The sequence below is a fragment of the Parasteatoda tepidariorum genome, chromosome 7, assembly GCF_982258835.1.
Source record: "Parasteatoda tepidariorum strain Cologne lab strain chromosome 7, Ptep-v5.0, whole genome shotgun sequence".
In the NCBI taxonomy this organism is placed as follows: Eukaryota; Metazoa; Arthropoda; class Arachnida; order Araneae; family Theridiidae; genus Parasteatoda; species Parasteatoda tepidariorum.
In genome coordinates this window covers 7,178,824-7,250,912 of record NC_141761.1, presented here as the reverse complement: position 1 = coordinate 7,250,912, position 72,089 = coordinate 7,178,824, and the positions used below count along the sequence as shown (strand labels likewise).

At 31.1% G+C, this 72,089-nt stretch overlaps 3 protein-coding genes across 8 annotated transcripts in view; 2 read left to right on the top strand and 1 right to left on the bottom strand.

Annotated features, from left to right (window-relative positions):
• LOC107444770 (puratrophin-1) overlaps positions 1-17,798 on the top strand; it is a 286,553-nt gene extending 268,755 nt beyond the window's left edge. For all 3 annotated transcript variants that reach the window (XM_071182931.2, XM_071182930.2, XM_087167220.1), the window contains 5 exons: positions 4,908-5,085; positions 7,150-7,266; positions 9,458-9,658; positions 14,537-14,697; positions 15,957-17,798. In XM_071182931.2, coding sequence (XP_071039032.2) covers positions 4,908-5,085; positions 7,150-7,266; positions 9,458-9,658; positions 14,537-14,697; positions 15,957-15,977 — 678 coding nt within the window. In that variant the 3' untranslated portion in view covers positions 15,978-17,798. The remainder of the gene's footprint in view (positions 1-4,907; positions 5,086-7,149; positions 7,267-9,457; positions 9,659-14,536; positions 14,698-15,956) is intronic.
• Positions 17,799-22,908: 5,110 nt separating this feature from the next.
• On the bottom strand, positions 22,909-43,454 carry LOC107444768 (uncharacterized). Its single transcript, XM_087167224.1, has 8 exons — positions 43,319-43,454; positions 41,820-42,024; positions 38,795-38,865; positions 35,386-35,494; positions 32,901-33,028; positions 29,991-30,214; positions 25,610-25,775; positions 22,909-23,055 (listed from the first exon to the last, which is right to left on the bottom strand). The coding sequence occupies exons 1-8, from the start codon at positions 43,320-43,322 to the stop codon at positions 22,934-22,936; spliced, it is 1,029 nt and encodes a 342-aa protein (XP_087023350.1). The 5' UTR covers positions 43,323-43,454; the 3' UTR covers positions 22,909-22,933.
• Positions 43,455-43,509: 55 nt separating this feature from the next.
• LOC107444774 (uncharacterized) lies at positions 43,510-69,922 on the top strand. Of its 4 annotated transcripts, none has more exons than XM_016058996.4 (9): positions 45,947-46,138; positions 46,868-47,052; positions 52,717-52,931; positions 55,185-55,361; positions 58,517-58,640; positions 58,723-58,771; positions 59,527-60,085; positions 63,321-63,419; positions 69,655-69,922. In XM_016058996.4, exons 1-9 carry the CDS (start codon positions 46,047-46,049, stop codon positions 69,799-69,801), a joined length of 1,647 nt encoding a protein of 548 aa, XP_015914482.1. In that variant the 5' UTR covers positions 45,947-46,046; the 3' UTR covers positions 69,802-69,922. The 4 variants fall into 4 exon arrangements, with proteins under 4 accessions (XP_087023349.1, XP_087023348.1, XP_015914482.1 ...); XM_087167221.1 differs by having other exon boundaries at positions 45,967-46,138; positions 55,185-55,365; positions 58,521-58,640; XM_087167223.1 differs by lacking the exons at positions 45,947-46,138; positions 46,868-47,052 and adding an exon at positions 43,510-43,650.
• The last annotated feature ends 2,167 nt before the right edge of the window (positions 69,923-72,089 follow it).

The following is a 72,089-nucleotide window of genomic DNA, read 5'->3' as shown; positions in this document are numbered from 1 at the left end:
GAATTTTCCCATTGTTTTTAATTATTTCAATTTATTTGAATTTTTTTTTTTTTTTTTTTTTATAAATTAATTCTGATTCAGTTTATTATTCTGAGTAATCAGTTTTGCAGTTTCTAATTTGAAACATTTAAAAGTATTTAATTTTATGCAAACATATTACAAGGTTAACTGATAAAAAGAAATGAGTGCCTAGAACAATGATGTTTATTGAACAATTACTACCAACAATTGCTGTCAACATGTCTGTCTAAATACTTAAGCATGTGACCCTTCATTGGCCGATCTGCTGCGCATGTGGCCCTTCACTTCAAAAGGTTGCGCATCTCTATATTAGATGTAACACTCCTATGTAATTCCGCTTGTGTAATTACTATATTATAAATGCATTTTCTAACTGTACGTATATAACATCAAAATTATTGTATTCCCAAAATATGTAGGCCCTTGGGATAGAAATATGTTGTTGTAATGAGATTTTAGATTCTTCCACTAATTTGTGTGCATATATCAGGACCATTGAATTGCAGTCAATAATTTATATTCGGACGTCAGAAATTATCACTGAAATCATTTATTTAAAACATAAACTCTCTTTATCCATCTATTATTTTTATTTGTAGACAAAACAAAAGACTTAAATTTGATCAATTGAGTCTTTTAATTAGAACTCGCCTGCATATATGGAAAGGCAACAATGTAATATGATACTCAAAAGTATTCAGATACTGAAATGAAATCTATTTTTTTGTGTTGGGGAATTACATGTCCCATAAAACAAGGACTGGGCTGTAAATTGATGCATTGGAAAATATTGATTATGTGCAATCATCGCCGATTCGATGTTTTAATTGGCAGTTTTGCGAAGTATCGGAAATTGGAATTTACTGAGACGTGTACAATATTTCCCGATGTATCATTTACATCGTTGTCTACACGCTCAATGTTCCTGATAGCACAGGGATGTCTGCAAGCTTGCGCGAATAGCTTTTTCCTGTGCCCAGTGATAACTGGAGATGATTGTTAACTTTCCCTGATTTTTTTTACATCGTGACGCATGGTTTTGCTGACCTGAATCCGTGAGAATTCTCTTGTGTGTGTGTGCAAATCCTGTTGGGTTTTTTTTGCAATCAATCCAGCCGTTTAATGTTCTGCTATTTTTCTGACATCCACTTCTCTAAGTATTGAGAAATAATTATTAAAAATAAGGCATCATTTATTTTTAAAAAAAAAGCAACTTACTAATTGCGAATTTACACAGTACTAGATATTAAGCATTAATGTACCAAACCATCGTGGTGAATCAAAATATCGCGATGCCAAAATCTTAGCATCGCCCAGTCCTACTTAAAAACTTGCTTTCTGTGTCCTCTCTTCAATTCTTAGGGTATTTTAAATGCTTGCAGTACTAAAGCAGTGATTTAAGGGATGTACTGATAGTGTATGTGACTTGAATATGTAAATGCAATAGAGATGTCCAAGTCCTCTTCTGCAGTTGTGAATGCAACATAATATAACATACATAGCCTGACTAATTTGCCTGGTTATGTATGTTCTATAATCTTTACTTTTTATTTTAGCGGGCTATAAAAATCATGAAAATCAAGAATAATATTTCTTTCTAATAGTTGCCTTTTAGTGTTTCATTGATGAATTTCTTGGTTAATTAAAATGGCTGTAATCTTTAAATATTTTAAATGGTATCACCATCAATGACTCGACAGCCCAGGGTGGGCCTTGGCCTTCTCAAGAAGTTTTTTCGAGGTTAACATTTTCCTTGCAATTCTTTTCCAGTTTTTAGTTAAGACCAAAAGGTCTTTTTCTAAGCAATCTCTGGTATACCTGGGTGCGTACAGACTCCTTATACTCTTTAGAAACTCCTTGGAAATGAAAAAAGTCTCCGAGGAGTACTTGGAACTACTTAGGTTTCCAAATTAGTCCTTAGATTATTCTGTTGCATAGATGAACTTACTAAGTCTGCTGATAAATTTGTTGTCCATGCAGGGAAACTAAATGATATGACTTAAATGTAGGGAAACTAAATGATGAACTTTAAAAGAAAAAAATTTGAATTGCCAGAGTTAGGAGAAAATAATAACAGCAAATAATTTTAATTTTACTTATTATGTACAAGCAAACTTAATTAATAATTTACTGTGATTTTTTTTTTTTTTTTTTTTTTTTTTTTTGTATAAAATGCCTTAGATTTTCTTATGTATTCAAATTTAAAACTATAAGATTGATAGCTTTTTATGTTAATCTTTAAGATCTGTACTTTAACAAAATTTATTAAATTATTTGAAGCTGGAAAATGTATTTATGTGTAAAAGTGATAACTGTATTTATTTTTCTTCATGAGGTTTGACAAAGTCAAAATTTATATTAAAAGAGCTAGAAAAAATATGCAAAATATACATTTTTGCAAGTTCTTTATAATAACTGCTTTTTAATAATAAAAAAAAAACAAATGAAAAAACTGTTTAGTTATCTTTTACACATTTTTTTTAAATTTTTGATAAGTTCTTAAAACTTTGTACTCCTTAGATTTCTTCTTCTGATCTCTATATGAACAAATTAACTAAGTTATAAAGAACTGTTAAAACATAATAATAAAATTTTGTAAAATTTTATTTATTCATTTTTTTAAAGTTACTTTTTTGTTAGCAAATCACGTGTATGCATTTCTACGAATCGCATTATGAATACTCAATTGCAAATAGCATACTAATTTTGTAATCAAATACTTTAAAAAATGAATACTCAAATAGACTCTTTAATAATATGATATATGTATTTTAAAAATTTTTGTATGAAACTAAAATAAATGGAAAATAAGTGTTTTTTTTTTAAAAGAGTTAATTAGAAAACTCTATGGTATTTTAGAAATTTTAATTTCTTTAAACCAACTCTATGGTATTTTAGAAATTGTAATTTTTTTAAACCTAATCAAACATATTTAATTGTTTTCTTATATAGTTAATCATAGCCAGTGTTGGTAAGTTTTTGACGCATGACCATTTTTACCATGGTTTTTACAGTCATAGCTATAAAACCTCCTTAGTCAAAAATATAAAAAAACTTTGGTGATTTTGTGTTTTTATTTTATTTCACCATGTTAAATATTAAATTAAGAAAGACTTTTTGGGAAAAAAGCTATAAAAGGTAATTGATAAATGACGACTTAAGATAAATGATAAAATATATAATTAAAAGTATGCACTTGATAATGCATGCTTGATCGCAATTATCTTGATTACTAAAAATGCCATTTTGTATATAGTTCTGATTTACAATAATGTAAATTTTCAAAAATAAGTTAATTGAAAATCAGGTACAACAGCAGTAGGTTTTTAATTAGTATAGCTTTAGTTACAAACTTTAGATGAATATTTCTAGGTGTATTGTAAAAAATGCTGAATGGATCTGAGTACCTAAATACATACAATTTATTAAAACATATTTTTAATGTATTATCAGTATTTTTAATGTATGTTGCAAATCAACTACAACTTTTTCTGCAATTTCTTCTAATTCATATTAGATACTATGCTAAAATAATTATATAATATGTGCATAATGGCAAAATTAATCTTTAAATGCAAAAATGCTAAATTAATGTCTGCTTAACCACATTAACACTGAACGTACCATAACCGGTCAAATGACCGTTTAAGAACTATTGCATCGAAAATTCGCTTATCATCTTATCGTTTTTGCTCATTTGACTGCACGACTTTTTCTAACAATTATAAACAGTCAATATTCTATTATTATTATTTTTTTGTATTTTGTTTGTTTCGGACAATGCTTGTCCTGTACCTATTTCTTCCACAACCGGTCATTTGACCATTAGAACAATGTATTGCTTTATAAAGTTATTGGATCAGAAATGCTGTGTAATGCTCGTTTAACGTATTGCATTCTATGAGTTGCACATTTCTGCAAAGACTGTTGCGTAGTTATTTCAATCAGAATAACTGTGAATGCTAATTTCAATTAAGTATCTAAAATTTTAGATTGGCATTTTTGTGTCAGAAAAAGTGACAAAAATTATTTATTTTGGTAAATAGCTTATATTTTATTTAGATCAGCTTTACTTCATTTTTAACTAACTGTTAATTTTTACCCACAAAAATGTCGAAACAATCTAGACTGCACAAGTTCTTAGAAGATATAATATTAATCATAAGAATAATAATAATAGGAATTATAGAAATAAGAATAATTAGAAGAATTATGTTTGCGGAAAATGTATAATGGAAACACCCTTTATAATGTAAATAATTGCGTTGAGCAATGAATTAAAAATTCTTATTTTTTGTGTTTGTAATGTATAAAAATTGGCAATACACAATTTTTTCAAATTATAGTAAAGTTTTTTTTAAGTTTATTTCCTTCTTAGCAGCCATATTTCATACATTCAATCAAGAAACATGAAGTTTTGTCATTTGACCGACCATGGTAGAAATGGATATACAGTAAAGGACCCGTTATCCGGAAATCGGAAAACCAAAAAACCGGAACGAAATTCGATAAATTTTCCCATTTTTTAAAAAAAAGAAATTTTTTTTCCTCTTAAGATTTTTCTTTCTTTTTTGAAAGATGTTTTCCTTACCATCATTTTGGAAATAATCATTAGTGTATTACTTCATCGTTTTTTCTTCTTTTTAAGATTATTTTCAAATATCTTTTTTTTTAGTTTGGTTTAACAATAAAAAAAACGGCTTTTTGTAGCGATTCAGAAAACCGGAAAAATCAGTTATCCGGAATAGCGATGGTCCCGATCGTTCCGGATAATCGGTTCCCTACTGTATATTAAGTGCTGTTATGTTTAGTGTTAAACACAAGGGGGAAAAGAATGTATGTTTTTGTCGTGTCAAAAATGCCACTAATTTGTTATTTCTTTTTAGACAACAGATTTGGGACTGACTGAGCAGTTGGGAGACAGCCCAACAAAATTTGAGATCTGGTTCCGAAAGAGAAAAGAGAGTGTGACGTTTAAGCTTCAAGCACCCACTCCTGAAATCAAAGCTGCTTGGGTGACTGATATTAGAAAAATACTTCTCAGGCAGGCCTGCATGAATAAAGGTTATTTATTGATTGGTGTTTCATTCTTATTTAAGGTTTAAACAGAGATGATTGTGCTCAGGAAAAAATCCAGATTTCTGGATTTTTCGCTAACCGTGATCCGGAAATCCAAGATCCAGATGTTCCAAGAAATCATTGATCACATTTATATATAATTTTTGTATATTTTATTTAAAAATATTAGAACTAGAATTTATACTTGCTTTGCATCTCTTTCATTTGTAAATATTTTTTCTGGTACAATAATGAAAGTTATTAGAGATAAAAGTGAACTTATACATAATTATTCACTTATGTAATTTATTTCGAATTTCATGTTTTGAAAATATCAATGATTTAAATTTATTAAGACATAAATTTTTTGAAATGCTTCATTAGTGATTTTACTCAAGGAATTTTAAGTATTTTTGAGTTGTGCTCGCAATCACCCCTGTTTAAATGATAAGAGAGTGTATTATTTAATATTCAAAATAGAAAAAATAATAATAAAGACCAAATGTGGAGTAAAGTATGTGAAACTTATAACTTTTCATTAGCTGTATTTAAAATAATTTTCTGTTTAATAAACATAATTCAATTACATCCATTTAGTTTTATATTTGTTAAATTACAAATACCTTATTAAACATGTAGTGTGTTTGTTCTGCCAAGAGTAATTATAGAATCTTTTTATTTTTACAGTGGCAAGTTTAAAAATTAGATAATAATTTTAACTGTTTGAGTTTGAAATGTTAATATATTTTATTTACTTTATTGCTTATGTTTTATTTACTTATATGCATTATTAATATATTTTATCACAGCTTTGAGTGGTATATGTTAAAATAAATAAAATTAAATGTAAATTAAAAAGGAATATTTTTTTGCCAATTCTGTAAAGTAATCAAACACAACACAAAATACAAAACTCAGGTGGATTCTAATCAAGATTTCACAATGAAAAAGGTTCAGGTTATTAATGTTTTCAATTTGCAAAATTAAAGTTTTATCTCATGTAACTGTTTAGTGTTTGAAAAGGAGAAATATTCATGTTTGTTTTGAAATATATAAATAATTAATTTAAAAAAAAAAAAGCTACAGGGAATCAATATGAAGTGTGACATTTATTTTTGCCAACATTCACGCAGGTGTTCGTTGGAGGGGAAATATTTTTTTAGTGGTTGGCAGCACTACAGCCATCTGGAATTAATTTCTGGTACCGTCAGCATTTGCTGCAAGTCATTTCTGACAAAGCACACTTTGAAATGTTGACTTTAGAGCGAACATTAAATTGTTCGTTATTCTAGGTGAATCTTCTGATATGCTTGAAATTCTGAAGAAAGCATATACAGGGTATCTGCGCACATTCAAAGTCATGGATTGAACAAAATTTGTCATGATTTTAAAGTAAAACAGTTGTTATCAAACAGTTTTGATATGATTTTTCAGCTTAAATATTAAAAGGTGTATCTTAATAGTTTTATGAATCTAGTCATTGATTTGATAATGAAAATTCAATAATTTAACATAAGTTTATTTTATAAATTATAATTTACTTATTTTATGATTAGGCTTGTAAAAATACAATTTGCTTTAAAAGTGGAAAATCACAAATACCTTTAGCCTATTTAGTAAGAATTATATTCGCATTTTCAGTATTTGTACTTAAAAGCATTTTTTTTATTAATCTTTGTTCTTAAAAACACTGTGTGATTTGTAACATAATACAATAACATATGATTTGATTACGATATTTTAAGTTTTTTTTTTTAATTTAGCCATTAAAGGCATTTCTTAAAAAAAAATTCTCCATTTTTTTTATTTTAATGTATTTAAAATTGACTTAATAAATGACTTTAAAATATTACTACTATTTAAAATAGATCACAGTTAAAATCTGATTTAAATTTTAGTACTTGATATAATTGATATTTAATATAATACTTGTCTGTATTAAAAATAATTTTTTCCACTTAAATTGGAAAAAACTGATTTATTCTGCGGTGTCTTTTTCCACTTTGGAAAAAAAGACATGCCAACTGGTATGATTGTTATATGCACTAACATGAAGATTGCCTTTTACAGTGAATCGCCAGGCAGAGAATCAGTCTATGGGAATAGGGAATAAGCCATGTCTTGATATAAGACCTAGTGAAGATCAAATAAGCGATCGTTCTATTAGTATACAACAACTCACAAGAGGTAATATATTTCTTGAGGCCTTTCTAATGTTTTGTTACACTCTTAACTTGGCAAACAACTGATCAACTCCTTTGTATATTTGACATTTTGTTAATAAGGTTTGGCCATGCTATAAAAATATGGCCAGTAGGGAATTTTTCCCAATTACTTTGAGATTAACACTGCTGAACGAAAAATGTGTCTCAAATATTCACATTATTTTTGGTTGGCTCATCTGATATAAATCTCATAAATATTGAGTAAAAATGTGAGAAATTTTTTAATGTAAAATTTTATTTCAGTTGTTAAGAAGACTATTATAACATTTATTATAGGTGACACATATATGTGTATGTACATGATAAAGAAAAGAAAAAATATTTTTTTTTAAAAGAGTAGTATAAATATACATAAATAGAAAACTACATACAGTGAAACCTGCCAAGTTGACCACCCTTGTAAGTAGGGCACCTGCATAAGTTGACCTCAATTATCAAGAACGGAATTTTTCCTATATAATATAAAGAAGCAAAACCTTTGTAACTTGACCACCTGTCTATCTTGTATGTTGACCACTGAAATAAGTCAATTTTGTCTAGGAGTATTATGGAATTCTATTCTAAAACCCTCATAAATTGACCAGAAAAAAAAAATTCAGAAAATTTTCTGTCATTTTGGCAATGTGTGTTAAAATTTCACTTGTTTGGTGAAATAGTGTAAAAAGCTAATCTAAACCCTTTTGTGAGTTGCCAACAAGGGAAACTGTAAGGGGTCAGCTTTTGACCATTTCTTTCATCCGTTCATTGAAAACAGGTATGTTAGGTGAAAAGTTGCTCTTCCAGTCGCAATAGTGAGCATTTGAATAAATGAACGCTCTGAAGTATGCTTTGATCCTTTATTTATGGTCTTAGATCTTTAAGGGTAGTAAATAAATTTTAAAGTATTCAAATTTTATTTTGTTAAAGTTTTCAAATTACATGTTCTCGTGCTCTGATATTTTAAGAAATTATATTTATTAAACGCTTCACATGCATAACTAACGAAATAATTTTTTTTAAAAAAATTAGTTAAATATTAGAATTATATGTATCAAATTGAAGTTCATTCAGGTTTAAACGCATTTCTTAAGATATTCATTTGCATATTTTCTGAATAAATTTTTTAAGTCAAGTAAAAAAAAAAAATTAATTTATAGCAGCGAAAAAGTAAACAATGACCCACCCCCTCTATAAGTTGACCACTAAAACAATGCACCAGAAGTGGTCAACTTACACAAGTTTTACTGTATAATAAAAATAATTATAAGAAATTTTTTAAAAATTTTAAAGGCCAGAAAACAGAATTATGAAAAGATGATTCGCTTGCACACAGGATACCAATTAGAGTGCTTTCAAATGTAATAATATACAGATATCGGTTTTTTCACTATCTTCGATCTGGAAATTTTCGGAAATCCAAGGTCCGGAAGTGACGAGAAATCATTGATCACATTTGTGCATAAAAATTCCTGTTTATTTTATTTAAATATATTAGAACTAGAATTTATACTTCGTATCTCTTTCATTTGTAAATATTTTTTCTGGTAACAATGTGATTAGAGTAACTATGGTAAACAATGTGATTAGACATAATAGTAAACTTATACATAACTATTCATTTAAATTATGCTGCATATAATTTGTTAAGAATTTCATATTGTGAAATTATCAATGATTTAAATTTATAAAGACATAAATTTTTTGAAATGCTTCATTAATGACTTTATTCAAGAAATTTCAAAACTTTTTTTTTTTGTTCAGGTTATTTTTATTCTGGACTCTCTTTTTAAGTTAATTAAAAGAAAATCTTTTAACTATCTTTGATGAATTTAACGCCTATTAATGTTCGAAATTATGAGTAAGCATAATATACAACATTTAAAGTATGTGTAATGTCAATCAGAACTGGAAAATAATGCAGTTTTACTTTTTTGCTAACTATAAAAATCCCCTATGTGTAAAATATTTAGTACATACAATTATTTAGTACAACAATTAGCGTGAAATTTATATTGCTTAAAATCTTCTGGGTTTTTTTCCTATCCATGTTGGCAGTTATGTATGTTCAATTTTTAAAAAGTGGTCACTGTATAAAATTCCCTATAGTTGATGTCTAGTGTGTAATTTCAATAAACCTCTGGATGTTATGTACAACTAGTTCCTTCTTTTGACAGCCCCTCGATATCGGGGATCAGGCACTTTTGAGTCTAGGAAAGACAGGAATTCGATGATCTCAGTCTGCTCTTCCTCCTCGTCCAGCAGCAGCCAGTCGTCTCCCTTCCCTTTCTTTGGAACACTCAACCTCGGATTCGAACCCGGTGACAGCCCTCGACCCCTGCAAAGATCTCTCACCCAACAGTCTCAATGTTCAACAGGTGATTTCTCTTCCGTACTTTACACATTCATAATTTAATACACTTCTAATCTGGATTTTAATGAACGCTTTTAGTGGTTCCGTCCAAACTCATGATATAATTAGAATATACCAGAGATGCTAACTATTACAGATTGACCCTAATTATTACAGTTTTTAGTATGATTACGGATCGAGAGTATACTGTATTCGATACAAAGCGTTCCTTTTATATGTTATTAATGATAGTATTGTGTATAAAAATTTTATTTAATATTTTTTCATTTAATTTAAAAGAAATGTGTCTGAAAAACTTATAGTTTAAAATAAGTGCTCATAGAAGAAGAAAAAAATTTCTTCTGAAAGAAAAACTATCTAGCCAATAAATTTGTTAAAATTTTCATATAATTTTGAAATCCAGAAATTATATGTCTGCCAATGCTCTCACGGGTCAGGGAGAACAGGGAAAACCTGGAATTGTCAAGGAATTTGATTTTAATTCCAAAAATCAGGGAAAGTTACAATTATTTTACAAAAACCTGGAATATTCTCCTATATCATACCTGGAAAATAATCAGTAACAGTATTTAGTTATATATTCTTAAAATAGTCAGTAACAGTATTCGGTTATTGAGATTCAAGTTGAATATTTCTAACATCTGTTACAATTCTTTGTTGCGAAAATTTCACATTTTAATCAAACCATCCATTCTCATGTTATAATGTTTTCTTGCACAGAAAATCTAACATTTCACATTACAAATAAAAGAATCAAAATTTTCTGGTGAAAATAGGGTCTCAATTATCATTACAATTTAACTGGTATACCTGGAAAAGTTAAATTTTTTTTTTCTGAAATTGAGTGGGAACCCTGTTTTATTTATCATTAAATCATTAGTTCTAAAATATTATTTTATGTGAACACATGTATGCAGCCAATTTAGTCTTTTTTAGTCCATTCTATTTTCAATGATACTTTCTTAATTGCTAAAATATATTACCTCAAGTGCTCTCTTTACATTTAATTGCAAAAAAATTAGTGTTATTCTTATAAAGTATATTTATAATGTTATAGCATTAAATAATGTTAAAGTATGATATGATTTACTCTTTTGCATGCATTACTAATACAATAATTAGATGTTGAATTTTTATTTGCATGTTTCGTAGTGTTGCAAGTAATACAAATAAAATTAAAATCTGTTTTTTCAGAATATATCCAATCGTGTGAACAAAGTTTTAGGAAATATCCAGACACTCCTGGGGGAATTTTTGATCTAATTTAGAGAATTAAAAAAAATAAATAAATAACAATGTAAAAAATTTTATTGTAAAAAAAAGTTCCTTTGCAAAATTTTCCCCACAAAAAACATGACTGAACTACAGTATTTCTAACGCACAGTGTGCAAAATTTATAACTTCTAACCAGTTTGAGTAAGGTCTTGGTGCACTCAATTTGTGCCAATTTCATTGCAAGCCTACACAGAGTTTAGATAATTTTTTTGGCAGATATTTCTACAAAATTTCTTATGTTTTTTTTTTTTTTTTTTTTTTTTTTTTTTTTGTTGAATTAATTTATTTTTTTTACAATCTATTTTTCAAACAATATTATTACAACACTTGAAATTTGAGTTGCACATTTAAATAATTACATCTGGAGATTTTCATAAATCTGGCCTTGCCATTGACCTCTTTCTGGGGAATTGGTTATTCTTGTGTTTGCCACAGATTTCAGCCTTTATTACAATCCTGCTAATTTGTTTTTCAAACAGCAAAAATATCACCCATAATATTGATACATACATATATGTGCAGTAGTAAGTCATACATCGGGAATCGCTGTGATTTCGGCAAATCCTGAAAAAAAAAATTTCTGCATAATAGGTTTTTTTAGGTAAAAAAAAACATCCTTCTTCAATTAAAGATTGACAATAATTTAGGTGAATTTCGATCAACAACGTATCAAATCCACTTGGAGTCTTGCTTTTCTCGGTTAGTCATGATTCCCCACTGAATCCATGTGGTTTTGTCAATGCTTTTATCCATGGTTATTAAAACAGATGGTTTTTAAAACAATGTTATTTTATTGGGCAAACTTCATTTCACACTCAATTATTAACTGAAAGCCAAAATAGTCGCAGAATTATTAACTTTTATTAAAAACAGAAACAAAGTTTCCATGGTAAACTATTTAAGAGATATGTCAGAAAAAAATTTTGTTTTAAAATAACTGCATCATCATAGTTGGCCAGACAGCCCTATGTGGGCCAATGCCTTCTTCTGCAAGTTTTTTCCATAATGACTTCCGATTTATCTTTGATCTCCAATTCTTTTCATTTATTGCAAGAAAATCAAACTCAAAAAAAGTAACTGTACATAGAAGAAGAAAAAATTTCATTTGAAAGTAAAACTATCTAGCCAGTAAATTTCTTTAAATTTTCTCATAATTTTGAAATCCAGAAATTAAATGTCTGCGTAATGATAACAGATTATTTCATGAAATGCCAATTTGTAAAACCCTTTTAAGAGAGTTCTGAGACATGGTCAAAAATATCATTTTCATCAGATCATTAATAGCATGCATAAGGAGAAATAGCTTTTGGGTGTTTTTATCTTATAGAAATTAGACTACTTCATTTCCTGCCTATTGATAAATCTTAAATTAAAAATTCAGTATTAAGTTAAATAAACCATTGGAAAGGTGACATCATTTAAATGTTAAAGTATACATTTTCATTGTTTGACTGAACATAATTTTTTTTAGTAACTTTTATGCCATATTAAGAAAGAAAAAAAATTTTTTTTTCTTTAATATTAAACAGAATACAAATAACTTTAAATGTCAACTTGCTCATTTATGGTTTGTACTCATTAAGCCAATATTTTGATTGATATTGCTTTTAACACACATGCCAATTTATTCAAGAATTGTGTAAAAAATTGTATTATTTTGTATTATTGTATTATCGCTTGTATTATATTGTGTATCGTATATTATTGTTTTGTCATTGTATTATTTAATTTTTTTAACAAAACTTTAATTTCTGAACTTTATAAAAAATTCACAATAATTTCAAGGGAAATTATTGAACTGCATTCTATGTAATTATTTCTTTAAAACTTTAATTTATAAAGTTTAGAAAATAAGGCACGATAATTTTAAGGGAAATTTCAAAAAAGAAATCTATGTTCTGAGGAATTATTAGGCTCTGAGAATTTTCTCCACTCCTGAGTTATTCTTTTTCAGTTGTTGTTGAATAATATTTATTAATAGTTAGAAAGTCTTTATGAAATACTCCTAATGTTTTAATTAATTTGTTTTATAAAATAATATATTAACTTTTGTTTTAAATATACCCTTTTTTTATTTTTAAACTTAATTTTAATCCTGATATGTTTTTCATAAAATATTGTGTGCATAATGTAATATTACAGAATTACGTTAAAATAATTACACTTTTAGTTTTAAGCTTTTAACTTAGAATAATAATAATCATATAATAGCAGTAGAGAATGATATTGAGAAGGGATGATAAATATTACCTTTAAATAATGAATAAATAAATAATTCTAGTTAATAAATACCTATACATATTTATTTTTTAATTTTATGCTCATGACAATTCACAAAATCTAGATGTTTTTAATTAAAAAAAACATTCCATGTAATTTTCTGGCTAATAAGACTATGCTAACAACATTGAAAATTTGTTTTAGACCATTTTATTTATATTACATTATGAAACAAAATAATTTCTGATAGCACCTATAAGTTGCCTATGTATGAAAGATCTTCGTTAAAAATTTTAAATTTTTGTTTTCATAATTGTATTTTTTGTACTATAAAATGTTTTATAAAAATATTCGACGTAACAATTTTAAGTAGTATATTTAGCCTAATGAAAGGTGATAAAAATTAAGTGCAATAAATTAAGTTTAAATAAAGCAGTTAAATCGGCCAAATTGACCTCTTTAACCAAATTTATCCTAAATCTGTTTATCTTGAATGAAAATAAAATCAAATTTGTCCTGAACTGTTATTCTACTCTCAAAACTCTTCATAACAAAAGGAAAAAATAAAAAACTCTGGAATTTTGTTAAAATAGTGTTAAGACATTGGTTGGTGAGTAAACTTTATTGAAAAGCAAATATTGTACATAATAACCTGTATTAAATACATACGTTTAAAAACATGATATAAAAAACCTGTCTATAAGTCCTGTCTAAGTGGCAGCGATTAAATTTCAATGGGTATTTGTAGTTACATAGCTGCCAACTCTACTGGATTTTGCTAGTTTCTCCTGGTCTACTGGTTTAATAGAAAATTCTCCGAGTTTTTGTAAATTTTGAAAAATTCCCTAAAATTGAGTCAGTTTTTCAAAAAAAAAAAAAAAAATCCCTATTGAAATAGAGTTTTTGCTTGTTTGAATATTTAAATAAATATTACTAACATATAATGAAGTGAGACTAGGGTATAGAAATCAGTTTCAAACTTTTTTTTTGAGAACTCCCTTTTTAAATGAATTAAAAAATCAAATCTTAAATATTTTTTATGAATGAAGTGCCTATTACTATTCAAAATTATGATTAAACATAATACACAACATTTCAAGCCTATTAATGCCAATCATGACTGGAAAATATTGCAGTTTTTTGATGACTATAGAAATCCCTAAAATTCCCTATGTGTAAAATAGTTAGTATATTAAGCAATAATTAGCGTGAAATTCATATTTCGTAAAATCTACCAGAATTTTTTCCCTACGTATGTCTGCAGCTATGTAGTTATTTAAAAGCTGTTTCAGATCTCAAGATAGGCATTATGATTGATATAATTCTTGTTTCAAAATTTTTGTTCTTCTGCTGTAATATGAATGCAATCTTTCTTCTTTACTGACAGAGAGTGGTTTTTATACGGACATGAGTACGGCAGGAGACTCTCCAGAAGCGGATCCGCCCCGTCACAAGCGAGCCGAAAGAAGCGACAGCCTGCTCTCTAGCGACTCCCTCGCAACAAATATGTCACCCACTGAAAGTCTAAATAACCACTCTTTAGAAGAGGTAAGATTTGATACTGAATATTATTCTGAAATTATTATGTAGTTATATGGTTGAGTAATAAAAATTAACTGCTTTTATAATCTTTTAAAATAATCTTCCTTAGCTCTCAAGAGTTTTTGTTTGCAATATTCGATATCACTTAAGTGTATTTTTTTATTTATTTAACAGTTAATTTATGCATAATAGTATTAATATTAATTATATACCAATGTAGAATTAAGTATTAAAATTGCACTTGTTTCAACTTTGTTAATGCAGTGTTCGTATAGTCCTTAACTGCCGCTGGCGTATATATACGTCTCGGCCGGACGAAGCGTTAACTGCCGCATGCGTATATATACGCTTTCCCGAAGTACGATGCTTTGCACTGCGCTGCTATAAATAGAACTACACCCCCTACTTCAGAATGCAGTAAAATGGCCTTGAAAGTGTTTGCTTTGCGAATGTATTACTAATTTCGGAGGAGGGGGAATGGGAAAAGGATGTTATGGAAAAGTGATATCGTATTAATCGCTTGTGTGTATTTATTTGAGTAAGGTCGGGTTTATTCTTTTTTCGTTTTTGTTTCCCGTATGTATTTGGTGCTTTTTATTCTTTCCATCAACGTCTTCAAAGAAAAATGCATCGCGAAAATGTGCTGTTTGTTCAAGAAAAAAATTCGTCGTGAATCCCGCTATCAGTGCGATGAATGTGATGTTGGTTTATGTGTCCAACCATGTTTCAGAATTTATCATATAACAGCTAAGTTTTAACATCTTTTATATTGTATTTTTATTATTTAATTTAAATTTTGTATTTTCTTTCTTTCCTATTTCTTGTCTTGTAAAATTAAACTGTTTTTAAATTGCAAAGCGTGCATCATTTTCCCCACCAAAACACCGTGTAAGAAAGTGCACTTGAGCGAAAAACGGTGGCACTGGGGAGTGAATCACGTTAATTTTACTCGGCAGTTAAGGGGTTAAAAGTCTTTAAAAATTGCTTAATTTTTATTTTGGAAATAAGGGCCCTTAAAAGTACTTAATTTCGGTTCAAGGTTTTAACTTAATTAATAGTTAGCACTAATTAATTAGCATATTTGAGGTCAACCCCGGGAACCATTAAGATTGACACTTAGTTCGTGAAAATCTGATCATTAGAACGAAAGTTATTCAGGGTGATATCTTTTTTTTTTTTTTTTTGCGGACTGTACATCAACTCATAACTGTTCTTTCACTTTGAAATATCCTTTACTGACAAAAACTTCATTTTTAATTTTTTAGAGTCTCACAACTTCCATGTGAAAGAGTGTCATTTTTATTTATTTATTTTTGATGAAGATGAAGGACGCGTTGTGTGCCATATACTGAAAAATAACCATGAGCTTCATAGGTAACTCAACATATTATTTGTATGAAGAAAATGAAATACTAGCACATGTTCTTTTATTTATTTGAAATAATATATTCATCTTCTTTTGTCTTTTTTGGGCATTACTTGTAAAATATGCATACTACCTCCCACTACTAATCACAATTGTTTACTATTTTTTTTTAACATAATCAAAATTCTTTTACTGAAAAGTTATGTAATTAATTATATTGTAAATATGGTATTTATTTGAAACTTTAAATGCTCCCTTCCAATTGTGTATATTGTAAGTCTACAAAACTGATTAATTTATTACAGAAATGGATTTGTTTGGAATATATGTTACCGTAAAAGACTGTCAAATATTCACTAATGGTGTTTAATATTTGAAATTTTGCAACTGGCCATTTGTATAATGTTTACAGGGTATCTGCGCAGTCATGATAAATCGAGGAAAGTCATGAATTTAGGCATTAAACAAAATTTGTCATGATTTAAACTATTAAAAAAATCATGGAATGTCATGGATTTAGGTCGCCGAAGAATCTAATTTTTAAAATGGAATTTATCTCCACCCCCCCCCCCCCAATTTCATGGTGTTCCAAGTATGTGAATTTCTAACAAAACCCCCACTCACAGTCATATATTATTAAAATATAAAATGTTTTTATCATGTTCTTTAAAAATGATGGTGTTCTTTCAAAAAATGAAATAAAAAACATCATTTCTAGAGCGAATTATCTTTTAAACTTTTGTGATTTCTAAATATTTATTGTTATTTTTATTTTATCAATTTCAAATTCTAGCTGAAGCAAGACAGTCATTGGCGAATTTTTTTTTAAAAATTCCGAAATGAGAACAGAAAAATCGGGAGTATTTCTTTCCTTTCCCGGAAAAGCATCTTTAGAATACAATTCTGCAGCAAAAAAGAAAAAAAAATTTGCTTTTGTATTTTTTTTCCAGCTATTTTATGGCTTCAACTCTTTCTTTACTCTGTTTTTTAAATTTAAAATCTACAAATATGAAGATACAGAGGATAACAGTTTTGGTTTTACCTATCATTTCAATGAATGTTATTATGATGCTTTTTTTTAAATTTATTGTTGCTTTTTTGCCGAAGAAAATAGTAAGTTTGTTAAGTCATGAATTTGAAAATCTAAAATGTAGCAGATACCCTGTCTTAACCTCTAAGAAAATAATAAACAAATAATCTAAGAAGTTCATTATAGAAATTTCGGAATTGCAAATGGAGATTAAGAATTATGGTTTGTAGAATCGCCTCGAGTATTAAAATACTGACGCTCATCAGAAGCAGAGATGCCAGTTTTTGGGTCTGCTGTATCGACCCTAGCCACATCACTAACATATTTGCATATTATATAGTTAGCAAGCCTCAAAAAAAAATTTTTTTTTTACAAAATTGTAGATCTGCTCAACTAAGAAAAAAGGTTGGCAACTGCTGTATTAGAAAATTCCATGAACTGTACTAAAGTTTATGAATAAGAATTATTGAGTCCTTGAAATAAGTGTCTTTTTAAATTTTTGAAATAAAAGTTGAAATTGCACTGTTTTTATAAATACATATATTCCTAATCATGTTGCGTGTCAGTCTTAAGTTTTTGCCTAATTCCTTTCTGTCATCGAAGTAAATATTTAACTATTTGTTTTCCGTGTTGAATTCTCATCTTAATCTCGAAATATTGAAACATGTATTTATTTTTTTTCTTTCTGTGAAACTTAAAAGTACTTTTTTACCATCATTGACTGATCATTATGAATCTCCAAGTTTTTAAGCTCGAAAAAAAGAATAAGTCCCCTTAAAGCTCAGTCTTAGTTTAGATCAAAAATATGCATTGAATTTAATGTTTTTTTGCAGTCTCAGGCGAGCAATATTTGTTCGATCTGACCATTGAAATTGTTTTTGACTAATTTGGTAAGTTTTGATGAATTAAAGTCTGCAGAATTTGTTATTAGCGCTGAGTATAGGGAAAAATAAGAAAGTTTTGTTACAGACCAATCAAAGCAATGTAGTCACTCATCAATAAACTGTTTTTTAAAGAAATTATATTAATCTAAGGCATTTCTCAAAATACGGTAGAGTATTTAAAATGAAAAGATCTGCCTGTGAGAAAATTATTCTGCTCAAGAATTGTGAATCTCCATTTCACCCCATAAGAATATAGTCATCATGTGTCATACTAAAAAAAAAATTTGTAACTATTTTTTTTTTTATTCTTAAAATACAACCTCGCTTGATTGTCTTTATCCACTTTAAGTAATCTGCACGTGTATCAAATTTTTATACTTTAACACTTATCATCTCACTGTTGTCCATAAAATTTAAAATGAATTTACCAGTTAGAAATAGATTCGTCAAATGTAGCTTCTTTTGAAATCATTTAAAGAGATTCCTAAACATTCTTCTAAGGCTTTACACTTTCATATTTAAAGCGTACCATCTCTGTGACGAATGTGTCTTCATGTTTTAAAGTGCGTTAATTTTGTCAAAATTATTTATCTTCACATATTCATTATTTATTTGGTTCTTTAATAAATCTTCTTGAAAAAAAAATTCTGGATTTTTTTTTTTTTTTTTAATAAACTATTAATTTGAATGAAGCATATCCTGATGTAATATTGGTTTTCCTAATCTAAATGTTTCATTGGATATCTCATTTCTAAAATAGTTGCCTTCACAAATTTAGGAGCATGTTGATGATTAGTTTGTAGTCATTATATAATAATTTTAACCAGAAATTTTATGTTCTTTCATTATAGTATTGTTTTTAAATAATAACCATTATGTCATATAGTTTTGATCAAAAATTATTCAGAGTGCTGTTTTTTTTTTTAACTATTTTTATTACAATCAAACCCTGCTACAGTGAACATGGTTTATAGTGAACGAAATGTTCGCTCCCGTGCCTCGCTACCCGAGTATAATGTTATTTTTTGCGGATATAGTGAACCAAAGAAAAAGAGGAAGTCGGATATTATGAACTATTTTCTGTCTTTGACTGATTTATTTTCTTCATTTATAACACATATTCATAATAATTTTGAAACTTCTACTTCAAAGTAAAAACACATACCGATTTTTTAAACCGTCATGAAATGTAGCAATAAGCATTTTTTCTTGTTTCCTTCATTATTAAAATGGTTCAGCAATCTTCCAGTATCTGGACAAATGCTTCAAGTCAAAGTGGATGAATTTGCTAAGCGATTTGCTGGGACTACTTTTATGTGCTCGAATGACTAGGCTTAAAAATCGGAATAGCAAGAATTCATGAGAAATTATCAGTTGAAAGTGTTTCCATATCTGATGTTGAGGATTGCTTATTAGCTAAAAATCACAAATTTTTTTTGTATGCAAGTAATAAAAAAAATTGAAGTTAACTCATTTTTGTTTCTACATATTATTTTTCTGTCATTTATTTTTATTTCATTTTATGGGTCATTTATTTAAATAATGTGTAATAAAAGGGGGGAGTTTGAAAAGATTAGTCAAAATTGTTTACGGAATGGATATAGTTATAGTGAACCTAAATTTCGGTCCCTTGAATGTTCTCTATAGCAGGGTTTGACTGCATTTATTTATTTATTATTATGACTTGCCAACCCTAATTTTCAATTTAAAAAAAAAAAAAAAAAAAGATTTGAAAGTGCAATATTGTATATGAATATTGTTATTGTGCAATATTGCTTAAAAATTGCTGACAATCTGGTATCAATTACTCTTTTTTCCCCCTTCTTATCGGTGCCACTTACGTTTCTGTATATACTTGTATAGAGAATATATATATATAAATATATACACTTTTAGAACATAAGCTCCCTATTGAAAATGTCACTTTTTGTGAAGTGCCATTATCTGGTATTTTGTAATGTCTCTATATAAATTTTCATAGGAGCACTTATTAAGCTGTTTTTTTGTCAGCTTTCTGCAAATTTTAATGTATGGAATTATTTAATAAAATTATTTGTTTAATTATAATTGTCTTCTGTTGCATTTTTACTATTCAGGAGTTGTTTTTCATGTTTGTACACTTTTCGATTAAATAAACTACAACTTCATATTTCCAAACAAAGAGTTGTAAAGCTAACAAGAGCATTCCAAAAAAAAAAAAAATCATAATTTAGGAACATATTGTTTACTAGATACTTTTTTTTTATTTATTTTCACTGATGTGAATTTTTATGTTCTTTTTCTGATTAAATTATTTATAAGGACTGTCTTAGCTGTCAATTTTAATATAAATATTGAAGGAATTTTTGGCTTGTGCTCCGGAAAAAATACGGATTTCCGGACTTTTCGCTAACAGTGATCCAGAAGTTTCCGGAAATCAAATTTTCAAAGGTGGAACTTAAAAACACAGTTTATTTTATTTGTTTGTAAGGGAGAGCCAGAGATATACTTTATAACCTTATATTCATGATTAATATTCATTTTTTATCAGTAAATAGTTGTTATAATCATAAACTCAAGAAAGAAAGACATATTTGTAAATTTTAATTACTTCTCCAGATCATCATGGGTATGTGTAAAATTTTAAAAACATTTTAAGTAAACTAAGAAATATTGAGAAATAGGAAGAAAACCTTGTTTAAATTTTTTTCAATTTAAACTTTTTTTTTAACTCAAGAAATTTTCCGGAATTTTGACTTGAGCTCACAATCACCCCTGCTGTAATCAAAACCCAATCACAAACAGATGCTGTTTTTTTTTCTTTTTTTCTCTCTTTTTTTGTAGCCCACGACTTGAAATGTTGTAGTTTTTCCCAATTCACTAGTATATAAGACATGTTAACTCGATTCAATGGTGGGGTACCTGTACATAGACAAAGATTTACATTGTTGATAACTCTCCCCACATTGGTGACCCGGACGTGATGCGAACATGCCTACCTTGGCAGAAACTCCCACCTCGATATGAACACGCCTATCTTCACAGTTATGCCCATTTTGATCTGAACTTCGATGGCTGGTCCACATGGAACAGTTGGCTTGCTACTTATAACTGCGACATTATTCACCTCGTGCTGTTGCTACTCAGTCTCGATCATACACATCGTATTCACTCAACTGCTAAACGCAACACAGGAGTGATCACGAGCGTGAACTTATTACAGCTCTCACGTTCAGCACTCATAAATACAGTGATTTTAATACAGCTCTCCTGGCTTCTTACAAAACAGCAGTGAGTCAACTAGTGGTATCCGTTCATCGGAGTCTATCACTGCTATAATTCTGGTGGGGGAGTACTTTAGTGTGTCTACCACTACAAAAATATATTTTCAATTGACTAGTATACTCGATTCAATGGTAAAGGGTACCTTTACATAAACGGAGGTTGACATTGTGAATAACTCTTCCCGCAAATAATTAAAAAAAATTTTTTTTACCAATTTTGTAATTGCAATCATGCAATCACAATTTTCTCTCTTTTTGTAATTAATCATCAGTGTATTTTCTTATTTCATATTATGGATTACATTGAAATTATGATTCGTTGATTTAAATCAAATGAATATTTTTTTATATATACATAGCTGCCAACTCTACTGGATTTTCCAGTAGACTACTGGATTAAGCCAGTTTCTCCTGGTCTACTGGTTTCATTAAAATTCTCCTGGTTTTTATACATTTTAGAAAATTCTCTAATATTGAGAAAATTTCCTAAAAAAATCCTTATTGAAATAGAATTTTTGTACAGATTATTGCTTGCTTGCTTGAATATTTAAATAAGTATTAATAATTCATAATGATGCAAACCTCATTTATAAAAAATAGTTCATAACTTTTTTTTTTGTTCAAAAATTTTCAGCCTATTTTTATTCAGAACTCTCTTTTTAATTTAATTAAAAAAATATTTTAACTATCTTTGATGAAATAAGTGCCTATTACTATTCAAAATTCTGAGTAAACATAATACATAACATTTCAAGTATGTTTTATGTCAATCAGAAGTGGAAAATATTGCAGTTTTTCTATTTTGATGACTATAAAAATTCCCTATGTTTAAAATATTTAGTGCATACATCATGCAACAATTATCATGAAATTTTATATTTCGTAAAATCTACTGGATTTTTTCCTATCAGTGTTGGCAGCTATGTATATATAAAAAAAGAAACCTCTGATTTTAAAATGTGCAAAGCAAATTTAAAATTATTAATTGATTTCTATATTTCAACTTATTGCATTGTAAAATAAGAGCAGAATATTTCATAGACACAATTTTTGGTTATTCTATTAAGTATCACCACATAATGGCCTTCATTTCCAATAACTTCAAATCAAATTTAAGTATCTAATTGGAAGAAATTTTGTTGGCTCTTTAATACATTATTTAAATATCAGTGAATATGAATTTTGTGATAAGAAACAGGAAAGATGCTATTGCCTAATTTTAAAAAAAATTCTTCAAAACTGCATTTTATTTAAATATTGTACTTACAGTAAGTTTTATAAAGCATATTTAGCTTCTTTTGTTGTAGGGTGATTTCTTTTAAATAAGTTATTCTAGATTGAAACATTAAGTCTGCACAATTTAGTAAGTTTGCTTAATCAATATTTTGAATAACTGCAAGACTCATTTTGAAATTTTTTTCTTCTTCATATTAGGTCTCTCTTTATAAATTAATACATTTCTATTTCATTTTTAATAAATTTAAATCGGGAATTTGCACACATGATTTATACTATAAAACATATTTGTGAATGTTATTATTGTTTCGAATGCATTGTTATGATTTCCATTATATTTATGAAATTTAAGTAACTGTACACCAAAGCTTTAAAAAAAAATCAGATTTAAATTTAAAAAAATTGGATTAAAAATTATCCCTGATTGAAAGTAAAAGATCAGCTTAATTAATTTTATTGATCACTATATACATTGCAGGTGATTAAAAAGGACAGTTTTTTCAGTCTTGGCCGCTTCCTCACATGCGGAGGCCACTTTATAACCAGCCAGTATTGAATTCAAATCAGTTTCACATTCTTCCTTTCCTGAAAAATATTTTATGTTTATTGAAAATACTTAAAACTGAGGGAATTTCCTGGTTGTTTTGGACAGGGTATCCAGGGTCATGAATTTCGGTAAAGAACAAAATTTGTCAGAAATGTCATAATTTTAACTATTTAAGAAAAAAAAATCTAATTTTTGAAATGGAATCTCCCCCCCCCCCAATTTCATGGTGTTCGGAATGTCTGAATTTCTAACAAAATCCTCACTGACAGTCATATTTATCATGTTCTTTAAAAATTATGGTGTTCCTACAAAAAAATAAAAATGAAGTAAAACATTTCTAGAGTGGATTACCTTTTAAACTTCCGTGATTTTAGAATTTTTATTATTATTTCTTATTATTTTATCAATTTAAAATTCTATCTGAAGCAAGTCAGTCATTGGAGAATTTTTTTTTAAAATTCCGAAATGAGAACAGAGAAATCAGGATTATCTCTTTCCTTTCTGATGAACAGGAAAAGTATCTTTAGAATATAATTCTGCAGAAAAAAAGAAGAAATTATTGGAAGTCATGGATTTGAAAATCTAGAATGTAACAGATACCCTAAACAAGGTAGGTAGAGTTTTTAAAAACCAGCTTATTTTATTGAGTATTTTTTATGAAGTGCTTTATTTTTTCATTTTCTAAAATGAGATTTTTTCCCCTTCGTTTTTCCATGCCGATTTACGCGGAAATCGTGTTTTTCTGAATGTTTCACACAATCCATACCGTTGGTCATTGAGATTTCATTCAGAATTCTTTGCACTCTGCAAGCGACAGTTGATTGCTTTTTCCTACCCTCTAAATTCGAACCGAAAAATCTCGAGCTCATCACCCATTATTTTTTACCCAATAGCAAAAGAAAATTTTATTTCACCGCTGATGAAGCTGTGTATTTATAGATGAGCATCATTATCTTGGGGATTATTTACTAATTATGTATTTTCATTGTGGGTCCTGACCAGGGTTGCAAAAAACCCACCCTAAAGTGGGTTAAACCCACCTGAGTTTTTCTAAAATTCTTTTCATTTTTATCCTTTGTTATATTAAAGAGCTATTTTATTGAAACTAGTGGGCTGCACCCCCTGCTCGCTAACGCTCGCCAACCCCCGAAAATTGCCACGCAATCTTATATGGTTTGCTTCGCTCGCTACTGACTTAGATACATTGCAAATGCACAAAATTCTAAGAATTCAAATCCATATAACAACTTTTTTTTTTTTTTTTTAAATTACATCTTTTTGGTAAATACTAAGTCATTAAAATAAATTTGAATTCAAATAAATGACATGTAATTCGTTAAAACTGTTAGAAATGTGTTATAGTATAAAATCTTAAGATAACATTTCTAAAACTGATATCTCTTTAAAAAGGTTAAAATTTTGGCTATAATTAAGTCTATTAAAAATTGAAATAAGTGAATTGCAATGGAAAAAGCTGCATAAACAAATAAATTCTAGTAAAACAAATAAATTCGTGATATAAATCAAAAATCGTCAAATAAATTCGTAATATATAAATTCGTGAAAAAAAGCGCTTTCGACAAAATACTAAAATAGAGATCTATCGACAAAGACTACTCACTTCTGCCTAGCTTATGCTCTCTCTGGTTATTTCAATTTCCGTTTTTAAAAGCGCTATATGTTGAGCCATCTCAGTAGATTTGGCATGTGACATTTTTAGCGGCAATCATGGGTCGATTTTTCTTGCGTTGCCATTCTTGGAGTTGTAATGAGGCTTTTTTTTGTCGCCGTGTAAGAGAAATATATATATATATATGTTGTATAGTCTGAAAAATTGAACCGATGGTGATAAAACTGTGTTTGGAGAGTCACCTTACTGGCTAGATTTGACTGTATGGCCATTGATTAGTCAGTGCCCTTGATTCGCTTTCTATGCAAAAAAGAATAATAATTCCCAAAATATTTATTAAAATTTAAATAAGAAGTTATCCTGTGTTAAAATAAGTTTCAAATGTGTGATGTATGGGAGTACATATAACATTCTGTATCATGATGTCAGAAGAAACTTTTTTTCAGACAATTTATTTGTATTAATTACACTTTATGTTTAGTCAACTCATAAAATTAAACCTACTTATTAATATTAAAATAAGGTACCCTGACCTCTCTTTTGAAAAAAGACCAATAAAACATGACAAACCTGGGTTTTTTACAACCCTTGTCCAGACCAGTGAAAGATCGCTGACATGTTCTCCCTTTTATTCACTTAATTTCATAAATATTTAAATGAATTGCAATTTTGAATCGTATTTTATATAATTAATATTGGATTTTGAATATCAGTTATTTATTTTAATTTAACTCTCTGGTTTCCAGAATCAAAATAAATTTATTTAACTAGAATTTTTCTTTTTCTTTTATTCGTGATCATTTTAAAAGTAGGAAAAAATATTGTTTTATTTTTGAAGCAGTAGTTGAATTAATAAATTGCAAATGAACTTTCTAAGGGTTTTTAAAAGTTTGGGTTAGGTCTAAGAAATGAAGTTATAGTATCAAAATATGTCTTTAATACTATAATGATTCGAAACATACCTTCTAAAATATTGAGTAAATGTTCCATTTCCAGGGCATAGGAGTCTCTATAACGTGTTTCGAAGTCATAGCAGATGGGTGTGGCTGCGGCTCCTTTCTCATCATGGTGACTCACACCTGTTGGCCTGTACCATTCATTCGTCACCATACCCTTCGTTCCAAATATCTGTGGGAAATATATATTTTTTTTTTATTAGCTATGCTTCCGTCGCTCACAATTTTGCACAATCGATTTTGCTCGTCGCAATTCATGATGGGCACTACTTGTCTTAGCAGGGTGCGAATCCAGACATTTTTCCTGGGGGGGGGGGGATCATAGAGTCAGATCTCAATTAATTTTTTTTATCACAATTTTTTTTTAATAATTTTTTTGAAAAAAAAAATACTGGAGTTTTTGATGCTAGTCTTCTCATTCATTTTTTTCATAATGAACAATACATACGTATTCAACATCTTTAAATAATAAATGTAATACGTTTTTTAGAAACTTTGGCAAATCTGTCTATAAATGACGCGCTTCAACATTATTAATGTTTACAATGAAACTATGACGAATTTCGTTTTAATCTTTAGGATTATGATTCTTGAAACAGTGACGAATATAATTAGATGGGGGAAAAATAAATTTTTCCGACCTACCTAGGTGTATATGCCCCATTAAATAATTTTTAAAATATTTTATCTCTTTAAATATTAATAAAAAAATTATTATTTAAATTTTTTTTTCAATTTTGGGAAGGATCCTGGATCCGCCACTGTGTCTCAGAGACGTCGTGGACACAATTCTTCGTGAGCACATTTTTTTTGCGGTTTAGATTAAATAAATCCATTTATGGTAGACATTACATTGTCTACAAAATCTAACTAAATATTTAATTTGTGGCCTTTTAAACATCGCGTTCTTAAAGGTGCTTATTTTCGATTTTCATTTTTTAAAAGGTGCTTTTTTCGTTGGGGTTCCTTAAAAAATGCTTAATATTCCTTTTTCGAAAACGAGATTTTTTTCCTATACCGTGTCGATTTTCGTTACGTATTATGCAAAAGCGAGTTTTTCACATTGTTCTATTCAACGTTTACACAATTCATTCAACCAAAATCCATTCCGGCGTACCGTCAGTCCGTAGCGTATGAAAGCGCCGATCATTTTACTTGTTTGATGCAGTACTTGAGAGTCCGCATATGCGTCACGACTGAGCTGGGTCAACACCTCCTAGAAGTAGTAAGGCCTCAGCACGGATCAATTTAGTAGTCCGATGTGACGAAGTTAACTGCGCAGTAGACGAAAAATAAGAAAGATGTCACTACGTTAGGGGTACTAAGCTGCGCTGTGGTTCAAAATACAAAATATGTCATTACGTTTGGACTACTAAGGGATATTTATGGTAACCCGTGCTGAGGCATGTTCTTTCTAGGAGGTGTTGGCTGGGTTCGGTGAGATTATTGCACTCTCATGTGCAACTCTGCTGCAATTTGCAAGATATTCCTAATTTCAGGCTTCATTTTCCACCCTCTGATAACAAACCGAAAAATCTCTTAATCATTTTATAATGGCTGATATAATCAAGAAAAGAGTTCTTGGTTAGAAACTAGTTATTTTTATCATAATCATGTTAAGTCTTTGGAAATTATGTTGCATTTTATCTTGTATATAGCTCGAAAATAATTTTTTAAAAGTGCTTAAAAGGTGCTTAGTTTTTGTTGAAAGGTTTGGCTACGCACTCTGTAAAACTTTACGAAATCACCTAAGGGTTTCGTTTATTGTTACTTACATGGAAAGGTAGTAGCAATGCACTAAAATTCTCTTATTTCCATTTTTTTTTCAAAAGCAAAAAAAAAAAAAAAAAGAAGAAGAAGTCAAAAACGTCGAAAGAAAAGAGTATGAAAATTTTTTTAATGGGTTTTGAGACCACGGAAAGAAAACTTTTAAAATTTTCCAAAGAATATTCCACTCAAATTTTATAAAATGGATTAAAACATAAATTTAGTTTGATGCAAAGCTAAATTTATGAAATGACAATTTAATGAAAAATTTATAAAATGACAAATTAATAACAGCTAAATTTTAAAAAAATGACAGTAAAAAGCACTTTTCTTCCATAGTTCTTAAAATTTGAGCCGTCGAGATCTCTTGGGGGAAAGAGAGCAGTGAAAGTTCACTTTCATTTTGAACAACTACGAGGCTCATCCAGAAAGTAAGTTTCCCTAATTTATTAAAAAAAAACGAACTCACACTTTCAGGAACATATTTAGCGGTAACAAGTACAGCAATGTTTCAGCTATTTTTCAACATAGCCACCACCAGAATTGAGACACTTGTCGTATCGTGGGATCAACTTTTGTATCCCTCTGTCGTAGAACTCTGCCGCCTGTGAATGGAATAAGCGTGTGACAGAAGTCTTTAGCTCTTTGTCGTTGCCAAAACGTGAAAATCGCTGGGTGCAATATCAGGGCTGTAGGGTGGATGGTCAACAACTCTCAGTCAAAACAGTTGCTGTGCGTCATGCCGTATGTGGACAAGCATTATCATGGAGGAGCGCAACACCTACAGTAAGCATTCCACGACTCTTATTTTGAATGGCAAGTCACAATTCCCTCAGTGTGTCACAGTAACGGTAAGTGTCTGTCGCACGCTGGTTCCATTCACAGGCGGCAGAGTTCTACGACAGAGGGATACAAAAGTTGATCCCACGATACGACAAGTGTCTCCATTCTGGTGATGGCTATGTTGAAAAATAGCTGAAACATTGCTGTACTTGTTGCCGCTAAATATGTTCCTGAAAGTGTGAGTTCGTTTTTTTTTAAAAAATTCGAGGAACTTACTTTCTGGATGCGCCTCGTATATCTAAAAGTAACAGGAGGAGGACAATGTCGCAGTCACAAGTAGCAAGTCAACTGTTCAATGCGGACCATTTGGTTCAAAAGCCGTATATTTGGTTTGTCCTGATAATAAAGTCCGACCAAAATAGTTAAGTCGAAGATTACTAACATTTATAATTATTGCAATTGATATATATATATATATATAGAGAGAGAGAGAGAAAACATGGAAAAATTACAGAATAATGAAAAGAGAAGAAGAAAATTATTAAAATAAAATAACATAGTAAAAAAAGGAAAAAAACTAAAATTTAAAAAAAAAATTAATAAAAATTTCAAAAACGATTTAAATTATTTTGTTATGAGATTGCCAGATTACAAAATATGAAAACAGGGACTTTATTTTATTGGTGATCGGCCACAGGTGGAGTAGAGCAGAACTCATGGCAACACTTATTTGCATGTTTTCGCCATTAACGTGTGGAGAAGAAGAAAGTGCGGTAGTTTCTAACTTGATTTTTATTTAGATTAAAAAATTTTAAGCTAGGAAACTATATGGAACTACATTAAACATAGTTCTAAAAGAAAGCATCATGGAAATTTTAAAAAATATTTTTATTAGTAAAAAATATTAAGAAAAGGAAAAAACATCATAGTGCATTTCTATACAAGTGAAAAGAGGAGGAGAGGGAAAGGCCACCTAACCGGACTTCTCCCCCAGAGGGCGTATTCGAGCGTTGCCTATAGCGCCTTCTTTTTTTTACGTGATATTTCATTTTGATCAAATTTTTTTTAAACTCATATGGATGGTGTTTTCAATATAAATATAAGCAATCTCGAGCTCCGTACCTGCTCTAGTTCCGGTTAGAAAGCTTGCAACTGCTTATTACAGCTTATTCTGCGAGGCGATATTTTCAAAAAGAATAATTTTGCTTTCAATAATGGAAGTAAATTAGATCATTTTCGAGCTCAAATCTGCCGTATTTCATAAGATATTGATGTTATTAAGTCATTCTGGTGAGTTTGAAGTGAAAATTTGCTTTAGTTATTTATAGATATAGTGTTATAAGAGATGACATGGTTGCTAGATTTTTTAGCAGTTCAGATTTGGCCTCTTTTCATTTGTTTATTACTGTTTGTTCTTGTTGCAAGCTGTGCATCATCTTACGTTAGTGCTCGCACCTTTAGCATTGTAAATACAAGTATTGTTAACGTTGCAAACACAAGTAATCAAATACCACGTTTGCAAAAATCTCAAAACACAATGATCACGTTGTGAGCTAAATGGCTTTCAAATACACCTGTAACCCGGAAGTATAGGCAGTATGGAGCTTGCAGCGTTCCCTAGTCTTAGTGTAGAATCCTTAGCGCGTTCTGTTTTTTACCTGATATTTATTACTTAATGTGTTCTATCATGTTTCAAAATTTTTCTTAATTTCATATACTGTTTAATCATTTTAAAATAATTTTATGTATCAAAATACATTTTCAAAGTTTTAAGATGAAGAGGGGGAAAAAAAGGATTTCTAAATGAATGTCTAAGGCAATAAATAAGAATCCTCACTTCAGCACGTTGATCCAGTCCATAGACGGCGTGCCTGCTGAAGTCTATGGTGGCGAGTATCCCACTAGGAAATTTCATGCTAATGATGAGAGTATCGTAGTCTCCTATGTCTCTGATGTCCTCACTGATGGCTGTTCCGTATGCTTTCATACTTTCGGGATATTCACTCAGAAGCCAGCACACGTAATCTAGGGCGTGGATGGCGCAGTCTTGAAATATACCTCCTGCAATACACACACGCTATTAGTTGCTGAATCAGGTTGTCATTCTCACTGGCACGTGTGAATTATTGCTGGTTGTATCTGTTGTCGTTGGCCATTAAACCAGAAGGGGTGCGATTGTTCTTGTTTTCTACCATCTAAGGGCAAGACCCGCACCCACACGTCACGCCTGTTTATAGGGCGAACCCATTCATTCATCTGCTGATCGCAATTTTAACCTGAACCAGAGAACGATCCATCTCCAATTTAGCACCCCCAGAGGTATAATTTGTTATGGGAACATGGAGAACTTTATGACCCGGCAGATTCAAAGTGCACCAGTCATCATTTACTACACTGGAAGTTTTTGGCCGGCTGAATCCGAACTCCCGCTCTCACGAACGTGAGTCCAGTGTACTGCATATATATATATATATATATATATATATATATATATATATATATATGCAGTACACTGGACTGCATATGTAGATGGAGTTATATATATATATATATATATATATATTCTAAACGTTTAAACTTAAAAGAACTGAATAATGAAAACTTTTTAATATTTACATCCTACTTACCTTACAATAGTTAGTTAATCAAGTAATATATATATAATTTCTTTGTCCCCCAAACCGTCCCCAAAACTGAATGTGTGAATCGCATGCAGTGAGAATGGTCCGTGAATAAATCAGAGGTAATAGTAGTTCATTTACGTCGCACTAGAGCTGCACAATGGGCTATTGCCGACGGTCTGGGAAACATCCCTGAGGATGATCCGAAGAAATGCCATCACAATTTTGATCCTCTGCAGAGGGGATGGCACCCCCGCTTCGGTAGCCCGACGATCTGCACGCGAAGTCGAGCACTTTACGGTAGCACAGTTCAACGAGGACCAATAACGCACACCCTCGGTCCCTACGCAGGCTGATCCAAGTGGTCACCCACCCGCACACTGACGGCAGCCAGTGATGCTTGAAATAAATCAGAGGTATAGTAGCTCTGCTTTATGTTCTTTTCTTTAAATGACTTTCAACGATCCATTTACAATGCTTTTCGAAGTTTTTGCTTTAAAAAAAGAAAAAGTCTCATTTTAAGTACATTACACTTAAGGCAAAACTTATTTGAAACTATATAAACCTTCTTACTGTAAATAACTACTCATGTTGTATAATTTTATACAGTATTTTCTATACGTAATAAATATTCTCAATTTTCGTAAATTTTTTATAGCGTTGGAGTAATGCTTTCCCAAAATTCTGATGTTTTGTGCCATTTTTATTGTAATAGCTAAATTTGACCTAACAGCCTAACTCCAGAGAAAATATTTGAAACTTAAAGCAATTTCTAAAATAGCGAAACAAAAATAATTCAAATGAAAAATTCACTCCATACTTACGTGCATGCCCTTGTTTTTAACATTTATTCTAGAAATCTAATTTTAGTATTAAATTCAATTAGGTAACATAACTTTGCATAAAACAAAATTTATGTGTATATTAACTTTAAAATGTTTAGAGTAGATTATTGTTCAGAAATCTTTTTTGTTCTCTTTCTGAAATCAAAACACTTAATCTCTGAAACTCTTCAAAAAACTTAATTTTAACTATTTCAAAATTTAATTTTAATAAAAATAAGGAGATTTTTTTATAATGTGTTATGTCTTCCAACTTTGTCATCGAGCAAATTACAAACTCCCTTTTACGATTTTAAATTCTATAGATTTGAATAAAAATCTTGACAAATTAGACAATATTTTTCTTTTAATAGTTTACTCAGTTCAGTGCTTATTGAATAATTACTACGAGTTTTTCCGAAAGTTCAGTTCTTAAAAAAAGACGAGATTTTAATATTTTTGAAGTAAAAAATATAAATTTTATAAAAAAGGGATCCAAAAAATCATTACGAAAATAAAATTTTGTCTTTGGGAATATACAGCAATAATAACAATAATTTTTTACATTTTGGAAAAAATGCTCTTAAACTCCAACATAAAATGAATCTATTTAATTTTGACAACCATATTTAGAATGTATTTCTAAATAAGTTATTCAGTGTTACTAAACCAAACATATTTTGCTCAAAAATTAAATTATTTTTTTGTAATTTTACCATATACACATTTAGTTTACCTTATGAATAAATTTTTTAATAAAACTTTTGTGCTCAATCTTTGATTAGTAAAAAATTAACAACACATAAAATTTCGCCATTCATTAAAATACAGAAATGATTTTTATTAGCTTTTATAAAAACTGAATATAATTTTTAATTTAATGGATTTTAATGAATTATGACTTACATGCATAAATAAAATTTTTATTTTTTTGCTTATTTCTTTAAACAAAAATTATAACTACGAATTCTGAAAGTAAAAACAAAATTTCTAAAAATTTAGTAGCTTTAAAATCAACATTATTTAACACTCCGTTTTATATGCAAACATTGAATTTTGATTTCTTTTTTAGTTTCTGGATATTTTCAACTTTCACTATTTCAATGAATTTTGTCACATTTTCCCACAGTTTAAATTTTACACATATAAATTAAAATCTAACTCGTTTAAATATTTAAAAAAAAATTCAAATTTTTTTTTAATAAAATCTTAGATGACTTTGAATTTTAAATTTCCACCAAACGCACTTTAAAATCGCGTTAAATTTGCTGAAAATACTTTTTTTAAAAGGAACGTTAAACTGACCTGATGTTTTCAAGTAGGATATGGGAGATCTTGGGGAATCTCTGCAGGACATTTTGATCACGTGTACTTTTCCGATCTCACCCGAATCCACCCTCTCTTTCAGACTCCGCAGTCCCGGGTCGAAACGTCTGAAAATAACAACTTTCAAATACCTGCTCTGCTTATGTGTGAGAAGCACGGTTCCCAAATTTGTTTTAAATTTGAAGTAAAGCTGAGGTACATTTAGGTTCCTTTAACTTTGCTACATCTCAAAATAAAAAGACGACTCCATTGTCATACGCTTAAAAATTTAGAAAATTCAATAAAAATGAAATATAAGTTATTTACTACATTCCAAACATCGATTTGGAATTTTTTCTGCAGTTTTATTTAATTATATGTGGTACATAAAAAGTAGTCACACATTTTTTATTAAACAGTTTTTAAAAAAATGAATAAAAAAAAGCATTTAATAAAGCATTGATAATTTATTTAAAAGGAAAAATATCCATACTTTATTTTATCTTCAGCTTTAGTTGTCATTAGGTTTGAAAATATTATCTAACATGTAATCCTAACTTTAACTAGAAATTGGTTTTAAAATTAATTGTTTAATTGAAGGTTCAAGCCCTAGATATGCATCAGATAAAGGCCAAAAGTGGTAGATCGCTATAAATTTTTAATGCCTGATAAATTTCGTAATTTTTATATACTGATGAAAACAACTTAAGGGAAGAATATTTTCTTTTCTTAAAAAAGAATAAAATAAGTAAAGCCTATCCCAAATAAGGTAACAGATGATAGCAAACTCATCGCGAACGCTTCTGAGACACAGTGGCGCTGTGATCGCGTGTGTGCAGATATACTTTGCTTGCCGAAACTTGCAGCGTAAGGACGTTTTAAAACATCGCAGAATCTTTGTTTTAATTTCTTTGTTTACCTTTGCTCGTATGGCCGGTTATCATCGTCTAGACAACGCCACATGGTGGCGGATAGTTGGAAGACTCGTTGCAGGCCTATTGTTGTAAGGACTTCAGAGTGTGCGATGTTCACTTTGTGGACACAGAGACAGTGGTCCGCTGATCTGGTCAGGCAGTCCATTATTTGAGACTTCAAGTCAAAAGGTCCGTGACATCGACACAATCGTCTCGCGGCTTGTATAATGTAACAGAAACATCTATTTTATGAATAACAGTCTCCCAGAGACTTAAGGCAGGTGGCCTTAGTCTGCATTTCTTTAATTGTAGCCACAATAAGAACGATCTTGCAGGTGCTGAGAACACTTGTCTTGATCAAAGGATGATTGGGGGCTGGTTCTTTTTAGTGAGTCTGTGTGGACAGCAAATCGCGACGTGTTCTCATCAGGAGAGTGTTGAAAATGACCTCTCTGTCTTTTGATGTTCTGGACATGATGCCTGCCCAGCATGATATGACCAGCAATTAATAGAAGCACACTGACTGGTCACAGAACATTTGCGAGATCTTTGCACTCTATGTGAGATTTTTCGGTAGGGCACGTGGACCCAAATGCATCTTTATGGATGCACAGGGCTCTGTGACTGATAAGGACCCTGTTTAAACAGTATGAAATGTTGATGCGAGAGTTTAGCTGTTAGAGACCATCGTACTTCTTGATTCTCTGACTGGGTGTCGGTCAGCTGTTGTGTTGGACAAGAGACTAGTTTCCTTAATGAGTGACTAGTTTCCTAAATGAACCAAACTCTTCGTTAAAGGTAATAAAAAAGTTTATCATGAGACCTTTTCTTAATAAACGTTCTGATCTCTATTTTATTTTATATTTTACATACGTCGTTGAACATGCGAGCCAATTTTAGGTTTAAGACTACTCATGGTTAACTCCATGGCCTTGTCATTTTGAACTCAATCCAGAAGACAAGGAAACTCCTAGATCCCCGAGGTATTGATTTGTTATGGGAACACGGGTGACTTTGCGACTCGACAGATTTAACATGCATCAGTCACCATTTACTCTTCGGCCGGCTGGGATCTAACTCTTGGACATGGGCTCTACCAACCAGGCTATCCCGATCCCATCTCTATTAAGAAAAACTGTTCTTCTTCTAAAATTTGCTTACTTCCATTAACTTTGTCATAATCGACTTTGATGAAACTGAAAATAATTTTCATTAATTCCTTAGATTCACAGTAAACTATGTAAATTCAGAGTAGGAGAGAAATTATGTTTCTATCTAGACAAATGAGGTATCCTCTGTCTTTCTTTTTACACTGAATTGAAAAGATGCATATATTTATTATTATTTTTGCTTAACTGGTGTTGAACAGTTGACTCATTTTTTAGGTTTACCAATGTTTAACCTCTTGTCCCAACACAGAACACAAGAGATTGGAGAGTACGAAACGAGGCGACAAGAGGATTCCAACCCATGATCTATTAAGTGATAGTATAAACCTTGGTTACCACATCGCAGCTTAAGTATTTTATACATATCTCATGAAGCTCAGGATCGGAATCAAACATATATACCTGTTGAATCCACATAATATTGGCAAAGATAATTTTTTCGCTCTCTCCAAACATCTTCTTATGCCTTCTTCAGTTGTAGCCAAAGGTTTCTCACAAAACACAACTTTACCTATTGAAATAATATACATTATTTTGATTTTTAACCCTTTTCCAATTTCGGTATTCATTTATAAAAGGATATTCATTTAGCTTCCAAACATTCATTTTCGCTAAGACCAGGTGATTTTTATTGCGACCTTTTATTTTATGAAGACCATTTTTTTTGGGTGGGGAGGTCAATGGGATTTCCGTAATTTTGTCCACTGTAAAGAGTTGACCCTGCACAGGATCTTCCGTGTTTATAAACAATCGAGTTTATAAGTTCTGTGTTTATAGATATGATCGAACGTACAGTCCCTGGATATTATTAGACGCACTATCAAGATTCTACGTAAACAGGTGATACTTTTACTGCTTTATTGTCTTGACGCGACTGAAACCGGTTTGCACCTGTTCCTGTACCAATGGGTTAAATGAGACGATATATTATTCAAATATAGAATATTTATTATATCAGGCATTATATTAGTACAGTGTCCCCCAAAGTGTGGTACGCGTACCCCCAGGGGTACGGTAACGGTTTGCCGGGGGAACGCGTTCTTATGCGAAATATCTCGCAACAAACGAAAATTTCAAAAACTTTTATTTAAAAACAAATCTAGCCATGAAAATTTACGATAACGTATTTTTCTATTGTCTATGTTTTGCAAAGTTAACAGTTAATAATGAGTGGTATCAACAGCCGGTTGTGATTTTTAACTTTTTTGCAATTTTTTTATACTAAAAAATACATTAATTTTTTTATCAGTGGTACACAGCTTTACGAAATATTTAGAAGGGGTACACAAAAGTTTGCGAAACACTGTATATTACAATAATTCGATCCAATGATTAGATTCACTGTATAATGACATGTTTTGCACGAGTTTATAGGATTTTATATTGAATGGCGGATTTTATTCAGGAGATTTTTTTATATGCTTCCTATTTGTAAGGTATCGCATAACAACCCAATTGATACACTAACGTAAACAAGTGCAAACATTCTCATGAAAATAATAAAGCTGTATAGAGTAACACCTGATAATTAAGTTTTTACATAGAATTTTAATAGCGAGTCTAATAATATTGACTGTATAACACACAAGAGAAAGTATCTCTAATCTGTACCCACATTTCTGCAAACAAAACAGATCGTTGCAGAGGACTAATAAGGAGTTAAAATTTGAGGAATATTTATACAAACTGAGCACATAAAAATGTTATTTATAACTAGAGCCCGGATTTTGATGACCTAAAAAATCTCAACTAATGCCCTTAAAAAGTGCAAAAAATGCCTTTAAAAAGGGCAAAAAATGCCCTTAAAAATGCAAAAATTGCGCAAAAAATGCCTTAAATAAAGTAAAAATATTGAATTAAAAAATGTTTTGCTCTTTAAAATTATTATGAGTCATTTAAAAAATATAAAGCAATGCAATACTTGTTCTACGTTTGAAAAATATGTTTTATATCCTAAAATAACAAAAAAAGGAAAATATATTGACACCAAAATATTTTTCTTTTGTATAGAAACTTTGATGGATATAACACCAAAATATTAGTAACATAATATTACTAAATATCAGAATTGCATTGGATTATTAAATGTTTTTTGATAATTTGAAATGTAAACGAGCGTCTCTTGTCTGAAAGTAAATTTTCATTCCTGCAGAAGCTTCTTTCAACGTCTACTGATGTTATAGGTGTGTACTTGAAAAGGACGGTCTCACTTACTGACAATTCTTCTTCAATTTGAAAAGATTTTGCTTCACCTGTTAATATCCTATAGATTTTCTTCATTGTTTGAAAGCCAGTGTAGTAATGAAAATTGATAAAAAATTATAAAAATTGGAAAAAATGAACAGAAAACTTTAAAAAATGCATTAAAATGCAAAATACGCCCCAAAATTTAAAGAAAAATGCCCTATAAAGCTAAAAAATGCTCTAAAAGACAAAAAATGTCCAAAAAATGCAAATGTCATCAAAATCCGGGCCTTATTTATAACTCATTCCGTAGTAAATGATACGAAACTAATACTAAAGAAATTTCTATCGTTGCAAGCGTCATAATGTCACCCGGATTTTCTTTAACAGCTTCCCCGATTATCCCGGGTTCACTCGGGTATGTATATATTGCAAACATTTATTATCCCGAGTATACTCGGGCATAGCAGAATTTTTCATTTGCCCGAGACCATTTGGGATAGTAAACTGATAGTAAATAAAATATTTTTTACACATAAAAAAAATTGAAATTTCAATTTAGAATTTGTGTTCTATGTTTTGTTTTAGTTCCTTGTATTTATTTAAAAAAAATATATTGATTTTTTGCATTCCTTTTTTCAAAAAAGTGGGTAAGTTAAGCGGTTAATAGCGTCCGTTTCTTGAATCTAAGTAACGAAATCTAAGTAACTTAAACTGCATGTCTTACACTCCATCAGTGTCCAAAAACGCATTCCATAATACCGATGGCTTAGATCCTCACAATGAGGTGGTTTGAATACCAGCGATACTAATTCTGCTTCCAGCTTGCATCGACCAGAATGTTGACGTAAAAAATATTCCATGTGGTCGAAGGATAATGGGGAAGCTCTCGGAGTAACGCAAAGGCGAATGTGTTCCATCAAAAAGTTCTACGCGAAGACTGTTCCAATGAGTTTCATACTCTTCTAGGGAACTCATTATGTTTAATTTTAGTATTTATAAATGAAATTTAAAAAAAAAGATGTAGATTTTCGCATTGTTGTTGATTTTTTTTTGATCGATAAGGGTAGTGGTTAACACTAAAAAGACTGTAGCTTAGTATATACCTATAGCGCCAAAAAGCAGTCAAAATGACTGCACTGTGAGAGAATAAATAATGTGTAAAGAAATTTGTTAAAAATTAATTTTTTATATTTTTTTATATTATTTACAGTTATATAACAAGTTATTAGTAAATATTAACAATAAAGAAAATTATATGTTGTACAAAAATCTAAGAAATTGTGTCATCATTGTGTTTCTAATTGAAATGAATAGCAGTCAAAATGACTTCCTTAGGCAATCTAGTGTTAAGGGAAATCGTAATATTAGCTTGTTTAAAAATGATCTTAAATGTAGCTCAAAACTAAATTATTATAATTTAATTTCTTAGAGGTAGTTTATTTCCGTCGCACTGGAGCTGGAAAATATCCCCGAAGATGTGGTAGCCCTGATCACTGGCAGTTTAAGGAGGACCCGTTTCCTTCGGAGGCTGATCACCCACCCCATACACATGCTTGATCTTCGGTGATCTACTGGAAATCCCCATTTGTTTTTTGAAAGATCCGAGAGAGACAGACAAACTCACCTGAATTGAGAGATTTCAAGACCAATTCTTCGTGTGAAATGGCAGGTGTCAGAACCAGGATGCAGTCGATGCTTAAGGAAATAAAAATATATATTTTGTAGCACACAATAACATCTCTTTTTTGTGAACAGTCATTCAAGGTTTTCCCCTTACAGACCCCAAACTTCAATAAGAAGTAAATATCAAGATAGAGTAGGAAAAAGCATGATGCTGGAGAAGGGGAAAATCCTGCTCACAAACAGCATCACATAACTGATGATGAACTGTATAGTTTGTCTAAGTTGAGAACTCCTCCCACCGTGTGGTGCTATGGAAACAAGAATGGTGCATTTCAAGGAGGGTAGTTTCATTCTAGGACAATGGACCGAAGATTCTCTCGCCAATCCGAGTGGCCCCTCACCCCTACTTGGAAAAGTCACAGTTCTTATTTTAGACAAACTATAGCAATGTTTAATTCTCTTGGGGAGGAATAAAAGAACAGCTATTAAATACCCTTTATAGGGAACAGCCGATAATAGTGCGATATACTGTGACATTTTACCGATTTAGCTCCTATTTCTTACATGGGTCAATATTTTCGTTAGACTCATCTACACTTACAATATGAGCATAATTATCGTTTCGTATATTATTCGCAATGAGTGGAAGAACCAGGTAAGAGACATTTAGAAAAAAATGAGGTTTCTCAAGGAAAGTTTATTTAAATATCTAACATTCATTTCTATTGCTGAATCGAAGAAATTCAGTGGAAGGACCAGGTAAGTGACTTGGCAGTAAATCACTCGCTTGGTGTCGAACGTTAAGACGCTGCGTTAATCTGAGGGGAGATTCTTTAACGAATCAACAATTAAAAAATGAAAAATATATTTCTTAAATGACTATAATTTTCTGTTTCACAATGCTTTGTGACTCAATTAATTTGTTTACCCTGAGAAAACTCTCTTTGAAAATTAATATTATTTTGTGCTGATGCAACTTTTTCAGTACATCTGAATATTCGTTTTAAGTGCGGATTGAAAAGCTAAATAAACAATACATTTATCGAAATAATACAAAGAACTAAAAGACTGTCTATAAGTTATAATTTTTATTTATTTGGTTTGTTGCTCTTCCTAATAACTTTACGTTATTAGATTAACAATGTTTTTACAAGCTTTCAAAATAAATGAGATGAACGAATTTAAGCGTCATTTGACGTAATGCTATTCCATGATATTCAAATCAATTATTTTCTCCGCTGAAAAAGCCGCAAAAAATCAATTTCCATGGTAAGAATATATATAGTTCATATTAAAACATATCATAATATAAGAAATATATATTACCAAAAAATTATCTTTTTTATTTCGGATTATTATTGAGAATAGCTTTAAAATGTTTACTTAAAGTTCCGAATTGTTCATTTGGCAAATTTTTCCATAAACAAGGGGTTGTTATACTCCGTTAATTTTACACTGCTGATGTTAAGAGCTCCTTTGGCATCGGGGCTAAACTTGACAGGTTTTTGTGATTTCCATTTTGTGGACATTAGATTTGCTTAAAAAACATTCTTTTCGAAGGTCCCTTGGTTTCTTAAACAGGTCTTGTCTTTCAGATTCAAGGCTATAAGAAACAAATTTATTTGCAGTCGATTCTTTTACTCTCTCTTTTTTGTTTTAGTGAAAGGAAAATTTTAACATAGCTAATACTCTCTTACCTTTTAGGTACTAACCGTACAATAGAAAAAAATAAACGACAAAAAACCAAAAATGAGATTTTTATATAATGAAGAGCGACATAATGTAAAAAAAAAATCGTTTTTCTCATAAATGAGTTTTTACATAGTTTTTCTTTATTTTAGCGATGGAAATAAAATAGTTGTTTCGAAATCTGCCTTGAAGTTCCTATGTTGTTCTTTCAATTGTAAGACAGAAAAAAAACACAAAACATTTTGAAATTGAATGACTTTGAAAATAATTTCAAATTTTAAAGAAGGGTCAACTGTCATTTTTCTAGAAATGTGAAGAAAAAAAAACAATCATTGTTTCATGGAATAGTTTTTGATTTATAACAGTGCTAGGTTTCGAAAATAGTGGTGTCAGTTAAATATAGAGATATAATCATTCAATATTTCCACCAGTTAAGCATTCAACTTAGTGTCGTTGACGAGGTCTTTTACTTTTTTTTAAAAATCAAGATAACTTTCTGTTGTATGTCATAAATTGATAATTTTTTCCCAACTTCTTGAAACAGTTGATTTTGTTTTACAAATAGGTCATCACGTAGTATCCGACGATACTGTATTTTTGGGAGAAGTATGTGAACAATCCTGAACAAAGTTGCCATTTGGCGATTGTCTGATAAAAATATTTACTCTTTATGAGCATTTTTCTAACATTAAATATTTCATAAATTGGATGATATATAGCCTCTTTTGAGGGAATAGTTTGTCCTTTTTTGAGACATTTCTCAGGGAAAACAGCAGTTTTTAATTTTAAAATATATTTAATTAACTTGATTAACGAAAGGTATAATAGAAGATGATCAAGAGAAGTAAGTGACTGAAAAAGAATTCATTGTTTGCGTTTGGCGTGCATGAAGGGTTGTCTCATTTTCAAGCACGGAGATGTTTCTCCTCGCTGATAGGAACTCTGCGTCCGAGGAGGTGGATCCCAACTCCAGGTGAACGAACTATAATGCCCGTTTATTCCAAATGCTAAACTTTGAATGTAAGCCTTAATACATCTATTTCAACTTTTTAAACAAAATTATGTTCGTTGAAGAAGATTAACAGCCCCTTTTGACAGGTATTACATTTCGCTTCAACAAAAAAGTGAAAACTGAGACACCCTAGTGTGCAAAAAGTTTTCAATTCGCATAAAAAGTTCTCCAGGTTTGGCGAAATGTCTCAAAAGGGGCAAAAAATTGAAAACATGATGAAGGGATCAAAAGTTTCTGCCTAAACTATACTTTCTTCAGCCATCCCCGAGGAATCCCGCTAAAATAAACAGACATGTTTAATCAGAAAATATTTATCGAAAATTACCTTTCATCTTGAAAAACGATATCTGCTTGTGAGGGTTTTAGGAATAGAGTTTCCTTCAGTTTCAGATGATGTTTTATATATTCCATTCTCTCAACAGATTCGTCGACGCAATAGATGATCTCCGAACGAGGATTCCAGCGTAGATTCTTTAAATGGAGGGCTCCTATACGGCCCAAGCCAAACACCGCCAAGCGCCGCACCATTACTATAAAAGATTGTCAAATGGTGAACGATATTCACCAGTTTGTTTAAAATAATATTTTATACAATAAACTTTAAAAAAAAGTTCGCAAATTTAATTTTTTTTCCGTAGAAATATTTTTTTTACTAAAAATATCATAGCCTTATTTAACGTATTGAGATTAGAAATTTAAATTTGTGTACTCCTCAAATAATAAAAAAAAAAGGAAACGATCTATTTATAATTTTTCGATGACAGTAGTAACCTGTAAAAGCCGTTTTTAAGACCGATTTCGTTTAATTGATAAACAATCTATAAGTTCGTTTTTACTTTTTTTTATAACCATTGTTGAACAACTGACCCAATTTTGGGTTTACGATAAGAATGCTCGTGGCCTTGTCATTTTGAACCAATCCAGAAGACAAGGGAACTCCCCCAGAGGTTGTTACGGGAGGAGACTCGACAGATGTAACGTGCATTTATTATCTTCGGCAGGCGAACTCTTGGCCCCACCCACCAGGTTATCCCCAAACATTGTAATAATTTTCAAGAAGGAATAAAACTATATAGGCCTAATATACAATTTAAACAAGATTCCATACTGAATTGTTATCGTCTCTTTATCATTCTTAAATAAGGGAATAAAATATAATAGTAGGCTTCAGTACAGAAATAGATGGCTAATTTTACAAACTAGATATTTTAGCAAGTTAGCCTTCAGTTTGCAATCATCATAAACGGATTATGTACAAAAATTTTATTTTAATCAAAAAAAGGTTTGGTGGAGCAAAATTTAGTTCTTTAACCGGTTGTTGCGACCGTTTCTCGGACCTGGAATCACCTCATATTTTTCTTTATTGAATTAAGCCTTTCCTTCCCGTGAAAATGACGGTTTCGCCCTCTATTTCTCGCTCCCGTGATAGTGATGGGGTGGAGTGTCAGTAGCCAATAAGAATAAAACTAATTCATTTCTTTTGCTCGGAAAACATTTCATTTCACATTTTACACACCAGATGGCAATACCAGGATATTTTTAAGGTAATTGTAGATAGTTTATTTTAAACTAGATGTCAACACTAATCAAATATGTAATACAAATGCAAAAGCCAAAAAATAGGCACTTTTATGACCGTTTTCTTGAAAATTAACCGATCGTTAAGGGGTTAATAAAGGAAAACTTTTGTGTTTCAGCAGGAAAGGTTAAAAAACAGTGTAAACAACTGAGTACGAAGAATTTTTGAAAAGAAATGCGCAAAAATAAAAAATTAAAAATCTTCTTTTAATGCGCATAAAATTCTAAGAATAAAAAGAAACTTACTCATTTACTTAATCCAAGGCAAACACTATACAATTCCCGAAAGACAATTGATTCCTCAACGTCACTCGTTCAAGGTCGATGAGATAAATTGTTGAATAAAAAATTGATAAAACTTCCGATTGTTGAAACAAGAGACTTCAATCTTTTAATATCCGTTATCAGATATGGACAGAATGATCACAAGACTGCGGGTGATTTTATTTTTTGTGTTTTACCTATCAGCGTATATTCAAAAAAGGTTCAATTAATTTTCCCTTCGCAAAATATACACTCTCTGGCCATATGATTCGACGTACTCTAGGATTCTATGTATAATAATAATTCTCACCGAGGTAACACCGAGGTTAATTTTTCCATGAAGTTAATATTATACATTTAAATGAAATGGAAGGATTTACCTAAAATTGTTTTTTTCTTTTCTTTTTGTTTAACTTTCTTGACTCCATTTTGTTTTTTCTTACTTAGTTATTTTAGTTAGAAAGATTAATCCTTTTAGGATCACCCTATACGTTGATCGCACGGTATCGAAACGAGCTTCCTGTTTCTAGCGGGCCAAGATCTTAACTGCTTCCCTGATTAGCCCGAGTTAACTCGGGTATGTCGCAAATATTTATTATACCGAGTATACTCGTGCATAACAGAATACGTTTTGACTCGGTCGGAAGCAAAGCAAACAATAATGATTATCTGCCAATTAGGACTGGGCTATAAATCGATATATCGTGACATAACAATTTAACGCCTATATCGGCAGGCCGATACAGCGACTTTCGCTCCAGGCGATGCATCAGAAGTCTGTCTTAAGCCGTCGAGTAAAGAAGACGAACGATATAGCGATACAAGACACGCAAGGATCTTCTCTTACGTTCCAATGCCAATTCGCGCTGTGGAATACGATGTTCGTTTCGTTATGTTGAAACGGCCTTGATTGATGAGCGGTAGAATCAGAATCAGTTTTGAGAACGTATATCATGATCTCGCATGTTCGTTTTCGCGCTTCATTGTTTTTTTTTTCTTTACCTTTGTCGCGACTTGATATCGTTTCTTGTAGATTAATTTCAGTGGGACTGATCGCCGTCGTTACCTTGTTCTGAACGTAATCTATTATTGAAAAGAATATATAAAGAAGTGTTTCTTAATTAATTAGGTAAATTATTTTTTTGAAACAAAACTTTTTTTTATTTTTAAATGTGAAAATTAATTTTGAGCAATTAAAGCAATTTTTTACACTATTGAATTTATCACAATCGGAATTTAAGGTGCCCATAAGGAATTAAATTACAAAATAATTAAATTTATTAGGCTATTTTTTACTTTATTTTAACTTTTTTTAAACTTTTTTTTACTTTATTTATCTAGAGTATAATTCTTTTTGGATAAAACTTCCAATAATTTAATTGGTTTTTTATTACTGATTTTAAATTTATAAATCTTTAGTTGTTTTTGTTTTTATAAATAAAATTATAACAAAACTTGTCTTTCCTCTTTTGGATTTGGACATAAGTCAATCAACTTTGTTTATTCAAAAAAATTAGTAAGGTTTGCGACTTCTTTTTTTTTTTTTTTTTTAATCATTTAGCACTTCGTTTATTATAGAGTATAATCGTCTTTTTTAATTATCTTTCAATATTGTCAGTTAAATATATTACCGAACGTCTTAATTCTTTTGTTCTTATTTTCAAGAAATTAAACCTTACTTTGTTTTTTCGTTCAGAATTCGGTAATTATTCAATTTAACTTCATTATTTATGTGAAATAATAATGATAAAAAATAAGGTTGTTTCAAAAGCGCTTTTTTTTTAAAATTTATTTAGCACTTTGTTTTAAGCCTGCAAATAATTTTTAACGAACCTATTTTTTAAATTTTCTTTCTATATTGTTAGGTAAATATTATACTAATAAATTTCAATTTTATTTATATTTTATTATTTATTTTTAAGCTAAGAAATCTTATGTTATTTGCGCGATCATTTTTAGAAAATATAACATTAATATCTTTCTTTAGCAAAACATATATATCTTCAAATTTATAAATTGATTTAAATCAATCTGAGTATGGAGTTTTGATAGAAATCCTACTTTCTGTGCCTTACAAGTAAATGAAATTCAAAAAAATACTATATCGCGATACATCGCTATATTGCGATGCAAAACTGACGATGCATCACGATATAAAATTTCCTTTATCGCCCAGTCCTACTGACAATATTTGTTTGCTATTTGTGGGACAGCAGACGTGTTTCGTATTGTCTAGGGATTATGAATTTACATAGAAGAAAGAGTAAAAAAGGTAATGCAGGTGATTCTTCAGATGATGAAAATGTGAACAAAGACTCATATTTAACTTTTTTCATTGACCATTTGGGACTGATGGTAAATTATATATTTTTTACACATAATGTTATGTTTTGTTTTAGTTTCTCGTATTTATTAATGAAATTAAAAAAAATATGTTGATTTTTTGCATTTTTTTCCAAACAAATTGGTAAGGGTTCAAGTAAGGCCCTTAAACGTGAACATTCAACCTTTAGGTTTATTCAAAGCATTTTCGTTTGCGCATTGTACAGTGTTGATTGTGCTAACACGGGTTATCTATTTATGTTAATACTTATAAAATGAATCCTATCAGATACAAACGCCGCTGAAATGAGATAACGTTGCAACAAAAATCGTTTTTTTTTAATCTAAAATGTGACTTGTTTATTTAAAAAAAATAACATCGTCGAGAATGGATCTACAAAAGGAACTTTTGAGTTTAGTTCAGCTGATGAGTCTGATGTTCTTATTCTTTTGGAGTGCTACATGGAACATACCTCCCAAGTAAATATTTCATCACTCACTTTTTACGCCATTCCATTTGTAAATTGATAGTAAAATAATGAGTTTTGAACATCGCTACAAAAATAAGTCGCTTGGGTTGTTGTGGGGCTAGTAGTGATCGACAATGTCAACCTTCATCTATGAAAAGGTACTCAACAATAGAATCGTTCTAACATGTCTTATATACTAGGGAATTGTATTATAGTAGTGGTAGACGCAGTACTCCCCCACCAGAATTACATCTGTGTTAGAATTCGATGAACGGATACCACAAATGGATTCATTGCTGTTTCGTGAGAAGCCGGGAGAGCTGTATTAAGATCACCGTACTTTTGAGTGCTGATCGTGAGAGCTGTATTAAGTTCACGGCCGTGGTCGCTCGTGTGTTGCCATCAGCAGTCGAGTGTTGAACTTTGTGTGTGATCGAGACTGAGTAGCAACAGCGCGAGGAGGTGGATAATGTCGCAGTCACAAGTCAACTGTTCAATGTGAACCATCCATCGAATAGTAGGTGTGTTCAGATCGAAGTGGGAGTTTCTGTCAAGGGAGGCGTGTTCACATCACGTCCGAAGGTCCCCCATGTGGTGAGGGTAGCTATCGACAATGTCAACCTTCATCTATAAAAAGGTACCCCACCCTACAATCGTTCTAACATGTCTTATATAGTAGGAAACTGGAATTGTATTTTTGTAGTGGTAGATACACTACAGTGTTATTGTGCTCTTTCAGTTTTGACGCCATTGCAACAAGAGTGGTAACAATTAGAAAATTGGAGGTTTTGTATCCGAATGGATTTTCTGAAGATAAACATTCTATTGTCATTTCGGACATATACAGGGTGCTTAAAAAGTCTCCTTCTCCCAACACTTTGCCTCCATTCGATGCATGGAAGGAAGAGGAATTAACTAGACAAGGTAAAGTCATTTTCAGATTATTAAAAAAATTCCTGAAATATCTCCTCTTGTAAATCATGTCGACTCACTGGAGATTGATTTATAGGAACAAAACAAAACCCTGTGTCTACCACAACAAAAATACAATTCCGATTCACTAGTATATAAGACATGTTAACTCTATTCTAGGAAGGATTACCTCTTCTAAGATGAAGGTCAATAACTACTATCCCTCACATGGATAACCTTCGGACATGATGTGAACTTCAATGTAATGTCCACATTGAACAGTTGACTTGCTACTGCGACATCAGTCTCGAATACTCACTGCATACACTCGACCGCTAATGGTAAGACGGGAGCGAACACGGCCGTGAACTTATGACAGCTGTAGGCGAAAGTACGGTGATCTTAATACAAAACCGCAATGAATCCACTAGTGGTTCATCGAATTCCACCACAGATCTGGTGGGGGAGTACTGTAATTCCAATTCACTAGAAGACGTGTTAACTCGATTCTACCTTTTCATAAATGAAATCATTTTTCTTGTGTTTTCTGTAAGCATCAATCTTATGTGGGAAACATTTAACAAATAATGAGTAATCTGCGAATAAAGAGATAAAATGTGTTTCAAGATCTATCGTTATTAACAGGGTAAAGTAATCGAAGGAGCTCTTCCCCAGGTTCGAATCTTGCTACCGGTACATGGAAGCTACAACGTCCCAGTTGTTGCACGGGTTTGAATCCCTTTAGCGTCGGGCTAACCGATGGAAGTTCCCGGGGTTTCCTTCCCCTTGTAACACGTATTAGTTTATCAAAAAAGCGAAGGTTTGAGTTAGCAAATGCTGGGTTTAAACTCACAAGGTTACTGAATTAGACAGCTAAGAAGGCTGTTACATAATGACGTCTGTGTGACAGACCATACTTCTGTTCCGAACCGTTAGATACAGACTTTAAAAACCAGAGGCCTTTTTTTAGAGATTTTTCTCTTGATGTTACAATTATAAGACAAGCTCTTTGTTGCTTGAGTTTTTTAAATTAAGATACGAAACACAGGTCGCTAAAGATCTTTGGATAGAAAAATCCAGTCCAAGGTGGATACTAAATCCACCCTGATAAACTCTTAGCCACCACCAAAGAGTTTTCGATTTGGAATGGTCCATCACAATGAGTTAAGATCTTCCTCAAAGTCACCTTTCCGTTTGTTGGCACCCCTTGGTTTGTTCATCGGGGTCGTTATCTTCTCTAATTGTTCTCAAGAAGTCCCTTATTTAGAACAATTTAAAGGTTTTTCGCTATGCCCGGTTGCAATTATAAATGTCAAATGAATTGCACAAAAATAAAGTACAGTCGAATCCAGCAATAAACGATAGTTCACACTCGATCCAAAATCAGCATTCAGTCGCTTTGTTGAAAATCCTGAGTCTGCAACCAAATTTTTTTTCTTGTAACGAAATTTTTAATTGGAAGTAACGTTCTAAATATTTCCCTTTTAACTAAGGGATTGTCGCTCTGTAATGAATTAAATTTCTTCGCACCCTCTGGCTGAATATACACAAATCAATCAACGGTACGAAATCCTGCTCAAAACTGAAGACATTTTTAGGGGTAAATCAGGACGTGCATTCATATCTGGGTAGGATTGTTTTCATTTTAACATAAAATCCACATTAGTTTGCATGATTTTTCAAATTAGTCAGTGGTAAGGCAAAGAATTATTAGTTTCGCCTTGCTTTCCTCTCTGAAAGTACCTTCTAGTATGGGTACTTTACGTTATGACATTAAGACGCAGTTCATTCCATCAGAATAGAAGCATCACTGACATGACTCGTAGCCAACTCATGATAGTTAGAACAAACCACTACTAAATACGGTACATATCCCTTTTCACAGCTTAACAAACTGCTTAATATGGGTGCAGTTTTAATAATCACCAAATATATCAATATAATTCTTTATACTCACACTAGTATATTTGATACTCATTGCATAACCCTTCAACATATGAGTTTTTGTTAAATCTGTAGGGGCCGCCAAACAATCCTCAAAGTTCTCCTTACAAATCAAAGCCTCTGGGGGTACTGGAGTTCCCTTGTCTTCTAGATTGGATTCCAAGGCTACGGAGTTAAACATCGGTATTCCAGAATTGGGTCGGCTGTTCAACGACGCTTATAAAACTAAATTAACATAGATTAATTAAGCATCAATAATAGTGTGGATATTTTATACGGTACCTCTAAACCAAAGGCTACCAACTGGTGGGCCACGGGCCACATCCGGAACTCGAAGCCTTTTTTGTGGAACGCAAACTAAAATATACTAGTTGTCTATTTTTGGGGGGCAAATTTCATAAAACCTCAATATGTGTTTAAAATACTTTTCTTTCGTTGAAAAAAGTACCTAATTTCTTTGTTTCTGAGAAATTTAACATACCAACGATGCAAAAAAATTTATTTCTCAGGTAAAATCTACTTCTTATTTAATTTGTAATTCAATACTTTTGTTTTGTACAACTTATTAAAAGGTCGTTTATTCTTAGCTGGCAGACAATAATTCTTTTTAAAAAAACTTGACTATAATTTAAAAAGGAACTTTACTTTAAGGAAAACCTAAATTAAAGTACTAAAACAATTTATTAGTATATTAATGAAGAAATAATAAACGTAGTAGGGTAAAGAATAAGATTTCTAAAAATGTTAAAATTTAATTAAATAGTTGGTAAAATAGTTCTGCGAAACACTTCCGGACAGGTGATTAAAAAATTACCTTTAAGATTAAGACGATATATAAGATATGTTGAGAAATTTGCAATGATGTGAGAGATGCTTAAAAATGTTGACTACGTATTTTTATTAATATTTATGAAAAATATATTCAAGAAATTGACAAATATTTTATTCCAAATCTATTCATACGTAAATATATTATTGAAATTGTATCAGTTATTGAGAAAAAAAAATAATCACTTTAAATAAGCCCAATCTGGTGTATAATCATATTCTATCAGATGCATGCTTTTATAGAACTTGACATTCGTTGAATAAAATGTTTTTTATTTAATAAAATGTTTTATTCAAATTTCTTTACTAAATTGCAAATAGAATTTTAGACGACTAAAAAAGAAACATCATATTTTATAGTTTTAAAAAAATAAAAATAAAAAGATTAGCAAACAATTATTAGCGAAAAAAATAGGAATGAAATTTTACGCTACGCGCGCTAAGTCAAGTTCCTCGTAAGTTTATCACATTTTAATATTAATCGCCTCATTTAATTATTTCTTCTTTGTCGCCAAATTATTTTTTTTAAATAATTAATTTTAATTTTTCTCATCTTCTAATAAATAAAAACAGTTGAAACTTTAGATTTTTCAATTGAAAAATATGTTGATTAATATGGTATAAAAAAATTCATACCTTATAATTCAACATTTTTTCATCCTCACTTTAATTAAATAATAAAAAATAATAAATAATTATTAAAAATTATTTTTCTCAAGAAATTATCTTTGGGTAAATGAGTTTTATGAGTGGGTGCAATTTTTTTTTTGAATTGCGACATTAGTTTTTAAAATATGACTGAAAACGCAAAAAGCGAAATTAACATTAAGGGGTCGAAACTTTGAATCGCTCTCCTGACTAAACTATGGGGACCACATTTCCCAGATTGCGGCTACTCCCTATATTTTGAAGATAAGAAATCCAAATATGTAAAAAAAAATATATATGTTTATTCAGAGAAAGTACGTTTTTGTGTTTGATTTCATAACTTTATTAATAGTTAGCACTAATTAAATAGCTTATTTGAGGTCACCCCCAGGAACCATTAAGATCGACAGCTAGTACGTGAAAATCCAATCATTAAAACGATAGTTATTCAGGCTGATATCTTTTTTTTGCGGACTGTACATAGTAACATGACGTTAATCGTACTTAGACATATTTTGAAGTTCCTTGTACTTAGAAAAATTCGAGGCGCTTGAACTTTGAAAAATTCAGATAGTGTTTTTATGTAGAAATATTTTGAAGTTGCTTGGAGTTTGAGAAATTCTGAAGTTGTTTGTACTTAGACATATTTTGAAGGAGTTTGAACTTTGAAGAATTCTGAAAACCTTAATACTTAGAAAAATTCTGAAATGGTTGGCACTTAAAAATATTTTGAGGTATTTTAGACTTAGTAATATATTTTCAAACTGTTTGGACTTTGAAAAATTCTGAAGTTGCTTGTAATTGGAAGCATTGTAACGTTGTTTATACTTGGAAATATTTTCATAGTTTTTTGAAATAATTTAAAACTGAATGAACATAGAAAAATTCAAAAGGTGTTTGTCCAGAATTCTTCCATACTCTTTGTTTTATCACGTTTTTATTCGGGCGGAAGCAAAGCAAAAAAATAATCTACAGTGATTGGAAATTTTTGTTTGTGCTATTGGTGGGACTGCAGACGTGTTTTGTTTTTGTTGTACATACGATGCCGGATGAATTGACAGAGGAAGAAAAAATGACGTTCGTGATGATGTAGATCAGTGATTCTCAACCTTTTTTTTGTTGCGGCACACTTTTAACGATTTCGAAATTTGACGGCACACGATGAAAAAAATTAAATTAAAAATTGTTTAATTACCTATTTTACACTGTGTTTAATAGTTCGTGATAATAATTTTGAATGTGAAATAAAATAATATGTACTACAAAAGCACGTTTATTAAGGGATTAATTATTTCTTTCAACCAATTTTTTATTAGTTAGTAACAGCTATTTATTTTTTTGCCAGTTATGAATTGTTGGCTTGTTTTCTATAATTATTAACTGCTATTTTTTGTGATTTCTTGTTAACTAGTTTTTTTGCTAATTATTAATTGCTAGCTTAATACTTGTTAGTTATCCTTTGTTAATTTGTTTTTTTTAGTTATCCTTTGTTAATTTGTTTATTAATTGCATAGCTTACTTCAATGATTAGCTCTTACAACATTTTTTAAAATTGTGTGTCATATACAATTTAAACACTTCCATCTTATTTTAAGATTGTCAGAGACAATACAATCGCCGACAAAGATGTTCACGCGGTTAAAGCGTGGAAAAATTATAAAAAAGTATATATATATATATATATATATATATATATATATATATATATATATATATATATATATATATATATATATATATATATATATATATATATATATATATATATATATATATATATATATATATATACACTTTTCTTTAATTTAAACTTTACTCATAATAAAAAAAATCATTATAATTTTTAGTGTATCATTTCTGATATTTGGCGGCACATTTTAAGAATTCGGCGGCACACAAAAGTGCCGCGGCACAGTGGTTGAGAATCACTGATGTAGATGATTTTGTTCAGGTTATGAACGCATACTCATGTTTAACTTTTTTTGCCCGAGATCATTTAGGGTAGTAAACTGATGGTAAATTAAATATTTTTTACACATGAAAACTTTAAAATTTCAACTTAAAACTTGTGTATTATGTTTTGTTCCTTGAATTCATAAATGAAATTAAAAAAAATGTGTTGATTTTTTGCATTTTTTTTTCTCCCTCGGTAAAAGAAGCGGTTAAGATTAAACTCTTTTTTACCGTTTTCGACAGTATTCGGAAGAGTTTGAAAACTGCAAATCAGGGAATTGAATGAATGTTATCTTATTTTAGAGATAAACTTGGATGAGAAGAAACATTTCTCTCAGGGAAGGAAACTGAATTATGCTTCTGCAAAGTGTGGGGCGAAAATTCTCTCATCGAATCCAGAATCTTCCTTTCGAATGTCCATACTGAATGAGAAAATCGATGAATACATGTTGAATCCCTGTCATGTGAGCACTACTTGGTTCATCATCGAACTTTGTGATACAATCGAAGCTACACAGGTATCCTTCCCCTAACTATGTTCTTACTCCAAAATTCTTATTTATATATTTTTCTTCCTTCATTTTATCACACAATTACGCTTTATATTCATTAAATTTATTGTTTTATTTAATATAATTGTTTTTATTTACATATCATTTGTATTATATTATACAATATTTTTTTTAAACTTTATTGCATATAATTTTTTTTAAAAGAAAATAGGTTGTCTTAGTGGCGCTACCTACAGACTTGAAAAATAAATTTACTCTTAAGTGTTCCCGTACCCCCAGGGATACGGGAACAGTTTAGTGGGGGTACGCGTTCTTATGCGAAATATCTTGCAACTAGCGAAAATTTCAAACAATTTTATTTAATAACAAAACTAGCCATGAAAATTTATGATGACGTATTTTTCTATTGTCTATTTTTTGCAGAGTTAACAGTTAATAATGAGTGGTGTCAACAGCCAGTTGTGATTTTTAACTTTTGTGCAATTTTTTTATAGTAAAGGTTTGTAATAAATTCTACTTATTTTGATTAGTTTTATGAAATATAATTTTTATCTTTAACATAGAATACGGATCGCTGGATAGTATCTACAAAATGTTGTACCAAAAAAGAAAAATAAACATATTTTTAAAAAAATACAAAAAATTTTTTATTAGTGGTACACAGCGTTACGAAAAATTTAGAAAGGGTGCACAAAAGTCATAAGTTTGGGAAACACTGGTATATGGGTGATTCTCTCGAAGCATGACAATTCACTGTCCCTTGCTCCAAGATCTAATACTATAATACTAAAAGAATTTTTTTTAAAAAAAGAAATTATAAATAGCATTGCTGTTAGTCTTTTAAAATGACTTTGCACTAGCATTAATTTAATTGAATATCAACATGTCATTTTCCTGGCATGTCCCAAACAATATTTCCAAAACTTCCCATACATTTTTCAAAATCTAATTTTTTTTATCTTATCCTATGTAAGCATTTCTAGAATATAAGCAGAGGATATTGTTTACTAAAACTTCGTTTAAAATAATTTTTTCTATCAATTAATAATTTGTTTGTCCCTTGAAAATCTGTCATTTTCCTGGCTACTTTTATTTAGTGAATTATAACCAAAATAGATAGCGCCAGAAATCAATATCTTATGTTAATAGATTGATTAGATACCCTCCTATCTGAACATGTCTTGTTGCATGAATAAAGAACCAATTTTCTGGTTCAAAATCTATTTCAAAAATGTTTTCAAGATGAGTAGGTTTTTATGCTGTCATTTTGATGGCTTCTTGAAATCATTAATAACAAAAACTACATAGATTTATCTGAGTTATTTTAAGAAATACAGTTGTTTTCTACAGAATATAAACGTCTTCGGCCGAAATATTAAATCAAAGTAAAGTTATATGCTATAAAATGGCGAATTTGTCATTATCCTGGCTGTCATTTTCCTAGCTTATGAATGCCAGGACATTGAAGCGTTACCAGAAATTATTTTTAACTGTTAATACTGTAAAGAGGGAAAGCAAATATTAACCTAATACCAAGTTTATGTATGCTTGTAATATGCTTGGATGTAATCAAAGTTATTTATTTATTTAATGATTGATTATTATACAAAATTTTATTCTGTACACATCAGCAACAAAAATTTTTTTGTTTCTTTCTACAGTGGATAAAAAGAATTAATTTAAGCAATTTATGGTCCAACAAACATAAAGGCTTAAGTTGAGTTACTTACTATTAACTTAAAATGACTGTTTTTTAAACTTCGAAGGTAATATGTCATTTTCCTGGCATTCAAGATTTGGTGAATTTCTATTTTATTTTTTTTTCTCGAGCAAATGTCAATAACTACACTGCTGTCTATAAGATATTAATAAGTGTAGCTAAAGAAGCATACAAAGAAAATTTTAGATTATTTTGAAGACTTTAAATTTGATCCCAGCAGATCACCGAAGTCAAGCATCACTGGCTGCGATCAGTGTGCGGGTGGGTGACCACTTGGATCAGTCTGCGTAGGGACCGAGAGTGTGCTGTATTGGTTCTCGTTAAAACTGTGCTACCGTAAAGTGCTCGACTTCGCGCGCAGGTCGTCGGGCTACCGAAGCGGGGGTGCCATCCCCTCCGCAGAGGATCAAAATTGTGATGGCATGTCTTCGGATCATCCTCCGGGATGTTTCCCAGACCGTCGCCAATAGCCCATTGTGCAGCTCTAGTGCGACGTAAATTAACAATAACAACAACAATTTCTTTATTTAAAAATTTAGATTGAGCTTGTGAACTACGAGTTGTTTTCGTCGTCACCTAGAAATTTCTCTTGTTATTGGAGTGACGTGCTGTACCCAACTCAAAGATGGCGCCACCTGGGAACATTTGAGGCAAATGATGAAAGATCGACCCAGACATTCCACTTGAAAGAGAAAAATTTGGGAAAATTCATCAAGGTAGGTTTTTGTTTGCACTTTTGATTAAATGGAGAAAATAATTTCTGCACAACTGGTGAATTGCAACAACAGAGCACTTTACTTTGTTTATTAAACGAAAACTTTTTTTCTTTGCTATCTGATAGTCAATTTTAGTTCTTCATTTCGAGGTCCTCTTTAAACCTATCTTTCCCTCTTTTCAACAATTTTGTTGGTTTACAAATTTAATCCCCTGTGGCTCACATAACTCATGCTAGTGAATGCGGCAGATGTATACACCTTAAGGTTAAAATAATAGCTGCAGTGACATACTGTTTTGTTGAAATTATTGAGAAATGCTTAAATCTTATACGATGATGAACACAGAAAATGAATATATTTTATTACCCATAATGCACACGGATTCCTTTTATTTTTCTCTTTTTGATAAGAAGTAAAATAATTAAGAAATGTTTTTATTAAGAAGTAAAATAATAAAGAAATGTTTTTATTTAGAAGTAAAATAATTAAGAAATGTTTTTATTAAGAAGTAAAATAATTAAGAAATGTTTTTATTTAGAAGTAAAATAATTAAGAAATGTTTTTATTTAGAAGTAAAATAATTAAGAAATGTTTTTATTAAGAAGTAAAATAATTAAGAAATGTTTTTATTTAGAAGTAAAATAATTAAGAAATGTTTTTATTTAGAAGTAAAATAATTAAGAAATGTTTTTATTTAGAAGTAAAATAATTAAGAAATGTTTTTATTAAGAAGTAAAATAATTAAGAAATGTTTTTATTAGGAAGTAAAATAATTAAGAAATGTTTTTATTAAGAAGTAAAATAATTAAGAAATGTTTTTATTAGGAAGTAAAAAGAAATGTAAGGAAAAGTTGTATTTAGATGAGCCATTTGGCGAAAGTTGACAATTCTGTGGCACCCATTCCGACGCCGTGTCAAATAAAATGGCCCTCTAGACAAAACATAAAAAAAAATTACAATTGGAACAAAATGCATTCTATATTAAAATAAAATTATAATGTAATAAAATAAAATAAATTTGAATTTTTAAACGTGAAAGATTAGAATTATTTAGAGGTCTCAGTATGCTTTGCCATAAAGGGAACAACCACAAAGGGAAAATCCCGCTTGAGCCGCCAATTCTCTCTATAAATGGATTCTTAGCACTTTTTTGTGTGTGGCAAAAACGGTAATGTCGCCTGTTAAGTGCACCACCCTTGTTAAAGCCTTCCCACAGCATTAAAGAGCCTCCATCTTGCTCATAAAATGCTTTCTGTACTTGAACATTTTGAAACAATGTTCAAGTATAGGTGGTTGTGATGCCATTTCACATTTCCTAGCTCTTAACATTTCTTTAGTTTCTTAAACTTATTTTTCTAATCATTCTTAACCGAATTTTAATTAAATTAAATAATGGATTAAATTTGCTTAAAATTTGGTTAAGAATGATTAAAAAAATAAGTTTTTGAAACTAAAGAAATGTTAAGAGCTAGGCGGTATGACCTGTTGTGTTCTTGTTCAAGCATATCTGGGTAAATCATCGGAGACAATTTCCTTGCATTTTTCTCATCTACTGTTACAGTTTATAGAGCATACAAGCAATTAATAATTAAGCAGGATTTTAAGTTGAAAGCTATCCTCAAGAATAGGAGTGTTAAAAAAGTCAGAATTTGGATGACAGTTTTGTGTGTATGAGGAAAAGGAGGATTACTTCCCATTCTACAGTGAGGCTCATTCACTGTGTGTGAATGGTTCATTTAACCTGGCCTCTCCCACACGTCACCGGGAGATTAAAAGTTAGCAAAAAAAAAAATGCTACAAAATAGATTTTAAAAAATGAGGGTAGATTCAATTTTTCAGAAGATACTGTGATGAAAAATCCAAGTTTTTTCACTTTCCCCATACTCGCGCGCGGTCATCTTCAATAAAAAAAAAAGGCATAAAATATTTTTAAAGTTTTTTCCTTCTATTCTCTAAAGTATGGGTGTTACAAAAAATACGTACATTATATTTTTTTACTGAACTGAATGACCGACTTTTTGAGATCAATGTTCGAAGCTTTTCCAGATCTTTGAAATTCAATACATTTTACAAAAAACAATTTCTAATTTTCGACAGGCTATTTCTCGATATGGTCTAAAAAGAGAATTCTATGTCAGAATGATAATTGCAGTGGAGGTAAACAGCTTCTCAGTTTCTTGAGAGGGTGTAATACTTTTTAAAACTTTATTTGCTCCCTAGGTGGCACTAATGTGGATGATTTTGTCATCTTTCCCGAATTGGGGAGAGTAGGGCATCTTAATTCTATTCATTGCAGAGAACGTAAAAAATGCAGTGAAGAAGATGTTCTTAGAGCCATTTTCACTATTTGCAAAAACATTCAGCGGTTGTTTGTCATGTTTACGCAGCACTGAATGATGTCTGAAATTTTGTTCCTTATTCTCTAAGCAATGGTTGTAAAAACACGATCTAGTTTTGTTATATGAACTCTAAGCCTTGATGATCCACAAATTCATAAAAGGTCCTGCTATTATAAATTCAACATTGTCGATCCAGCAGTGGACTGATCGTTAAGTCCCAGCAGATCACCGAAGTCAAGCATCACTGGCTGTGTGCTGGTGGGTGAGCACTTGGACCATTCCGCGTAGGGACCGAGGGTGTTCGGTATGGGTTCTCGTTAAACTGTTCTACCGTAAAGTGCTCGAATTAGCGTGCAGGTCGTCGGGATACCGAAGCAGGATTAGTCATTTTAAACCCAATCCAGAAGACAAGAGAACTCATGGATCAAGCAATAGGACAACTTTACCTCTGTAGCGGACTTTTGATGCGACTAACTCGCACTTGCGTTACATGGAGAGGAAGAGCGCGAGAAAATCTCACGGTTAGCCTGACAGAAAAAGGATTTTAACCCATGATCCATCTACCTCTGAGGATATTTCACGTCAACAGTGGGGGCCAGGTACTGATTCGCTTCGACCAGCCATCGCTGGGGATTTGAACCCGGTTAACCTCATTTAAAGGCTCTATTCCCTGAGCCATCAGGGCTCTAATTTATTATTATTGACTTCATTAATAGCATGAATGCATTTTTACGGTTTTTTCCATTAATTTTGCTTTTTAATACATAAATAATTTAGATGGGGCATACAATTAATATTTTTTTAAAAAATCAACAGGTAGTGATATCTTCCTATCACGGAAAAGAACATTTCTGTGTTTTGAGTGTCTTCAGAGTTTTAGGCTATTCCATGATATATGAGTTTGACATAGACGAACATTATGAAAACGATCCTAGAAAAAGTAAGTCATTCTTTACCTCCCCAACCCAAAAACAAATATATCTGTTCAAGAAATGAATGTTTGATTATTTTTATTCTTTCAGGCGTGGTATATAGAGAAAATGAGGACGAATCTGAGGCGAAGTACAACAGGTAAAAGAATGCGGAATAAGCTCATAAATGCGGAATATCCGTCTTGTGAAGAACAAGCGTATGAATGCAAAATAAGAGAATGAATGTGGAATAGGATGAATGAATAATATGAATGGGAAATAGGAGCACAATAAAGTATAATGTGGAATAAGCGTATAACAAGAAACAGTGTATAAAAGTGGAAAAAGCGAAGGACTGTGACACCGGAGTATTATAGAGAACATGCGCGTGAATGTGGATTAAGCGTATGAATGTTTAATAAGCGTATGAATGTGAAAGAAGCGTATATTAATAAATAAACGTATGAAGGCCGAGATAGCCTGGTTGGTAGAGCACTGGGCCCATGTCCAATAGTTCGTGGGCTTGATCCCAGGCCAGCCGAAGACTCCCGCCCGAGAATCTGTCGAATCGCAAAGTCCTCCATGTTCCCATAACAAATCAATACCTCTGGGGGTACTGATCCAGGTGTTTCCTTGTCTTCTGGATTGGATTCAAAATGAGAAGGTATGAGTAGTCGCAAAATTGGGTCGACTGTTCAAAGACAGATATTAAATGTATGAATGAGACACATGAACTTCTTTACTTATAAATGATCAAGTATTTGATCCTCTATTTTTAACCATCTTTATGGTTGGAAAAATATCTTCCCATCGACTGTGGGTCTTTAGAAAGGGTTTATATTGGTGTAAATTTTTAATTACTAAAACATTAAAATAGTAAAAAAATCATTATAGGCGCATAATTTCTTTTTTTAGGTCTCTACGGTTACCAAAAGATTCGGAGGAAAAATTAACCAACACGAGAAAAAGTATTCAGAAAGATGACATCGCACAAAGCTCTCGAAGGAGTTGTTTTTATAAACCAATATATTTATTCCTGAATTCCACCTTCAATAACAAAAGAGAAGAAATTTGTCTTATAAATGGGAATCGATCTTTTAACGAAACGATCGAAACCATGTGCAATAGCACTGACTACTTTTTACAATGCATCATTAAATCCAGCTCACGAAGGAAATTTGTTTCTGTCATACAAAAATCTGCACCGGCCAAGAATGCTTCCTCTAACAAGTTTACGAACGAGGATAAAATGAAGTCAGAGATTGTTGCGGTGAGTGCGGCTCTTATACAGAAAGAGTCTGTTTTAAGTAAACTGACGCATCGAATTAAAGCATCGGAGATGAGTTTGAGTTTGATGAATCGATATTTGCAGCAGTTAAGTGAATCGTATCGGCAGCAGATGGAAGATATGCAAATAATGTTCAACGGAACCATGGAAGCTATTAGCTTAGCCTCAGAAAAAGCAGCAGTCATCGTGAGTATACGTTAATCCGAATTTCAAACAAATTGTTCAAATAGTGACACCCGGAAAAGGAAAAATCGCAGAATAACATATATATTAACATAAATGTTCTTTTCTTTATCATCAAGGCTAAAAGAATTTTTTAAAAATACCCTTTAAAAACGTAAAAGGGAAAATTATAGGAAATAATCTTAATGATATTAGCATTTTTGATAAAATAAACTATGAACAATAACAATCGCACTCCTCTGCCTTAACAGGCATGCGCAACAACAACAAAATGAACCTGTAAATATACATGTAGTTAAAAAATAAGATATTCATACAAATAAATATTTGATTTTTGAATAAAATAAGCTAAATTTTAATAAAATAAAATAAATAAATTTTGATAAAATGAAATAAAATAAATTTCGAATAATGAATAACTGATCAATTGGAATTAATACATTTTTAGTTATGTTCTTCAGGAATATCAGAATCATATTGTTTTGGATTATAAATTTTTATTTATTTATTTTTTAATATTCTACAAATTGAAAGAATGGCTGTTGTCCTTAAAGCAAATTCTTTATAATTTCAAGGACTCTGCTGAGCATCAAAACTTGTTATTGGACGACAATTAAGAAACAAGATACAAAATTTACAATAATTTATAACGAAAAAATAATTTTACAACAAAATGCGTTTGAAATGAAAAACATTATTCAAAATTTATAAAAAACCTTTTTTTAAATAAATCTATAAACTGCAAAAATGTCAACAAAAAAAATTATTAATGGTGCATTTATTTTAAAAGAAAAAAACTGAAGGAGCGAAAAAAAATAATTTTTTTTTCATCATCAAAATTTGCGCGTCAATAAAAGTAACTACTAAAAGTGCAATTGTAGCTATCATTTGTTATTAGTTACTATTCTAAACATGCTAGTCTAGTCTAACTTTATCACAATATAGATGACTTCGATACATTAATTCGAAAGAAGAGTAAAATATTTCATTATCAAAATCCTACTTATGAAATACCTTTAAATGAAAACTACAATTCGTAAATATCCTGTATGTTTTAAATTAAATATCTAATGAAAAAAGACTTCTGCTTCTTATTATTTTTACTTACGATTAAAATATTTATTTGGTAATTTATAAATTGATGATTAGATATTTTGAATCGTTTTAGTAAAATTTTAAAATTTTGAATCCTTAATCAATAAATATTTAATTATTTATTTTAATTGAAAAGTGAAATGTGGAAATAAAGTGTATGTTTTAAATGAAAAGTCTAATAATAAAAAAATTCCTTCATAAAAAATGTTAGTTGTTGTTATCGTTAATGAGTGATAAAAAATATTTTGTTTATAATATTAGTGGATGTGAAAGTCTTGCCAATTCATTTAAAAAGATCATTTCATACATTTTCAACCTTAAAAATAAATAATGATAAGGCAATAAAGATTGTGGTTTTCTTTCTTTATAAGTAATTATATTTGTTTAATTTATAACTGCAGCTTATCTTTAGAAAATTTACCCAAAGTATTACAAATATAAGTTTTAAAAAAATATTAAAAAACAAAGTCACGTTATCTCGAAATAAAAGTTAACAGCAGTGAATACAAGTGTGGTATAATGTTGGACTTTAATCAGAACATAATCGCATCACAAAAGTATCTATCTCAATGTGCATTATTTAACATAAAATATTTCATAAATTTCTCTCCTTTGATTGAATAGTTTGTCCTTTTTGAGACATTTTTCTAGAAAAAAGACCTTTTTAAAATGTATTTAATTATCTAGAGTTACAAAAGGTATAATAGCAGATGATAAAGCGAGGTAAGTGATTGAAAAATAATTCACTGTTTGGTTCGCATTAAGTGTTGTCTCATTTTCAAGCGCGGAGATGCTGCTCCTCTGACTCCCGCGCTGCAATGAACTCTGCGTCCGAGGAGGTGGAGTCCAGTGCCTGGCGAACGAACTATATATAGACTCACTTTCTAAAGATGTAATCGCATTGTTTTATAAAAGATTGTTTTTTTACGTCGCACTGTGCAATGGGCGACGATGATCCGAAGACATGCCTTTTGATCCTCTGTGGAGAGTCCCTCCCATTGGTAACCCTCAAGAACTTCACTTTGATGAACTTTACAGATCGATGCGTTGTCCCTTTGTAACCTGATCAAATTGGTTACCCATCCTCCTACTGTACTGACCGCAGCCAGTGATGCTCGGTGTTTTGCCGGGACGATCAGTCCAGTCCTTGAAGTGAAGTCATTCCTTGTTAAACCTGTAAAAACCTTACCAGTGTTAAAGAAAGTTGAAGTATTCCACTGAAAGTGAAGGGATCGAGTATAAATAAAACGTTTCGTGAAGTGAAATGCTGTTGTAGTTGTTGTAGTTCATTTACGTCGCACTAGAGCTGCCCAATGGGCTATTGGCGACGGTCTGTGAAACATCCCGGAGGATGATCCGAAGACATGCCATCACAATTTTCATCCTCTGCGGAAGGGATGACACCCCCGCTTCGGTAGCCCGACGATCTGCACGCGAAGTCGAGCACTTTACGGTAGAACAGTTTAACGAGGACCCATACCGCACACCCTCGCTCCCTACACAGACTGATCCAAGTGGTCATCCACCCGCACACAGCCAGTGATGCTTGACTTCGGTGATCTGCTGGGTGTCTTAACGATCAAGTCCACTGCGGGACTGAAGTGAAATGCATTTAATAGGTGTTTGTATATCAGTGACAACATACAATCCCTGGCGGCCAAATTATAAGAAACATTCTATCTTAATGATTCAGGGGATATTACATTGTTTTTGACGCGACTTTGTTGACATCAATGGGTTCAATGAGGTCATATATATAATGCAAATTCGACGAATGGATAAATTAGACGATATATTATATAAATATAGATTATTTGTTATATCAGGTATTATATTATAATAATGAGATCAAATGATTAGACGCACTGTAGTTTTTCTTTTTTTAATTATTACATGCTTCGCACGCATTTATAGGCAGTACTTTTATAGTTAAACATACATTTATTCGGAAGAGACTTCCTATGTGTTTTTAACATATTTCATTAACCCATGGATAGAGGAACGTAAACAAGTGCTAACCGCGTAAAAACAATAAGGCTGTATTCAACTGATAATTAAGATTTTACATAGAATCTTGTCTAATAATTTGGCCAGGGATTGTATATAAAAAGTAATCTCTGAATGAATACATTCTATGTTTCAGGATGAACAACTACAATTATCTATAGAGAAAGTGGAACAAAAAATAAACTCCCTGAATGAGAAAGTGGAATATTACGGACATGAGAATCTTTTGAAACAGGTAAATTCTTCAATCGACATTGTTTCACGTTTAAAAAGGCTCATTTTATTTTATATTCTAACCTCCGTTGAGCAGCCTTTTATAATCGGGTTTCACTTCATAGCCTTCTCATTTGGAACTCAAAGGACAAAATATCCCTCGTGTAGGAATTCTTGATCCGCATTTGCGTTACATGAAGAGATCTGTCCGAAAGCAAGATATGAAACTTCTCTCGATGTTTTTTTCACTGCTGAGAATCGAACCTGGTGTCGTTTCATTGAAAGCCACCCTATTCATTATTACCAATAATACAAACAATTATCAATGCATGGCATATATTTCAAGGCAAACTTCGTGGCTGATGTTCACAGAGGAGCGCATCGTTTGTGTCTTAGTAAGTGTAGTGTATCAACCGCTACAAAAAATATAATTTCAATCCACTAGTATGCAAGACATGTTAACTCGATTCTGCGGTGGAGTGCCTTCTCATAGATGAAGATTGACATTGTCTATACAGCTCTTCCCACATGGGTGACGCGGACGGGATATGTACACCCCTACCATGACAGAAACTACCACTTCTATTGGAACACGCCTACTTCGATGGAGGGTCCACATTGAACAGTTGACTCGTAACTTCGACATTATCCACCTCCTCGAACTGTTGCTACTCAGTCTCGATCACACATACAACGTATTCACTCGACTGCTAAAAGTCAACACAGGCTCGACCACGACTTCAATTCGTACGGTGGTCTTAATACAGTTCTCTCGGCTTCTCACAAAACAGCAATGAATCAACTACTGGTATTCGTTCATCGAATTCTATCACAGATATAATTCTGGTGGGGGAGTACTGTAGTACCACAACAAAAATTTAATTCCGATTCACTAGTATACAAGACATGTTAACTCGATTCTAATGTGGGGTACATAGATGAAGGTTGACATTGCCGATCACTACTAACAACACAGTCAGATTAAAAGAAAAGAAACACTCATCAAACTATCAAAGAATGCGTTCGAACATTTCGAGGATACTTTTAGAATTACAAATATATCTAATAAAATGGATGCCTAAACTGAGTAAGAGCAATGCAAGACATTTGAGCCGCTCAGAAGCTAATGCGGTTAAATCCATTTTTTGATATTTTCTGATTTTTGGAAATTTTGATGAAATAAATAATAATCTTCTTAGTTATTAAAGGATTTATTCGTTGGTTACTTTTTTCTAGGTCAGACAGCCCTTTTTTTAATAGCTTCTGAATATATTGTATAATAATTTCAGAAGCCATTGTGAATAAGTCCACCTTTTATCAATATTTTTTTACATAAACTTTGAAATTAAATTCTTCTTCTTCTTTCGATATTTGTTGGTAACACTGAAAAACAAGAAATTCATAGTAACTCAGGGTTGCCAGACGTAGTATTTTTAATACTACGGTAGTATTTTTTCACCAAAAAAAGGGGTATGGTATTTTTCGTAGTATTTTTTTAAAATGTAGTATTTTTAGTTTTTATTTATTTATTTATTTTATTTTCATTTCCTAAAACAAAGAAAAGCGCCACTCTAGTTTTGAAGTAAAAAACAATTTTTGAAATAATCCAACAGTTTATTTTCTATTAGTCACTGTATCTAGTGATGATTGTGAAAAATAAAAGTTCGTTTATACTAGTAGACTATATATATTTCTTATCTTTTTCAGTTGCCAAAAGGTATAAGTCCTAACATTTTTAAGATGCTGTCATTATTTCAATAAATACTTACTTTTTTGTTTACACATCCTGTACAGATCTTGTTTCTTTGCAGAGTTTACACCTCGAAAAAAGACTTTATACACTTTTCTAATTAAATTAATAAACCAAAAATTTTAAAAACTAATGTATCAAAAAACATTAATTTTCTCAATTTTTGTGTTTTGGACTTAACCGCATTGGCTTCTGAGCGACTCATTTAATCTATAACCTCTCTTTTGTAATGTAATATATTGTTACAAAATTTTACATATGTTCACAATATTTTCTGTTTATGAGGCTAAATATCCAATGAGGGGAATCCTGAATCATTAGCTTAACATGAAATTTGCAAATAACTCGAAAAATTTTCACGTAATTTAGAGAGAAAATAATGCATTTCCTACGGAAGGCTCAGCTTGGGTATAATTCTAATAACTTGGTGACATTCTTGGCAATTTGGTGACACTTAGAAACCCTTTTGGTGACAAAATGATAGTTCTGGGAACTTCGAGTGTCCGAGCAATAGGACTAATAACTGACGAGAATCCCGTTGAAAGTTCCGGGATTTCGTCGCCAAGCCACTATAAATAGTTTATTTCTCCATTTAGTTGTCTGTAGTAGTGCTTTGAATCGAATTAATTCATTTACCCTCCTGAAGTTTCGAAGATTCTGTATTACGCAATTATTGGACTCTGTAACTAAGTGCACTAAATAACTATACTTTCTGCTAATAAAAATTTTGATGGAGTGTTTTATTCATCCAAACGAACTCACGTCTTAAGAACAATAGGCTTCGAGTCTCGTGGTTCTGAACTTACATTGTAAAGATATCCAGTTTGTTGTTGTTAATTTACGTCACACTAGAGCTTCACAATGGGCTATTGGCGACGGTCTGGGAAACATCCCGGAGGATGATCCGAAGACATGCCATCCCAATTTTAATCCTCTGCGGAGAGGATGGCACCCCCGCTTCGGTTGCCCGACGACCTGCGCGCGAAGTCGAGCACTTTACGGTAGCACAGTTTAACGAGGACCCATACCACACACCCTCGGTCCCTATCAGACTGATCCAAGTGATCACCCACCCGCACACTGACCGTAGCCAGTGATGCTTGACGTCGGTGATCTGCTAGGAACCGTGTCTTAACGATATACTGCGTGTCACTGCGGGACATATCCAGTTTGTGTTGCCGTTAGTCATAATTATGACTTTGGAATTTGTAGTTGTTGTTATAGTTCATTTACGTCGCACTAGAGATGCACAGTGGACTATTGGCGACTGTCTGGGAAACATCCCTGAGGATGATCCGAAGACATGCTATAACACTTTTCATCCTCTGCAGAGGGGATGGCACCCCCGCTTCGGTAGCCCAACGACCTGCATGCGAAGTCGAGCACTTTACGATAGAACAGTTCAACGGGGACCCATGCCTCACACCCTCGGTCCCTACGCAGACTGGTCCAAGGGGTTCACCCACTCTCACACTGATCGTAGCCAGTGATGCTGGACTTCGGTGATCTGCTGGGAACCGTGTCTTAACGATCAGTCCACTGCAGGACTTGAATTTGTAAAAAAATAACGGGCTAATAAGATAACATATAGTGGAGATAATCAACCCATAGATATTCTTTGGCATGAGAAAATGCAAAGCTTTTATTCAACTCGTTTTAACTTCAGTAACTTACAGAGTAATTTTAAACCCCTCAAAATTATAATAAAAAAATTAGACAACGAATAATTAATTTAGTGGTGGTATTTTTCAAGATTTATTTCTACCCTATTTGAAACAATTTAGAATTCAATTACAGTTAAAAACCACAGTATCTGAAAAGTAGGATCTGAAAAGTGCTACAATTACAAAGGAATAAAATAAGTGCAAAAATGTTCCATTAGTATCACCATACAGAGTCATTTCGAAGCCTTCGAATGTTTTGATACAAAGAATTGTATCTAAATATTTTCCTTGAAGAAAAAAAAACAATAGAAGAATCTGGGGCTAAAATGAGTACCCAGTTGGGCATTTGCTGACCCTTTTAACCCCATAACGACGGAAGCACGTTCATTTTTTTTAAAAAACACGCTTATTATTTCAGTATCTAGTTTGCTTCAGATGTGGATTCTTCACAAATTTCATTTAAATTTTCAACAAAATACAACGTGATAAGAGTTAAACCTAGCAACAACGACCAAGATAAGACAACCTATAATAAAGTGATTTTGCACCTGGTCATAAACTTTTTTTAACGTATTGTATAATATAGGGCAGACCTTTAAACAAGCTTCCGAAATGTGTTCCGCTGGACACTGCTTATTCATGTAAGGGGGCACACTAGGCACCTGTTTGGGATGTGCAAAAACCCTATAAAGAAAAGAAAAAAACAACAGTTGATCGAAAATCTTATTCAAAATTATGTATGACAGAATTCGAAGAGAAAGATGCTCAAAAGGAGGTTTTAAGACAACTCATTTCCGTAATTGTAGATTGGCTGGAATACGTTGTGAAATTGGCTTTTTCGAGTCATATATTTCGATAAATAGAAGACAAGGTTTTACAAAAAAGGTTCCATCGTTTAGGGTTCCATACCTGAAAAATTATTGGGAGGTTTCGAGCAGGCACAACCCTACTTTCACTTGTATCTACTCAGTCTTTTACTTGATGGATCTAAAGCCCTAGTTTACGTAGATTAAGAGAACGTTATACAGCGGAAGAAAAATTTTGTCGAGAATTCTTCTTCATCACTAATTTAAAAGAAAGAAAATGTAAGTTCAGGCTAACCTAGAGCAGGTCATGAAGTTCCAGTTACTGAAAAAAAAATACTTCAAAATATTAAAATGCAAACAAATTATGAGAACTTTGCGTCATCCTAAGTTATCTTCTCATAAGTTATTTTCATTTGTATATTAGAAAATTTTCTTTTCAGTATTCGAATGGTATACTCTACTTTGGTCTGAACTCACTGTTTCTACATTTTAAATTATTATGAAAGGAAAAAGTTTTCTGTCCTCTTAAGTAACGGCCACCATTTTGGTCCGCAACTCTCAATACGGAGATTCTATTCTTTAACACAGCTTTTTTATTTAGTAATAGTTCCATTCCGTATGTAGTACATAAATATTTTAAACAATACATCTAATTGTTCGAAATAATTTCTGCAACAGAATGATTTTTTTAGATCAGTTCGTAATTTAAGATAAATATGTAACCTAAAGATATGCAGTTAAATATATAATTAAAATAACATTAGGTTTTTCATACACTTCAAAATGAAGGTACGGGATAAAATTGTTCATAATTAGGAACCTTTAGCAAAATAGATGAGTTTTGGTTTGTTCAATAATTAATAAATATTTCTTCGAAAAATCTTATTCAGATTCTGACTATTAAATATAAAATTTTTTTATTTGCACTGGTCACAAAATGTTACAATAAATATGAAATATTTAAAATAATAATAAAAAAAATCAACAAAAAAGTTGTGATCGCCTTATTACAAAAACTGGTTACCCTTTAGTCAAATGCTTTTTCTTTTCTGGGTGGACTCCGTTGAACATTTCAAATCATGGGTTGCAAAACTTCAAATAACGCACAATTGTTTAGAGTTTTCAATACCAAATTCGTATAAGGTATTATATACATAAAGGAGAAAAAATAAATGGGTTCATTTATTATTCTAAATAAAGATTATAAATGAATTTATTAATTTTGAGTTCTTTCAATATTTCACTTCAATTTTAAACACGAATTCTCTAGAAAAATGCTTCCGCTAAATGTAATTAAGGAGTGGTTTCGAAAGTATTCACAACATTTTTGTGATAACAATGGATGCAACGAAGAAATGTACCACAAGGGTGTTTGTTTCGACATCACCTATACCAGGGGTGGCGAACCTTTATACACCAACGTGAGAATTTTTCTAAAAAATTGTTTAATAAGGTCATAGACGTGCCTTCAAATAATTTTGACTTTGTGATTATTGAGAAAATAATAATGCTAAATACTATCAACTCAAAACTCTTTATTTACATTGAAAAAAAATACATTTTGCCATGTCTTAAAACAACTTAAAGTTACATCAGTGTGACTTCTGTTGTTGCAGATTAGATGACAAATAACTTATATTAAGTTGTAAGATGTTAGTTTAAGCAGGACTGTTATTTTTTTTTGCTAGTTATTTATTTTTAGCTCGTTTTTTATGGTTATGAATTCTTTCTTTAGCATTAATTGTTAATTTTTTTATTAATAATTGTTTACTATTTTGTTTGTTTTTGTAAATTTTAATTTAATTGTTACATATGCTTCATAGTGTAATAACATTTGTGCAATAACAATTCATAGTGTAATAACAATTGTGATCGGTGGCGTGCCCAAAATATTGTGTCTCGTGCCATAAATGGCACGCGTGCCATTGGTTCGCCATCCCTGACCTATACAATTTCAATAATGTTTTTTGATCCACATCTTCCTATTCTGAAAGACAATTTCTTTATAAATTAATCTGTATTCATTTTTTTTTTCAGTTTTTGGAATTGCACGGATTCTTCCTCATTCTGGAGTTTATCATTGTATCGACTTTATTTAGCATCTTTGTCAACGATTTCAGAAGACGGAATTACTTTCTCTTTCATCAAAGGTCGATCCTTAACACTAAACATACCAACACTTAGTATATACCTATTTCGACACTAGCCGGACAAATGACAGCGGACTTTATGTTTCTGGATTGAATGTATGAAATAGGGATGTCAAGAAGGAAATAAACTAAAAACAACTTTATTTTAAACAAAATTGTGTAGTGCCAATTTTTATGTATTACAACACACAAATGAATAAGAATTTTTTATTCATTGCTCAACTGGGTGTTTCCCTTGTACATTTTCCGCAAACATATTTCTCAATATTATTTCTATAACTCTTAAAATTATTTTTATAATTATTTTTATAAATACAAGAATTATAATTCTTGTAATTATTCTTCTAATGAGCATTATTTCTTCAAAGAGTCGCTGTCTTGACTGTTTCGACCTTTTTCGGGGTGAAAACTAACAGTGAGTTGGAAATGAAGTAAAGCTATCAACATAAAATATAAGCTATTTACCAAAACAGTACGTTTTTGTCACTTTTTCTGACACAAAAATGGTGAACAAAAATTTTAAGCACTTTCTTGAAATCACAGTTAATCTGATTGAACTCACTACGCAACAGTATTTGCAGAAACGTGCGACTCGTCGATTGCAATACGTTGAACACGCATCATTTTTGCTCCGATAACCTTCTAAAGCAATAAATTGTTCTCCCGGTTAAATGACCGCTTGTGGTAGAAATAGGTATACGAACACGTATTATTCGAAACAAAATACAAAAATAATAATAGAATATTAACTGCATATAATTGTTAGAAAAAGTCACGACTTCAAATGTGCAAAAACTATAAGATGATAAGCTCATTTTCGATGCAAAAGTTCTTTAACGGTCTTTTCACCGGTATGTTTAGTGACAAGATCTCGGTTGTGTGTGTGGTTTCTCCAGTGATGCTATTAGCTGTCGAGTCTAAGATTCCGTTGTGTGTAAATGAGAAGCAACAAGACGCAAATAGTAAAGTCAACTCTTTCAATGTGAGCCTATACCATCATATCATGTCTGCAGGTCAACAATGTGGGAAATCGCCTACTCTCATCTGCCAAAACGTACCTCAAGATGGAATGGAAAGTCTTAATACTAGTGAATTGATGTTTCTTAATCGTAGTGGTAGTTACTCCATAACTTCTCTGAAACCCTACGTTAGTGTGAACAATAAAATATTTGCAATTATAAACACATAACCAGTGATCTGAAAAACTGCATTATTTTTGTAGTTTTCTACAATTAAAACTACTTTGCTACAAATGTAGTTAACTAAGACTACTTTTCTTTAAAATGTGGCTAAACTACTTTAAGAATACGAGCGAAGTGGAGATCCCACATGGTTTTGAACAAGGCTTACATTAAATATAAGGGAAGGAAACATTTATTCATGTTTACCACTCCAAAAAAATTTTTCAATTTCATTTAACCTTCTTATGCCTTTCCAAACAGCGAATATTTAATTTAAGAAATTATTAAATACTTTTTTGATTGTTTTATGCACTCTTATTTCATCCAAGAATTGAAGTAAGTTCCTTTGAAATAACAATGTTTCACATTTGAAAGTGTGAACAAGTGATTATCTATTTTTCGTAATAGCTAATTAAAATATTAGTTATAGTTCGTTCACCAGGAGTTGAGACTTGGTTCCACCTCCTCGGACGCAGAGTTCATTTCAGCGCGGGGGAGTAAGAGGAAAAACATCTCCGTTGTTGAAATTGAGACAACCCTTAATTTGAGCCAAACACAGAAAGTGAATTCTTTTTCACTTACTTTGCTTTATCATCTGCTACTATACCTTTTGTTACACTAGCTAATTAAATATAGTTTAAATTTAAAAACTGTTGTTCTCCCAGCGAAATGTCTCATAAAGGACAAACTATTCACTCAAAAGAAAGAAATATAAAAAATAGTGTAAAATATCATCAAATTTATGAAATATTCATTGTTAAAACATAAAGTTTGCGAAATAAATATTTTTGCCAAACGATCGCCAAATAGCAACATTGTTCAGGATTGCTCACAACCTTCTCCCAAAAATAGCGAAATAGTATCGTCGCATACCACGTGATGAAGGCGGAACCAAGTGCCAACTCCTGGTGAACGAGCTATACAAGTGATTTTAAATAGGAAATTTGCGTTAAACACTCAGCTGCAGCCACAGGGTCATTTTCAATGCATTCATGGACAGATCCGTGAAAATTTGTACCCATCAAAAAATTATTTTCATTAGAACCATGTCTATTTTCTAAATTAACCTTTAAAGTAGTTTCCAGGCATCGCTGCTTACTAAACTACAAAAAAGTAGCCACTACAGTAGTTTCACTATTGC

Excerpts from the sequence above, each read along its gene's own strand:
- LOC107444768 (XM_087167224.1), bottom strand. Across the intron at positions 38,866-41,819 it reads ATCGTTTTTCAAGATGAAAG|CATCGACTGCATCCTGGTTC; the intron begins GTAATTTTCGAT and ends TATTTCCTTAAG. Across the intron at positions 23,056-25,609 it reads TTTACTCAATATTTTAGAAG|GAAAGGAAGAATGTGAAACT; the intron begins GTATGTTTCGAA and ends AATATTTTTCAG.
- LOC107444774 (XM_016058996.4), top strand. The coding sequence starts at position 46,047 with ATGGATCTACAAAAGGAACTTTTGAGTTTAGTTCAGCTGATGAGTCTG. Across the intron at positions 52,932-55,184 it reads ATACAATCGAAGCTACACAG|ATTGAGCTTGTGAACTACGA; the intron begins GTATCCTTCCCC and ends TTAAAAATTTAG. Across the intron at positions 60,086-63,320 it reads CAGAAAAAGCAGCAGTCATC|GATGAACAACTACAATTATC; the intron begins GTGAGTATACGT and ends TCTATGTTTCAG.